This window comes from Poromitra crassiceps (assembly GCF_964638095.1).
Source record: "Poromitra crassiceps genome assembly, chromosome: 9".
NCBI classification, from domain to species: domain Eukaryota; kingdom Metazoa; phylum Chordata; class Actinopteri; order Beryciformes; family Melamphaidae; genus Poromitra; species Poromitra crassiceps.
Genome location: NC_139630.1, coordinates 36,336,757 through 36,408,524, shown reverse-complemented (window position 1 = coordinate 36,408,524; position 71,768 = coordinate 36,336,757). Strand labels below are relative to the sequence as shown.

The 71,768-nt window shown below is 43.5% G+C and overlaps 4 protein-coding genes across 6 annotated transcripts in view; all 4 read right to left on the bottom strand.

Moving 5' to 3' along the window:
- The window catches only part of slc5a6a (solute carrier family 5 member 6a), a gene marked incomplete at both ends in the record, with an annotated part of 9,825 nt that extends 4,729 nt beyond the window's left edge, over positions 1–5,096 (bottom strand). The window contains 8 exons of the mRNA XM_083643270.1: positions 939–1,068; positions 1,315–1,455; positions 1,970–2,124; positions 2,570–2,637; positions 3,185–3,236; positions 3,734–3,799; positions 4,224–4,445; positions 4,971–5,096. Of these exons, the coding sequence (XP_083499396.1) occupies positions 939–1,068; positions 1,315–1,455; positions 1,970–2,124; positions 2,570–2,637; positions 3,185–3,236; positions 3,734–3,799; positions 4,224–4,445; positions 4,971–5,096 (960 nt within the window). The remainder of the gene's footprint in view (positions 1–938; positions 1,069–1,314; positions 1,456–1,969; positions 2,125–2,569; positions 2,638–3,184; positions 3,237–3,733; positions 3,800–4,223; positions 4,446–4,970) is intronic.
- Positions 5,097–26,611: 21,515 nt separating this feature from the next.
- Positions 26,612–34,306, bottom strand: rpl7l1 (ribosomal protein L7-like 1). Its single transcript, XM_083643571.1, has 6 exons — positions 34,201–34,306; positions 32,928–33,036; positions 32,440–32,603; positions 29,827–29,964; positions 28,798–28,907; positions 26,612–27,283 (listed from the first exon to the last, which is right to left on the bottom strand). Exons 1-6 carry the CDS (start codon positions 34,212–34,214, stop codon positions 27,075–27,077), a joined length of 744 nt encoding a protein of 247 aa, XP_083499697.1. The 5' UTR covers positions 34,215–34,306; the 3' UTR covers positions 26,612–27,074.
- Positions 34,307–35,262: 956 nt separating this feature from the next.
- lbr (lamin B receptor) lies at positions 35,263–57,959 on the bottom strand. Of its 2 annotated transcripts, none has more exons than XM_083643231.1 (14): positions 57,845–57,959; positions 51,815–51,989; positions 50,281–50,454; positions 49,175–49,249; positions 47,339–47,516; positions 46,900–47,096; positions 43,965–44,019; positions 43,393–43,587; positions 42,647–42,750; positions 40,680–40,805; positions 39,079–39,247; positions 38,512–38,592; positions 37,947–38,069; positions 35,263–37,472 (listed from the first exon to the last, which is right to left on the bottom strand). In XM_083643231.1, the coding sequence occupies exons 2-14, from the start codon at positions 51,977–51,979 to the stop codon at positions 37,312–37,314; spliced, it is 1,803 nt and encodes a 600-aa protein (XP_083499357.1). In that variant the 5' UTR covers positions 51,980–51,989; positions 57,845–57,959; the 3' UTR covers positions 35,263–37,311. The 2 variants fall into 2 exon arrangements, with proteins under 2 accessions (XP_083499357.1, XP_083499358.1); XM_083643232.1 differs by having other exon boundaries at positions 50,299–50,454.
- Positions 57,960–67,051: 9,092 nt separating this feature from the next.
- The window catches only part of enah (ENAH actin regulator), a gene marked incomplete at its 5' end in the record, with an annotated part of 112,419 nt that continues 107,702 nt past the window's right edge, over positions 67,052–71,768 (bottom strand). For both annotated transcript variants that reach the window (XM_083642714.1, XM_083642715.1), the window contains 2 exons: positions 67,052–67,366; positions 68,153–68,210. In XM_083642714.1, the coding sequence (XP_083498840.1) occupies positions 67,329–67,366; positions 68,153–68,210 (96 nt within the window). In that variant the 3' untranslated portion in view covers positions 67,052–67,328. The remainder of the gene's footprint in view (positions 67,367–68,152; positions 68,211–71,768) is intronic.

Below are 71,768 nucleotides of genomic sequence, written 5' to 3'. Positions count from 1 at the left end.
GCTCTCCCTCCCTCTCTCTCTCTCTCTCTCCCTCCCTCTCGCTCTCCCTCCCTCTCTCTCTCTCTCCCTCTCGGGAGGGAGACGCACTAGGTTTAATCCTAGTGAGAGGGGGAGAGGGAGAGAGAGAGAGAGAGAGAGAGAGGGAGGGAGGGAGGGAGAGAGATAGAGCGAGAGAGAGAGAGCGAGAGAGAGAGAGAGAGAGAGAGAGAGAGAGAGGGAGAGTTGCTTCCAACTCCTCCCTCCGTGTGTGTCCTCTTGGCCGCAGCGGCCGTGTCACAAGCTCGTTGCTGCTGCTGTAACCTCGCGTCACCAGTCTCATTGCTTTGCTGCTGCTGTGCCTGTCTGCGCGGCCGCTGTTTGAGGAAGTCTGGATGGAGGACTCGCTCGCTTCTTGGAGTTTTGGTTGAGAGAAGCTTTTGCGATTTATGCTGCGTGTTTCAAAGTGTGTTCCATCCGTGATCTATTATGCAAATTTGCAATCCCGCACTGCCAGCAATCAGCGCGAAAACGAAAGCGTTTTCGCCAATCCATTTTCATGAGAATGGCTTCGTCACACTGCTTTTTGCTTGCCTTCCTCCTTCCTTGTCGCCACTTAGTGGGTCGGTGGAATGGGTTGTACACGTTGTACACGTCCAATACTTATATAAGAGATGTAAAAGGGTTAGATGCACATCCCACCGTCAAAAAAAAAAAATCGATTTTTTTGACGTATATATACGTCAGTGGCAGTCAACGTGTTAAATGTAAAACAAAATGCTTGCTTAGGATTTGCTTTCTTTGAATCAAGTGTGAGTCTTTATCTCACAGCTGTGCCACACACACACACACACACACACACACACACACACACACACACACACGCACACACACACACACACACAGACGCACACACACACACACACCAAGGTGGAGAACCCCTATAGTAGAGTATCACTGGCCTGGTCGTTGGTTTTGACGTAGCCCTTGTCCAGAGGACTGTCCTCTCCGTAACGAGCAAACATGACGAGGCCCATCAGACAACCTAAACACAGCACAATCTGCTGGCATGGGAAGACCACATAGCAGGAGCTGCAAGGACACAGATGTTACAAGTCTGAACTGGGCATAACAAATCAGAAACTCTGTACACATATTTTAGATTCTCAGATCATTGAGCTTTTGCTTGACGCCCTCTCAGTGGAGGAGCCAAGGGGCTTCAGGACCATCTGCATTAGGTACATGATCTCAGATGGGTCACCCTCTCTACATGCAGTTTGGTGTAACCCACTTCTAAGTAACCACACTGACATGTTCTCAGCAGCGGATCATACTCACATGACAGCCTCTCTCTCTGTGCGGGAGCTGAGGTATCTCTGGACCTGGGCCTGGTTCACCCCGTACAGAGCCAGCATGAGGAAGACTCCGCCCACACCCAGCGTCCAGAAGGTGTGGCGCTCCAGAGGGTCAGGGTTCAGGCTGGACAGGCAGAAGGTTAGATACAGTGAGATGAAGAGTCCACACGGGTTTGATTCTCGCAAGGTGTCTATCGATAGCCACGTGTCCTTGAGTAAGATGCTCAACTCTTACCTTTTTACTGTATTATTATTATTATTTAACTTATGCTCTTATCCTACTTGCAATCATTCAGCAACTATGTTTATTGCACAGCTAACAACATCTCCATGATTTTACATGATTACATTATTATTACTACAGTTTGAGATAGTGGAACGGCCATAATCAAATAAAATTGGCAATGCAAAATGAATTCAATTGCTCATAAAAATGGTTGGAATTGCCTCATTTATGCACAAAACTAAAAGTATGTCAACTGCAGTAAATTTGGAATATGGACACATGGATAATTAAAATTGTATACTTAATACGTCAGTCTTCCAGAAAAGTGTCACGTGTCCAACTGATTGTTACTCTTGAGATAATGAGCGATACTTTGTGTACTATCTGAACTATGAAAACGCTGGCTCCTCACTCTAGTCCGGCGATGCGGCTGCCGTTGACGGCTTTCCTCCAAACCTCTCCAATCCCCCCGGCCTGGCTGGCCCCCACAACGATGACCGCCAGTTGGCCCGCAAACATCACCACCGTTTGGAACACATCCGTCCAGATCACCGCCTTCAGGCCCCCCTGGAAGACAACATGGTTTAAATTGACACTGACAATCGGATCCAGAGCGACATACAATGAGCACCACGGTAGAGCGAACTTAAACACCATTACAAACAACCAAGAACAAGGTGTGCATGGTTTACTGACAATAAATGTGTCTGTTCTTTGGGTAATCACTTATGATAGAGGTTGCAGATAAAGAAATAACAGGGAAAGATAGAAAGAAATGTGATCCAGCTAAAACACATGAAGTATTCCTTGATTTCAATCACCAGGCAGTCAACAAAGTTAAGTCCCAGAGGCATGGGGATTCAGGCAGGGGTAGTTCACATCTCATTTCCAGAGGGTCTAAAACTTTTCTTAAGCTCCACAGGTGTTATGAATAATCACCACTGAACTGCAAGACAAAGCTGACAAGTGGTATGTAGGAGACCGACTTCAAATCGTAGATTCCGTTTCTTACCAGAGTAGTGTAGAGAGTGCACACTAGTCCCATGGCCAGCACTGCTCCCCACAGGTCAAAGCCTGTCACTGCAATTGAACACAGTGATCTCATTAGGGAACACTACACAAGAAAGCTCTAATGCAATCATCTTCTCATTGAACCTAATTTCCCAGTACAGTAATTAGCTATAAGATGCTGTATTCAGGATCACCAGTAACCCAAGACATACAAATGAGAGTAAAACCTAGCAAAACCCAGTGTTCAACCCAGTTAAGTGTCTGTCAGAAGTGTGACTGATGTTGTGGTAAAATCCTAATAGGAATGCCGTGTGTGTGTGTGTGTGTGTGTCTGCGCACGCGAGTGAGCAGAATTGTGTTCGGCCACAGTCCACAGCTATGTAATTTTATGTGGGATCGCGCTGAATCTTTCAGGAAGTGTAAAGAGGACCCCTGCGGGTGACCTAACCGAGCCAGATTTTTTTATTATATAATTAGGGTCGATTAAATGGGCAAAGATTTCCTATTTAGTGGCCAAAATGACTCAAGACAGGTTCGACTAAATGGCCGGTCACACAGGGACGGCTATTCCGTTAGCAGTGTGCTAAAGTAGAAGAAGCTACTCTGGGGTATTTACCTGCGTTGAGCGCCAAGGCTGGAGCATAAAGGACCACCCCCATGTAAATGACCTGTAGAGGCAGAGACAGACATTTCAGAGCAGGGACACTCAGACAAAGCTGAGATCAGCAGTCATGTTGTGGAACTGAGCTAACGTAAAGCATGATGATTCTGCTAGTGGTTTTCAACAGTGGCGACTGCACATGTAGCGGGGGAAGCATGTGCTAGTCTACAACTCTCCCCATATCGGCAGAGGGGGTGGAGAAACAATTGGGACTGCAGGGGGAATTGGACAAGTACAATTGGGGAGAAAATGGAGAAAACTTGATAAAAAAAGAAAGAAAACCTATTCAAATTGCTGAAAAAATGACAGACATTATTCAACATTGTGATTAAAACCTTTTCCAATTCTTACTGAAATATAGTAGATAAGATAGATATAGAAAAATAGTACAGCAGATGCTCAGGTTAATCCACATCATCTGATCACACCGACAACTACAACAATATGGAGACGTGCCCCCACCCAATCCCACATACACACAAACTATGAGATAAACAAAGATACCATCTGAAAGATGAAGGTCACAGTCCCGCACACGCGAACCGTCTTGTTGAAGCGCAGCTCCAGATACTGCCCACAGGAGGGACAGGGAACACAAGCAATGTCAAAGTTAGTGTCAGCTTCTGATCTATGGTTAATGCTGTGGGTGTTTATTCTTAGTTTTGTCCCACAGTATCAAAGCCAGATATGTGAGTAAGCAGAAATAGAACTAGAAATAACTGCATTAGTTCCTGTGTATTTGCAAATTATAGTTGTTTAAGTTCAGGATAAAATCTGTCAGTCTCTGGCAGAAAGAGAGACAGAAGAAAGAAGAGAGTACACAACAATAGAGGAATAATGAGAAAATATATCATTTATTTTACAAACTAGACAAATACCCTACCATCTAAACCAGATTTAGCCTCAATCAAGTAGATCTGCATATATACCCTTGTGTTATTTTCAACCCATGGGTGCTTGGCTGTGTATTACTTCTCCAGTATGTACTGTGTACCTCATAGGCGCTGGACACCCGCAACCTGTAGAAGATTGGTATGAATACATGGGCCGGGATGAGCAGGCCCAGGAAGTAGGAGCAGCCCAGGAACCAGTACTGCGTCCCGAAGGTGTACACCTCAGACGGAGCACCCAGGATGGCCACGGCCGACTGAAACGTGGCCAGCAGGGACAGAGACACCGGCAGGCAGCTCATCGACCGGTCGGCCAACAGGAACTCCTACCAAAAGCAAAATGTCAGTTGGCGTTTTCGGAGCGGAGGAACTTTTTCATAGTTCTAAAGAATAGAATAGAATAACTTTATTGTGTGCGTACCGCTGGAACTAGGAATGATTGTAGTTCTTAGAACGCTGTTTTGAGGGTTTTTTTTTAGCTCCTACTTCAGGGTAGGTACTCTCCCAGCAAAAGAGTACTGAAGCCTTGAGTGACATACGTGTATGGTGATTGGATGAGGCGGTATCATCACTAACATTAACTTTTAGATTTTTTTTTTTTTAATCAATGTTAGCTAGCTAATTGTTAGCCAAACTAGTATCAAACTATTTTGTGCCAATTCAATCCAGCATTTAGTTTAGCTGCAGTGCAACCCCACCCTTAAGCTGGGAATTACCTCACCTGCCATAAAAAAAGAACTACAAATCTATAGGAAACACTGATTTACTGTGGCATCATCATCAGAGAAACAACAACAACAAAACAAAAAAAACTTTCTTTGCTGATGTATCGGTCTAACCCCGATGCCTACCTGTGTTGTGCGCTGGCGGCCGCCAGAGAAGGCGTAGAACAGGCCGATGCCAGTCGAGGCCACCAGCAGCAAGGCAAAGATGACATAGTCCACTGTGGTGAAGTGCATCTGGACTACATCCCCCATGATGCCGTGAGGTGGAGGCTGGTGGGGTGGAGGAGGGGGGAGGGGGGAAGGCCGTTGGAAGCACGGCCTGGGACGTTGATCACAACGGCAAAGGAAGCGCGTCACCCATAGGGACACTCACTGACAGCTGACTGGAGGGACAGAGGCAGAGTAGGAAAGAAGTCAGTCAAGCCAACTTGACTTGTAGAGCGTTATATAGCACTAATAGAGCTTTAAAAAAGCACAAACCCAATGTGTACTAAAGTGCTTCACAAAAGGGAAATGAGGTAATACAACATGATTAAAACCATGAAATAGATACAGACACAGTGAAAGGCCAGTTAATTAAATTAGGTTTTAAGACGCATTCTATTTTGTTATTATTTTACAGATTCTGATTCTTTTTTCCCTACATAGATAACAGAGTGAGAGAAAAGACAGATGAATGTGTGTTGCATAAAGGAGAGGGAAGTGTTAAAAAGTGAGACTGTGAGGAGTGATGTTTGAGAGGATGATTGCGAAAAAGAGTGAAGAGTGTGATGTCTTCATGTAGTAGTACAGCTAATCAAAAGACACACACACACAAGCAGCACGACCTGTGTGTTACTATCTTATGAGTCAGCATTTTTGTTCGAAGTTTAAGAGAATTTGCAATCAAATATTGTAGAATTGGATTGTGGCCTCCGATATAGCGCTATTCCAGTACACCAGAAACTCTAGTGAAGGAAAGAAAAGGCTAGTGAAGGATCCATGAGATGAAGGTAATGAGGATAATAACCTTTGACCTTCCCTTCCCCCCAAAAAACACTTACAATCACAATTAGTACAGTGCTATGTTTGTGTCCGCATTATGGCTTCACAAAAATGTCTATTTCTAACTTTCAAACTTAATACAATAAGAATCATTGACGTTACAACTTCCTAAACAATACATTTTGATAGACGTGTTACAATTCACAACACAATTATTCAGTGACATTATCTCTTTTCTTGTAGCACCATGTGTGTGTATGTGACAGCAAAGGCCTTACCTTCTCAGTTCAAGCTGCCGTTGGCTGGCTGACACACACAGACCAGTGACCACTCAGACTTAGCTCACTGAAGGGGAGTATCTCGCTCACAACCACCAATCACAACCGCAGGAAAAGTCTGCCAAAAAAACACAGCACACCAAACAAACAATGTGTCACAATATTGTTGCCAAAGATTCAATATACAACCACAGTCTTTATTTTCCTTTTCAATAGGGAACATTTTGACCAAACAAAACCGAATCCCACGTTTTATTTGCACAAGCGTTACAACAGCAGGGTGATTTTACAGGTTTCACTTACTGGATATGTTTTTGTTGTCAGAGGTGAAGAGAGAGGTTAGACTCCCCACTGTGCTCATTTGAGTCTCACACACCTCTCCTATTCGATTCTTCTTCTTTGGTTTTTAACGGTGGTCGGCATCCAAATTGTTGCATTACCACCAACTACTGGATTCTAATTAATGGACTGAACTAAAATAAAAGACCCACCCACTTCCCATTCTACTACAAGTCTCTACTACTCAGATGTTTGAGAGAGGCCCAAAAGCTTCTCTCAAAAACTTCTGCACTTCATTTCCAGAAACCTCCACAACGCTGCATCCACAATTGTCAATTTCTTGCGACTTCTTTTCCACTCGAGCAGCACAGTTAATTATCACAAAGACCAGAAACTTCACTTGATCTTTACAAAAACAAAACTTAACATGCTTCCTGGCTGATTTGACCTCTTTAGTTTCCTGTCTCACCTCCTCACGCGTAGGTCTCTCCTCCTAGATCTTCCTCTTCTTCTAATGGCTTTCCAGCACTGCACAGTTAGGGGTCACTTAAGCAATTGTGATGTCATCAGTGATGTCATCAGTGACAGTGATGTCACTCGAGCAATTGTGATGTCATCAGTGAATCCTTCCGAGATAGATGAAGTACTGAGGGATGCGTTTGGGCAAACTCGGACAAATTGTGTCTGGGTGAGAAGAGGAAGAGTATAAAACACCAAAGAGGAATGGATCCAGAAGAAGGCAGTAATGCAACATAAGGGATGCCAACTGCCATAAAACACAAAAAGAAGAAGAAGGGAGAAGAGGACATGGGTGAGTTAAGGGGAAAAGGTAGTTTCTCCACAGTCTCCACCCTAGGAATCGAGCTACACGTGCTTGATTCCTAGTTACTATAAAACTGTTGACCTAATGTCAAAGTCCTAACAGCGGGGATCACGACTGCTAAATGAAAGTATTTCCCTGAATTCAAGTTGCTTGTAACAGGTGCAGAGACAGAGTCTTTTATAAAGAAATTGGGCTGGGTAATTTGGTTAGTTTGCCACTTGGTGTTTAAATAAGCTCAAGATACAAAATTCATTCCAAAACCAGAAAGCATAAAAACTGGTGTTTCAGCCAGAGTGAAAACAAGGCCATTTTGTTCAGGATAAACTGTCTGGTTCATTTACTTCAAAGCAAGATCACACATTATGAGAGAGAATAGAGCTATTTGCATTCAGAACACTGACATCAGGTGCCAATGGTTCCAAGGTTCAGGGTCAGGGTCACTCACGCATGCACGCACGCACGCATGTGTCTGTCAGCAGCCTAGTGCCTTTATGAATGCACTTGTTGTCAATGCACAATATAGGCCTACTAGCCAGTTAAGATAGGAATGTAACTGTAACACAGAAGATTGTCTCATTTGACAGAATCACTTGACCAGGTAAGTCCCACTGAAACAGAATAACGACCAGGTAAGTCCCACTGAGACAGAATAATTTGACCAGGTAAGTCCCACTGAAACAGAATAACGACCAGGTAAGTCCCACTGAGACAGAATAATTTGACCAGGTAAGTCCCACTGAAACAGAATAACGACCAGGTAAGTCCCACTGAGACAGAATCATTTGACCAGGTAAGTCCCACTGAGACAGAATCATTTGACCAGGTAAGTCCCACTGAGACAGAATCATTTGACCAGGTAAGTCCCACTGAGGCAGAATCATTTGACCAGGTAAGTCCCACTGAGACAGAATCATTTCACCAGGTAAGTCCCACTGAGACAGAATAATTTAACCAGGTAAGTCCCACTGAGACAGAATCATTTGACCAGGTAAGTCCCACTGAGACAGAATAGTTGACCAGATAAGTCCCACTGAGACAGAATAATTTGACCAGGTAAGTCCCACTGAAACAGAATCATTTGACCAGGTAAGTCCCACTGAGACAGAATAATTTCACCAGGTAAGTCCCACTGAGACAGAATAATTTGACCAGGTAAGTCCCACTGAGACAGAATAGTTGACCAGATAAGTCCCACTGAGACAGAATCATTTCACCAGGTAAGTCCCACTGAGACAGAATCATTTCACCAGGTAAGTCCCACTGAGACAGAATCATTTCACCAGGTAAGTCCCACTGAGACAGAATAATTTCACCAGGTAAGTCCCACTGAGACAGAATCATTTGACCAGGTAAGTCCCACTGAGACAGAATAATTTCACCAGGTAAGTCCCACTGAAACAGAATAATTTCACCAGGTAAGTCCCACTGAGACAGAATCATTTGACCAGGTAAGTCCCACTGAAACAGAATAATTTCACCAGGTAAGTCCCACTGAAACAGAATAATTTCACCAGGTAAGTCCCACTGAAACAGAATAATTTCACCAGGTAAGTCCCACTGAGACAGAATAATTTCACCAGGTAAGTCCCACTGAGACAGAATCATTTCACCAGGTAAGTCCCACTGAGACAGAATCATTTGACCAGGTAAGTCCCACTGAGACATAATCATTTGACCAGGTAAGTCCCACTGAGACAGAATAATTTCACCAGGTAAGTCCCACTGAAACAGAATAATTTCACCAGGTAAGTCCCACTGAGACAGAATCATTTGACCAGGTAAGTCCCACTGAGGCAGAATAATTTCACCAGGTAAGTCCCACTGAAACAGAATAATTTCACCAGGTAAGTCCCACTGAGACAGAATCATTTGACCAGGTAAGTCCCACTGAAACAGAATAATTTGACCAGGTAAGTCCCACTGAAACAGAATAATTTCACCAGGTAAGTCCCACTGAGACAGAATAATTTCACCAGGTAAGTCCCACTGAGACAGAATCATTTCACCAGGTAAGTCCCACTGAGACAGAATCATTTCACCAGGTAAGTCCCACTGAGACATAATCATTTGACCAGGTAAGTCCCACTGAGACAGAATAATTTAACCAGGTAAGTCCCACTGAAACAGAATCATTTGACCAGGTAAGTCCCACTGAGACAGAATAATTTCACCAGGTAAGTCCCACTGAGACAGAATAGTTGACCAGATAAGTCCCACTGAGACAGAATCATTTCACCAGGTAAGTCCCACTGAAACAGAATAATTTCACCAGGTAAGTCCCACTGAGACAGAATCATTTCACCAGGTAAGTCCCACTGAGACAGCATAATTTCACCAGGTAAGTCCCACTGAGACAGAATAATTTCACCAGGTAAGTCCCACTGAGACAGAATCATTTGACCAGGTAAGTCCCACTGAGACAGAATCATTTCACCAGGTAAGTCCCACTGAAACAGAATAATTTCACCAGGTAAGCCCCACTGAGACAGAATCATTTGACCAGGTAAGTCCCACTGAAACAGAATAATTTCACCAGGTAAGTCCCACTGAAACAGAATAATTTGACCAGGTAAGTCCCACTGAAACAGAATCATTTGACCAGGTAAGTCCCACTGAAACAGAATCATTTGACCAGGTAAGTCCCACTGAGACAGAATCATTTCACCAGGTAAGTCCCACTGAGACAGAATCATTTCACCAGGTAAGTCCCACTGAAACAGAATCATTTGACCAGGTAAGTCCCACTGAGACAGAATCATTTGACCAGGTAAGTCCCACTGAGACAGAATCATTTGACCAGGTAAGTCCCACTGAGACAGAATCATTTGACCAGGTAAGTCCCACTGAGACAGAATAATTTGACCAGGTAAGTCCCACTGAAACAGAATCATTTGACCAGGTAAGTCCCACTGAGACAGAATAATTTGACCAGGTAAGTCCCACTGAGACAGAATAATTTGACCAGGTAAGTCCCACTGAGACAGAATAATTTCACCAGGTAAGTCCCACTGGCCAAAAGACAGCAGCAGCAGCCCAATGCTATCAAGAGCAAGACAGACCATACCAACTACCACGGGGACAACTACATTTTTCCCCTCAGGGATCAATAGTTTCATCTGATCTCATTCAACCTGAAAAATAAGTGTACAACCCCGTCCCCACATAGTCTACTCTTCTGGCAACTTCACTGCCTCAGTCCCTCTTTGATCAAACAATCTAGTGTTCTGCACTGACAGGCCTGTCTGTGTGCTTCTCCTGAGCTGAGTTGATCTGAGCTCTGGCCAAGACATCTGAGTGACCCCATCAAATAAATAGCACACTCATCATCATTATGACTCCTTATCTCCTTTAGTACGGTGGGAACAGAGAAGACATTCCAAACTGTGTAAATGAAGCGTCACGTGAGTCCATGCAGGACACGGTAGGCACCGCCCCAGCTGTAATCAGCTGACCAATCACAGCCATTCTCACAAGGCGGTCCATTTAAATATGGCTGCCTTCCACACTGGTCTTTCTTACGCCAATGCTGCTACACACATTGCTGCTGCTGCTGCTGCTTTGCCTCCACCAGCCCAGCCTCCACCTTTCTAGTTCAGTCTGCATGGCTCAAAGGTTCAACATGTATTCCATGTCTTGATTTGGGCTCACTCTTGTATACCCATGTGGGGATTCTGCATTGTGCTCCCTGGTTAGCTTAGCATACTGCTTAGCTAATCCAGGGAGCATCTTCTGTAAAGAGCGAATCCATCAGCGTCATTTGTTGCAATAAATGGTTAAATCTACGATGAGTGTTCCTGACTGAACTATATCAAATAAAAACTGAAAAATATACCGTAAATTCCGCACTATAAGCCGCACCGGAGTATAAGCCGCAGCAGCAAAATTGCCTGTTTGTTACATATATAAGCCGCACCGGACTATAAGCCGCAGGTGTTTTAATATTTTTTGTGTTTTTTTTTTTGTGTTTTAATGTTTAATTACCATATGTAAGGGTTCATGCACAGAGGGGATTGTCGGGAAAGAGATGGCTGTTTGAGGAAGCTCCCATTTATTTTTATTTTTTTTCACATTTCTGTTTATTGAAGTTTTCAGGGCATAAATGATACAGCACATCAGTATTTAAATTTCACTGCCTGTTATAGGACTGGAAAGACAAGAAAAACAAAAAACAAAAGTAAAGATATGTGTATACGGTCGTAGGAAAACAGGTTCACTGGAAAAGAGGAGGAAAAACAAATACCTATACCATACCCTCCCTAACAGCAACAGTACACAAGTAATATTCTCACCCTGAGATACTTCCTTTTTCTTATTAACAAAAACAAAAACAAAACAAAAGTAAAACAATAATTGACATAGTCCGATCCGATCACCCATCAGAAACACAGTGCACAAGTACATGATCAAATATCCATAATCTACACAGCCCACCCACACAAGAGAAAAGAAGAGAAGACAGCACAGCAGACAGACATCATCAGGCCCAACACATCACAGAGAAACAGAAATCAGTCCTTTGGGATCTCAGGAAACTGCAAACCCTTCACCACCCTAAAAAATAGTCCCCATGTTTTCAAAAATCTAGTTGACGAGCCTCTCATCGTACACCGAATTCTTTCCAATTTAATAAAATAAAGAATATCTCTGATCCATAAGGAATGAGAAGGTGAGCTAACAGATTTCCATTTTAATAGAATTAGGCGCCTTGCTAAAAGCGTTGTATAGGCCACAAAGCCTGCTTGGTATTTTGATAATGATACTGTGGGGGGAGGGACTCCGAAAAGAGCTGTTAGAGCGGTAGGCTCAAGTGTCACTCCAACACTTTCTGAGATAGTATTAAAGATTTCTGTCCAGTACTTGTGCAAAGAGGGGCATAACCAAAACATATGAATGTATGTGGCAGGGGCCGAGTGACATCTGTCACAAGTAGGGTCGATGTCATCATAGATCCTAGCCAGTCGGACTTTGGTCAAATGCACCCGGTGAAGAATTTTACACTGAATTAGCCCATGCCTCGCACAGATAGATGAAGTATGAACAAGATGTAAGATGTCGCTCCACAGCTCCTCCGGGATCTCCTCCCCCAAATCCTCCTCCCATTGATTTTTAATCTTCTGAATGGAGGTAGGACGCAGAGAATGAATAAGATTATACATAAAAGATATCATACCCTTCATGAATGGCCGTGGGGTCAAAAAAGAGTCTGCAGGTGTAACCTCTGGAAGATTGGGAAATGTGGGATTAATGTCACGGACAAAGCTACGGATTTGTAAGTATCTGAAATGATGGTGATTAGGAAGTGAGTGTTTTGCAGAAAGTTGTTGAAAGGACGCAAATATATTGTCTATGTACAGGTCCTTTAAAGTGCTGATACCAAGGGATGACCATATGGAAAAAGTTCTATCTAACAGAGAAGGATGAAACATTGGATTAGCAGCTATTGGGGACAGGAAGGAAAGAGTTTGCAAACCAAAGTGCCGTCTGAACTGGTTCCATATTTTAAGTGTCGATTTAACAATAACATTTTTTGAGTAGGGGGAAACGGAGAACTTTATGGGGGCATGAACAAGAGCTGTAAGTGAAGCAGGTCTAGTTGAAGAGGCCTCAACAGTCATCCACATAGGACGAGAGGGTGAGTTCTCCAGCTGCACCCAATATTGTATCACTCTGAGATTGGAAGCCCAATAATAAAATTTGAAATTAGGCAAAGCCATTCCTCCAAGAGGTTTCGGTCTTTGTAATAGGGCTTTGCCAAGTCTTGGGACTTTCTTATTCCAAACAAATTCTGATACTAAACTATCAATTTTTTGAAAGAAGGAGTAGGGGAGAAATATGGGTAAACACTGGAAAAAATATGAAAATTTGGGGAGAGAGTTCATCTTAACACAGTTAATTCGTGCTGCAAGAGATAGAGGTAATAATGACCAGCGTTTGAAATCTTCCTGTAACCGGGTTAGAAGAGGGGTAAAATTAAACTTAAATAGGTCCTCAAATTTATCTCTAATTTGGATGCCGAGATACGTGAAGCCGTGTGGGGCAATTTTGAATGGGAAGTTATGTAGGGGATAGTTATGTGCTGCGACATTTAAAGGAAACAGTTCGCTTTTATCCAAGTTAATTTTATAGCCTGATATGTGGCCAAATGAGGTGAATATGTCCAATGCGGTTGGGATAGATACGGAGAGGTCGGATATGTATAAAAGTAAATCGTCCGCGTAAAGCGAAACCTTCTGCTCTGAACCACTCCTAATTACACCTGTTATACGTGGGTCCGATCGGAGCCTGATTGCTAACACTTCAATAGCGAGATCGAACAGGGGGGGACTCAAGTTGCAGCCTTGCCGGGTGGAGCGGTGCAGGGAGAACTGTTCTGAGCGGGTATTATTAGTTCTAACTGAGGCTGTGGGAGATGCATAAAGCAGTTTGACCCAGGTAATAAAATTATTGCCAAACCCGAACTTCTCCAGTGTATAAAACAAGTACCTCCACTCCACCCGGTCGAAGGCCTTTTCCGCGTCGATGGAAATCACAGCCTCTGGTGAATTTGAAGGGGATGGATTATATAAAACATTGAGAAGACGTCTTACATTAGAAAAGCCATGCCTGTTTTGGATGAATCCGGTCTGATCTGGGGAAATTATACTGGGAAGGACAGGCTCCAGTCGCATAGCCAATAGTTTGGATAGAAGCTTCAGGTCTACAGATAACAAACTGATGGGGCGATAACTTGCGCAGGATAACGGGTCTTTATTTTTCTTTAGTAATAATGAAATCGAGGCTTGGGTAAGTGTTGGGGGCAATTTGAGTGAGGTAAATGAATCTGTATACATATCAATTAGAATTGGTGCAAGTTTATCAAAAAATTTCCTGTAAAATTCGACTGGATAGCCGTCCAATCCGGGGCACTTCCCTGTTTGCATAGAATAAAGTAGCTTGTCTAAGCTCCTCCGTAGTGATTGGTTCCTCCAGTTTCTTGGTTGCATCAGGGCTTAACTTTGGTATTTCTATTGAGTCGAAGAAATCCTCTAGAGAAGAGGAGTCAGGGTTTTGTTCAGATGTATATAAAGAGGTATAAAACTGTTTAAAATGTTCGTTAATCTGTTTTGGATCCGTTGTCAAGCCTGAGTGAGTCCGAATTTGAGGAATCTGATGTGCGGCTGATGCCTGTCGTAATTGATGGGCGAGCAATTTACTTGCTTTATCCCCATGTTCGTAATAGATATGTTTGGATTTGAATAATAGATCCTCCACTTGAGCTGAAGCAAGAATGTCAAATTCTGCTTGAAGGGAAATGCGCTCTTTATATGTGTCTGGGGATGGGGAGGCAGCATATACGTTGTCTAATTGGCTAATTTGTTTAGTTAATGTAGATAGTTGCTGTTTCCTAAGTTTTCCTTCATATGCACTATACGAGATTATTTTCCCTCTCAAATATGCTTTCAATGTTTCCCACAACAATGATGCCGAGATCCCAGGCATTTTATTAGTCGCAATGAAAAAATCTATTTGACTTGATACAAACTTGACAAAGTCTTCATTTGACAGCAGACGAGTATTCAGGCGCCAAGGAGGAGGAGTGCTGTCATACTCTTGAATACGCAGCTCTAGTAATACTGGGGAGTGGTCAGATAACACAATTGCATCATAAGAGCAGGAGCGTACTGATGGTAAAAGTCGATTATCAATCAAAAAATAATCAATACGGGTAAAGGTGTGGTGGACTGAAGAGAAAAATTAATATTGTCTCCCAGATGGATTATAGAAACGCCAGGGGTCTGAAACATTAAATTCCTCAATAAAAGAGTGAATAGTCTTGGCAGATCTCGACATTACGCTATTCCTGGGGGAGGAGCGGTCTAATTTCGGATTGAGGCAACAATTAAAGTCCCCACCAAGAATAAGAAGGTGCGTGGACATAGAGGGTAGTTTAGAAAACAGTGATTGAAAAAAATTCTCATTATCCCAATTAGGGCCATAAATATTGGCTAGGATCACTGGGGTGCCATAAAGCTGTCCAGTAACAAATACATATCTCCCGTTTGGGTCTGTGAAAATATTAGAACAAATAAAATTAACTGTTTTACGAATTAAAATGGCTACTCCCCTAGATTTCCCTTGGAATGATGAGCAATATACCTGGCCAACCCACCTCTTCTGTAGTTTGATATTGTCAGCTGTTTTTAAGTGCGTCTCCTGAAGATAAACAATGTCAGTGCCCAGATGCTGAAGATGGTGGAGCACTTTGCTACGTTTAGTTGGTTGATTTAACCCCCTACAATTCCAGCTGCAAAACTTGAGTACCCCTCCTGACTGCCGTGCTGTTGTTGCTTGGGTCATATATCAAATAGGTGGGTGGATAAATAAACGTTCATATAATAGGTGTGGGGCAAATAGAACAGAAACATTTTACAGATGGGTGACCGGACCAGACGAGAAAACGTTACATACAAACGAAACCATAACAAAACCACCCCCCCCCCCCCCCCCACTACGCTGAAGCGTCTCCCTATTGGAGACACGCGTATAGCCCATTATCAACAAACTATCCTCCTAAGTATTACAAAGGTAAACGTAACACTTGGATGAGGTAAAGTGACAAAAATGAACAGTATGAACAAACAAAACCGGCACATCAGTGCAATCAGTATAAATGGCTTCTAAGTTGGATACATGAAAACAAAATCAAAAATAAATAAAACAGCCTATAGGCTATATAAATCAGGAATATTTCAAGCCTCTCTAAACAGTGAATTATTTACAAGTGTCAGTAGCAACACAGTAACGCTATTTGTCAGTAAAATACGGATATAGTGAAGTGACTACATGTATTATAGCCTACCACTGCGTGTTTCAAGCCGTGGATCTGCGTTCAGTTCACTGCGTTTTAATACTTGCATTCACAAAGTCCATTGCGATCTTCGGGTCTTCAAAGGTGCGAGCATCTCCGCTTGGCAGAGTGATCCGTAGAGTAGCAGGGAATAGCAGTCCGAATTTAACGCCAGGGCAGGTATGGAGCTGACGTTTCACTGCCCCAAATGCGGCTCGTTGCTTCGCGACTGAGGATGTGTAATCTTGAAAGATGAAAACTTTCTTGCCACGATACAGCAGAGGGGATGTGCGGGATGCCTCACTTGCCCGGCGCAGAATCTCGGCGCGGACATGGAAGAAGTGAATCCTGATGACAAAAGGCCGAGGCATTTCTCCCTCTTTGGGTTTGGGGCGCAAAGTGCGGTGGGCCCTGTCGAGAAGTGGCGCCTCATCTAGGTCAAGGAGATCCTTCAGGAGATGGCTGATGAAATCCGTCGGGCGAGGCCCCTCTATGTTCTCCGGCACTCCTATCAGACGAATATTATTCCTCCTGGCCCGACCCTCCAGATCTTCACATTTGTCAGTCAACACTTTCATCTGGGTTGCCAACGTTTTGACTGTAGATTCCAGCTTGGTTAATTGACTGCCATGCTCCGTACATGCATGTTCCAGCTGGTTAATGGTCTGCTCGTGGTTGTCGACTTTCTGTTGTAAGGGCCCAATTATGTTTCTCATCTCTTTTTGGACCGCAGCAATCTCACCGCGGAGCTCTGACGCCGAAGAATCGATTTTCCCGCAGATATCATCTTTCATGGCGTTAAGCATGATTTGCAGTTGCCCCAAGTTGGCAACACCAGCGTCAGCGAGAGGCATAGCTGCTAGGGGATCTGGGGGCGAGACTGCTCCGGGAGGCTGCTGCTTGTTGCGGGCTCCGCCACGTGTATTATGCCCGATGACATTCTCCATTTTTCCTGCTGCATCCGCCATTATCAGACCCGAAGTGCAAAATAGTTCGCTCATTAGGCTAGATAAGTCATGTGAAACGTATCCACTCAGTAAAAGTCCAACAACTGTGCCAGTAAATCAAAGTTTGTCACGACTTCTCAGAGCGCTAGAGGAACACGTCCGCCATGATCAGTGCCCTCTACGGAAGCCGGAAGCTCCCATTTATTAACATTTCAACAAAACAACATAACACAACACCACCTGTGTTTTTTTTTACAGTGCACACAGTAGGGCTGTCACTTTTTCCCCAAAATAAAATTCGAACGAACTTTAATTGCCCAATATTCGTTCGAATATATTCGAAGTTTTTGGATTAATTTAAAAAAAAAAATTTTTTTTTTTTTTTTTTTCAGTCCAGCAGCCTCTTGCACCAGCTGAACGTAAGTTCTGTCTTAAGTTAGGGTGTAAAGTCCACACTAACTGCTACGTTCAAACTAGTTAGTTTGACACTAAAGTTGTGTCTTTGTTTGGTTGCACCACAGAGACGTAAGGTACATCTTAACTAGTAGACCCTAAAGTCCATACTAACCAAAATAGTGTCGCAGACAATGACGTGTACAGTATCTGTGACCAATCAGTGAAAAGCACGGTGGAAACGGTGTTTATTTACGGTTGTTTAAGTGGAGTGAAAACAGGACATGTTGCCCACCGCAAATTAGTGCTTTCATATTTCATCAACACTAATCAAATGAGAACGTTATTGAGTAACGTTCGTTTAGGTTCATATTACTGTTAACGTTTATCTGTGAGCTCTTCATCAGTATTGTAGGCTATACCACCATCCTGCCTCACTAAATTGTTGCGGTTATTTTAATTTGTATGCAGTGCTGCAGCTTGTGGGAAACAAAAGCGTGAGTCATAAATATCAAAGGGTGTAATTTATCACGGAGAGCGCGTTGCGGACGCAAAACAATGATGCGCCACGGTGCCAAGTTGCAATCCGTGCCAACTGCTATTTTACGGAGGACTTTACACCTAGTAAGACGTAGGTGTAAATTTTAAGTTCTAACTTATGCCTACGTTGTAACTATTTCACTTGGTGCAACCCAAATATTTTTAGTAGTGCGTAAACTCGGACTTAGTGAGACTTTACGTTCAAACTAGCTTACGTTTCAACTTACGCACAGCTGGTGCAACCCACTGCAGCCCACCGGGCATCAGCCCGACGTGTTAGCTTTGACGCTCACAGTCACAACACTGCCTCACAAACTTGGCTGCATCCAACTCGAGACAACTTTTCAGACCCTGGAGACAATCTTTCTCAGAAGAGACTAACGCGACAAATCTGGAGACTTTTTCTGACATGGGATTAACATTACCAGCAAGCAGCAGTTGGTTAATTTTGGTTAATAAAAAAAAAAAAAAAAAAAAAAAAAAAAAAAAAAATTCGAACATTCAAATTACATTTCGAAAACGAACCCCTTCCCCCACATTCGAAGTTGCATTCGAATTTCGAATGAAAAGTGACAGCCCTAGCACACAGTGTCCGCGGTGTGGTGAAAAGAGGGCAAGAGAGGAAATTAAAACAGAAGTGGATTTATAGTTAGAAAGAGTGCTAAAAAAGAGAGATTTTTTTTTTTTTTTTTTTTTTTAATCCATAGATAAGCCGCACCGTTATATAAGCCGCAGGGCCAAAAAACGGGGAAAAAGCCGCGGCTTATAGTCCGAAATTTACGGTACATGTCTGATGATTCTTCTTATATGAGGGGAATTTAAATGCACTCATCACACAGCTGCTTCAAGAGGTATAATGTAGCTCTTTAACTCCTCATAATCAAAACTAATGCATGAAATATGTGCTTCTCCAATGTAAGGTCATTCATTTCAAATGAGACAATCCATTGTGCTGCCTCCTTTCATTGCAGACAACATTGCTGTATAAGGATCCTTGTACAGAGCTCTGCTAAGTCTGTATCAATATAAATGCATCACATTACGTGTTATTGTGCCTTGTGGGGTTAGGATTGTTTTGCATCAATTGAGTCACACAATGCATGGCATGCATGACAGTGATCAGTCAGTGTGCAAGCCTATTGGTGAAGAATAAGGAAGTGATAAGAAGAGGGAAGGGGGAGGGGGAGGGGAGATGAGAGCAGGGGTAAACTCAAGTCATTTCAAATGACAATAATGATAATAACAAAAACAGGAAGGCCAATATAGCCCTAACTCATAACTACAAACATATTGGCTAAAGAGTCACCTTGACGTCACCCTCAGTAGTTCCACATATTAAAATATTTTTTTCAGTAAATATTTTTTGAAGTATTATTTTCCCTCTTCTTATCACTTCCTTATTCTTCACCAATAGGCTTGCACACTGATGGAGAACCATCCCCATATTATATTAATTAGTGGAACAGAATATAGATGTGTAAGCACTGATGACCCTGACCCTGATGAAGACCTACAGTGTGGTCGCAAACGCGTTGGTCATATTAAACATTTTTCTTTGCCATGTAAAATAAAGCAATTTTAATTATTCCAACCTACAGTGTGCCTTGGATTGTTTTTGAAGGCAACTTGCATTTTTTACATTTGACCAAGATATCACTCATGCAGAGTCCTTCACAAGATGGAATAAACTGCTGAGTTTGGGTTTCAAATGCCTACAGATACAAATACCGGTACTCTAAATACTGCCTCTCTGAACACCTCTAGTCTGCACTTCAGCCTACTGCTCCGCAAAAAGCCTTTGTTCCTGTGTGAGTGAGTTACTGAGCTGGATCTGGCAAGCCGCTTGTTGCCCTGCTGATAAATAGAATAAAACCCCTCCTGTTAAGATGTGACGGTAACAATTTAATAACGCATTAAGACCTTTCTGACAGGTTAGAAACGGCCCTGGGATTAAAATCCTTTTAGCAATTAAATCAAAAACCACATCAGAGCCATTTCACAGCATGGGCCGCCTTGTGGAAAAGTACTGAGGTAAAGCTACTTAAAATGCCAGACTTGATGTACAAGCCAGCACAGCAAAGGTTTGGGAGACACTTGACTTGATTCCAGTGTACCATGTGTGGGCACTGGGCAGCAGAGCTTTATAGTCACATTTAAAGGTCTTCATAGACAGTTTTAGGGATCTATCTCTCAGCCAAGCCTAAGAGAAACTCAAGCCAACTGGAATGACCTTTACAGGGGCGGTCTGATGGTGCTGAGTCTAGCTATGCCCACAGTTCCCCCGACGCAGGTGTTCCCCCTCAGCTGTTAACCATAATGCCTGACAGGGGGGGTCCGTGAAGTCCACATAGCTTAAATGATGGTAAAAAGGTCATAGGGCACATTGCAGCATGGTATAGTAGGCTGGCTTTCAGTTGCAAGAGAGGACGACGACGGTGAGGCTCGCTGAATCTGCTTCTGTAGGTAGAGATTCATAAATCTAGATCAATTCAAATCAGAAAGATTCAGCCATCTTTGCTCCTGTGTTGCTGTGTGTGGGCTCCTGGAAAGCAAAGGCAGAGTCACTCTCTTCTCTTCATGTGGACTCCAAAACGCCCCTAAGAGAATCACAGTGCAGACTGCCCTTTAAAAAGGAAAGCTGGCTCTGAGCAAAACAATCCGCTTCTGCACTAAGGTTGGCCAATGATAGTTATTTTCTCTAGGGATGCACCGATATGAAAATGTTGGCCGATACCGATAACCGATATATTAACATTGCTGTTATGGCTGTTCTGGTCGATAACCGATATTTACCGATGTCGATATGATCTCTATAAAAAACAAATTTTTATAATAATACAATTTGGTACATACTGAAAAACACATGTAAACACTGATTTACTGCATTGTGTCCTCTCAATGTGAACATTTTGGCTGATACCGATAACCGATATTAACGTTGCAACATCTGCCGATACCGATGTGATTGCCGATATATCGTGCATCCCTAATTTTCTCTCACATTTTGTTTGCAAATCCGTGTTAGTGAGCACTTCTCCTTTGCCAAGATAATCCATCCACCTGACAGGTGTGGCATATCCAGATTAGGGATGCACGATATATCGGCAATCATATCGGTATCGGCCGATGTTAGTCATTTTTTAACATATCGGTCATATCGGTATCGGTCAGATGTTGCAATGTTAATATCGGTTATCATTATCAGCCAAATTCTTCACATTGATATGAAATAATACAGTAAATCTATGATTTATGGGCTTTTCCAAAGGCTTTGCAAATAAAGAAATGCATAACTTTTTCAAATTCAGTGTTAACGTGTTTTTCAGTATGTACAAAATGTGATGATCATAAAAATGTGGTTTTATACAGATCATATCGACATCAGTAAATATCGGTTATCGGCCATAACAGCAATGTTAATATCGGTTATCGGCATCCAGATGCTGATTAAACTGCATGATTATTGCACAGGTGTGCCTTGCGCTGCTCACAATAAAAGGCCAGTCTAAAATGTGTTGTTTTTATTTATTGAGCAGCAGCACTGAACTATAGATCTCACACGGCGACAGATATGCGTCTTCTGAAGACCAGTCAGTATCTGATCAAACGGCACATTTTAAAGTGGCCTTTTATCATGTTGCATTTAAGCAATAAGCCCCAAGAGGCCATTGTTGTTTACAACAATGGCCTCTTGGCCAGGTCATGTTTGCAAATGAGAACTGGTTCTCAAACAATTCACCTGGTTAAATAAAGGTCAAATAAAAACAGTGATTTTACAGCAGCTATACAGTAAAGGTCTTTGCACACACAGTCCGATTGTTTTCGTATGCGTGTTTTTTAATCCGTCATCTGAAAACACAGACGGGTCCCAGCTCGCAAAAATCTATTGACTGATGCGAAAAACGCAGAAAATCGAACCTCGTCCGAAAACTTAAATGACGGACGTAATTGTCGCACTCGGTGTGTCAATGATGATTGACACAAATGAGGTCGTATTCTTTCTTTTTTTCGTGCGTCAATTTCGGATGAAAATACGGACTTGGTGTGCAAAAGCCTTAAGGGGCATTCTAGGGGCATTCTTAGGGTCGATGCCTAAGGCCCATTCTTAGGCCCGAAGAAGAGAAAAAGACCATAATGACTCGAGAAGAAAATAGGACAACATTTCAAACACAAGTCCCAGAGAGGCTCTGCAGTTAATGTTTGGCCAGGTTGGTACTAAGGAGGGAGGAGGGAGGGGGGAGCACCATTACAAAACATCTAACAATAAGGTCAGGGAAGCCACGGTTGCCTGGCAACACAGGAACAATGATTGCACATCACATATTATGTCAGCAGGGCCTGTTGGCTGTGACGCTTCCACCCCCTCACCCTTTCATCATCTGTGTAAATGGTCCACCCCCTCACCCTTCCATCTGTGTAAATGGTCCACCCCCTCACCCTTCCATCTGTGTAAATGGTCCACCCTCTCACCCTTCCACCTGTGTAAATGGTCCACCCCCTCACCCTTCCATCTGTGTAAATGGTCCACCCCCTCACCCTTCCACCTGTGTAAATGGTCCACCCCCTCACCCTTCCATCTGTGTAAATGGTCCACCCCCTCACCCTTCCATCTGTGTAAATGGTCCACCCCCTCACCCTTCCATCTGTGTAAATGGTCCACCCCCTCACCCTTTCATCATCTGTGTAAATGGTCCACCCCCTCACCCTTTCATCATCTGTGTAAATGGTCCACCCCCTCACCCTTCCATCTGTGTAAATGGTGGAAAAGAAAACCAGTTGTTTGATGAGAAGAGAGCAATTACAGCGCAGGAAGGTGTGCAGCTGCATGCGACAGACTGTTGCATCAGACATAATGCTTTCACAGAGCCCAGGAGAATTTGATATGGTCTCAAGGAAGCATATATGCACATCCATATTATTTCACAGGTTCTGGCTAGTACAAATTAATACAAAAAAAGATTAAGAATACCTGAACACTGCTGTTTATCACTAAAGGCATAATTAGGCCTAGAGATAGATTAGTATGCATGTCGATTACTTCAATGTTTGACAATTGCATACATGCAGAGAGGTTAGATGAGTCATGCTGTTTTTAATATGTGCTCTTGGTACACAAGGTCCACTTAAATTCACAAGAGTTAATTAATTTCCTCCCATTTTCAGAAATATTTTGATAGCAGTGTCTATTGTGATATTTGATGCTGCCCATGCCTAGTGCCCTCTGCACACAAATACACGTGAGCACGATACGCATGCACACCTATAGCTGGTCCACTGTCATCTATCTTCTCTGGAATTTTGTGCACCCACAGTCCTGGTTGTATCTGAGCAACCCAAAAGGGCAATAATCTGACTATTGACTAATCATTAAACCTTCAGATGAACCCCGGCCTGCTCAGAGACAAACAGACAAACAGATAGGGGCTAGGACCAGCACAATGCTATTTTCTAAGTAGCTGATATAACGGCCACCACTGAGGAAAACATAGAAATATATTCATCAGCATTCAGCAGTGACGAACTTGCTCTTATCAGTGCTAAAAGACTGACTGTGAATCAAGACCTTGCATGGGCTGCCTCACTGAATACTGATATGACCGGGCAACAAAAACAGTGTCATCTCATGTAACAGCAGCATTACTGTGTAGAAGATAGCACAGGGAGAATGGTGTTTGGTTGAAGCTTGTGTCTAATCATTATTAGCTGGGAGAAGATGTGGTAGCTGTTCCCAGCTGATAGCTGGAAGGTCACTCAATCTGGACTAATTGAGCAGATCTGACAAAATTCACACAGGACGTCAGTCACAGCTGGGGGTGTGTGTGTGTGTGTGTGTGTGTGTGTGTGTGTGTGTGTGTGTGTGTGCGTGTGTGTGTGTGCAATTATGTTTGTTTTTTTATGTTGGGCGCTGTGTGTGAACATGTGCAGTTATGTGTTTTTTTTTAATGTTGTGGCCAAAAGACTAAAAAAGAGCGGCTTATAATTGTTGCTGCTCGCAGCTAAAACAAAGACACCTTTGAAAACAAAAACAAAAATCAACAAGTCACAGGCTCGTTTGAGAGATATGACCAAGATCTGCCCAGTTTTAACCAGCACCTTGCTAGGCTCATTGCATGATCATTAGAAATGGTGTCCGACTTCAGAAGCTACAGAAACAACTGCAACAGCCATGGAAATGTCACAGAACCAATCAACACCACAGTTTTTAGAGACATTTGCTGAAGTTGTTCTCCACTCAGGTCATGTTGTTGTTGTTGTTGTATTTATTTATTTATTTTTAACAAATACTTTGATTGGACTTTTGGTTTTGTGATGATAAGGTTGACTGCTCACGTCAAAGACCCTCAAAACAATACACATTTGGTTAGGGGACCCCATCTATGCAGTTTTTGTCCACTGGCTCCAAATTGAAATTGTACCACTAACTAGATGGTATGCATCAGCTTATGACATATACAATTTCTCAATTATTTAACAGCAAAATTAAACTCGTTCTGTCATATACCTTTACACACTGTATGTTATCGGATGCTTTGATGTGTCCAGCCCTGGCTGGGGGGATAACTGTCACAGTCAGTGAGCCTGTGTGTGAGGCACCTTGGTGGATCAGATCGCTCAGCAGCACCTCTGTATAAAGCTAAACACTCACTGGTTATAACCACAGAGACATAAATAAGAGCTGCGTGTAAGCTGACATAACCATGTATTACTGTGTAAGGTAAGGGGTTATAGCGTTAATATGATTTGGCCATTTCTGTAACAAGCAGTGAGAGAATGGGCAGATTTGTTGTCTTGTTAGTGGCCACACGCACCGACAAGTCGTTCATTAGAGCCAGTTGCCTGAATTAACTAGCCAAACCGGCTAACGTTAGCTAACGTGGTTGACTATCTTGGCGCATTTAACGCTACAGTAGGGGAAATTGCCCAGGTTGTAATGTGTTGTAATGTGCCATGACAGCTGTCATAAAATGACACAACCTTCGAATAGCAAGGAGGTAAACTAGCCAACGAAAGCTCGCTTACTAACGTCACACGCCCGCATGGTCTACCAAGCAGCCAAACTTTGACTCGTGCACCAACGATACGTACTCTGATTATAGCGTTATAGTGTTGATATATAGTTCGGCATGAAACACATCTCCGCGCTCTCGGTGGCTAACGCTTCATGACATTATTATAAGCACATTGACCCATCCTCTGTCATACAAAAGCAAGCAGTGCTTCTTACCGTAGAGTAGTCTCGTCTTTGGAGCGGATACATCACTTGGCTGAGCGTGAGCGGAGGAACGAATGGGGTCAGGCGATAGAGGACCGCCCATTCTCCTTGACACCGGTTATAGTGCTGCCTTCAAGTACGCCTCGTATGCTCCTTATTTATACACACCACACCAGCAGTAAACACGACTTGGTCCGTTCAAGTGCTTTTCATGTAATGACGAGATGATGGACCGTGTAGCAAACGCAGTTTCTTTGTGGTCATTTGTAAAAAATAAAATAAAAAATCAAGCTACTTCGTGGTGCAGAACTCCAACTTTCAACGCCGCATTTATTTGCCGCATTGTTGGACCGTTCACATGTGTCATTAACCGTAGATACGTCATTACCAGTGATTTTTTTGCTATTTACGACAGCACTGGAAGGCATCATAACACGTGCTTTGGCTGGCTCAGTAGCAAGATAAGCACACATCTGCCTGCCAATAATTGATTTGTGAGCATATGGGTAAAATTTCCTTAGATTTTTTTAAATTCACACATCACTGAAAATATATGGTGATATGAGTTTAGCGGCTGTGTAATTGGTGAGTTGTTTACATTTTGTAAAAATGGGCGACATTGGTAGTCAATTGATCTGAATTCTCATGACCCGTCAGTCGTCATCATGGCAATTCGCGCATCACTTGATTGATTTTTACATTTTTTTTTTCCACAACCGCCCGGGGGGGGGGGGGGCGATTGTAAAAAAAAAAAGCTGTCATAACAACCTTCCCCCACACACACGTCATCTTACCTTTCTTTGCTATGTTGAATTTGGTCCTCCATGTGGTCTACCCACCACTTCCACGTAATGTTTATATTTATGAAGCTTTTCTGACGCAATCCTCGACTTCTCCTCGCTCATCCAGTGAACGCGCAGCTGCATGCTGTAGGTTGCCACATATCCTCCCATGTCCTCCAGCTTGTTTCTCAATGAATTAACAGTGACAAGCAGGGGGGGGGGGGGGTCACAACCACGGGGGCCACTGAGGCTGTGTAGACATTTCCACTGAACACAAAAACGGATGCTATCCCTCTATATGGGTCTGAACAGAAAATAAACGCAAGGGTAGGCCTAGTATCTCTCTTGTTTGACAGCCATGAAACATGAGATGTGTGCTATATAATTTGATAAGAGAGCTTTTTCTCCTGTATCTGTAAACGCAACCCCACACACTATGGAAACATAATAATGAATCACTTTAGAAATAGCTTTGCCAAAAGTTGTGGGTGATTAGGCTGCTGCTGGACAATAATGTAAGCTCAAACCAGCTGCCAGGAAACGACACAGACTATAGTTGAAATTGCCACTGCTGGAGAAATGATCAACAATGCAGAAAAGGTAAGAATCCCTGTGTCCTCGGAAAGAGTTGGGAGAGGAAACAAGAAAACTAGAGATTTGCAACATAGCAAAAATACCTTTTATAATTTCCACCTCTAATCATGCAAACATCTTACAACTTGTTCCAAAAGGCAAGTATTCGGTTTTGTTTCCATTTATTGTAAAACAAACATTTAAATCAGATTCAATCAGTGCGCCACACAGATTTTCTTTGTAACCCAGAAAATATTGTTATAAAGATTACCATAAAGGAGCACAACTGCTTCTATCATAGTCTGGGGGTAAGGTGCACGACATTGCCTTGTGCAAACCATGAGCGCACAACATGTGATAGGCAGGGGACACCATGAACAAAACGATTTTGTCCAGCTTGCTGTAAAGGGGTGAAACCAGACAAGCCTGAGTGTACAAAATCTATCTGAAAATAAATGGATAACTCTGGGCAAAACCCACAAGCTGTAGTGCCATAAACGGTTACATAATAAACAGTCATCGTTGGCACTGGGTCCTCCAGGTAACGCATCCTTGAAGTTGCTGCAAGTGTCCATCCCATGTCCCCCCCCCTCAGTTGAGTTGCCTGACGATAGAGTTAATGTCTGTCCCCCTGAACCCGGGGTTTCCCAGGTCCTTCAAGAGACCGGCCTTATCCCTGGCAGCGTGACGAGCCACTGACAGCTTGAACGGCAACAGGAAGTTGTTGGCGGGCCGGAAGCCGTTACCAACGGAGTAGATCTCGTGGATCAGGTCCTCCAAGCAGATGATGCCATGTTTACCTGAGAGGAGAGAGGGGAGTGATGGAGAGTACAGAGGAGAGAGGGGAGTGATGGAGAGTACAGAGGAGAGAGGGGAGTGATGGAGAGTACAGAGGAGAGAGGGGAGTGATGGAGAGTACAGAGGAGAGAGGGGGGTGATGGAGAGTACAGAGGAGAGAGGGGAGTGATGGAGAGTACAGGGGAGTGATGGAGAGTATGGGGGCAGGGAAAGAGGAAGTGATGTGATAGACAGGAAGGGAGGGATGAGAGAGAGACATTACAGTAAGAAGAGTGTAAGCCAGAAGAGAACGGGAGAAAGGAAGCCTAGGGAAAAGCTATTACAGGTTCAAACATCACTTCAAGCCGCACTAGGCAGGCAACATCACAAAGTTGGTGGCTTCAGATGACGAGAGACAATTGTTAAAACATTTTAACACGTTCACTGCCAATGACGTGTTGATACGTAAAAAAAAATCCAACGGTTGACTGCCAATGACGTGTTAATACGTAAAAAAAAAAAAAAAAAAAAAAATTGACGGTGGGACGTTGATCTAACCCTTTTACATCTCTTATATAAATATTGAAGCCACCGAACGTGTACAACCCATTCCACCGACCCACTAAGTGGCGACAGTGCTCTCCATTCTAGAAAAAGCCGAGCCAAAACTGCAGGGGAACGCGCGATGAAACCATTCTCATACTGTAAAATGGATTGGCGAAAACGCTTTCGCTTTCGCGCTGATTGCTGGCGGTGGGGGATTGCAAATTTGCATAATAGATTATGGGTGCAACACACTTTGAAACACGCAGCATAAATAAGACCAGAATCGCAAAAGAAACCCCGTTTCTTGGGGTTTCTCAACCGAAACCCCAAGAAACGAGCGAGCCCATCCTCGCCCAGCGGCCGCCAGCAGACAGGAGCAGCAGCAGCAGAAACGAGCTTGTGACACGCCCGCTGAAGCCAAGAAGAACACACACGGAGGGAGGAGTTTGAAGTAGAGGGGGGTTTCCTGCTGTTATGGAGGAAATTACTGTTCAAAACTATTGTTTAGATGTCTGACGTCTTACTGATGCCAAAAATGAATGGTTAAAGTGACTGTTCTATCGAATTTCACAAAAAGCTATTTATCTCAGCTTAAATTTTCAGACGCTGAAACCATGCTGTATTCAAGTGCTAATGCCTACATAACTACTAACTCTACAAACTAACTCTTTTAGACAGAGAAAGCACACATTCTATTAGTTCTTTTGAGATATTTTGTGTTCACAAATCTTAGCAGAAAAGAATCCTCGGGTCTTGAAAGATGAGCCAGAATCCTCAAAAAAAACCTCTGGCAGAAGCTACCTACAGAAGAAAAAAAAATGGCTGGCAGTGAATGTGTTAAACTTCAATACCTAGAAATCATCTAACATGACATGAGTAAACTGGACGCAGCCCGCTCGCAGGGGTCAAATGTCTTGCTTAAGGATACTTAACACGACACCCTGCTGCCATTTTGTATTGGCTGTAATGTATGACAACGGAGGAGACTTACCCATATGCTCCTCAATGAGGGTGTTGTCCGTGAGAGGAACTCGCCGCTTGCCTATCTGGGTCTGCCCCCTCTTCAGAATGAGTTCACGTACAGACTTCAGATTGGGAAATCTGTTGGGGATAGGTGAAATTTGTGCACAATAAGCAAGGAGCAGAGTTCAATCCAAGTTTAATAGACCCTTTTCACGGGGGCCATTTTGTGTAGAAAAGGCAGGGTAAACACAGGTGCAAGCAAAACACTAACGAGGGTTTCCAACTTCCATGAGTGTAAGTTGGAAACCCTCATTACGGTTTTGCTTGCACATGTGTTTACCCTGCCTTTTCGACACAAAATGGCCCCCGTGAAAAGGGTCTATTAGTAAAGACAATGGATGCAACCAATGAAGGCGTGACTGAATGGCACTTGGGTATAACACATCTTTCAATCTCCAGCTAAGCAGATGTTGGAAGGATGGAGCTTTCATTGTTTTTCCATAATAGGTAGCAGACTAAAGCACTGTTCAGTCAGTACCTCCCTCATCCCCTCATATTAAATCCATACAGCTCTACCTTCAGTGTGTAAACATAAAACTATTAAAACAACATTTTAAAATGAAGAACTTTCAGCCTGCTTCATTTCATTACTGCTTTGCTTTACAACATACTGTAGTAGTGAGTAGAGAGCTACAGGGACTCAGATATTACGTTGAATCGCTGCACTCCGCATACTACATAAATTAGTCTGTGTCATTTCACAGCGCTCGCTGCTGTTTTGAGGGGCGAACAATTGAATGACTGACAGGTCGTAGCACCAATGAGAGAGCAGTTCATTTTCAAAAGTCAACAGTCTCAGGTTGACTGATCGCTAAAGTCATTACTGATTGGTGGGTTCAGGATTCCGAACCCACCAATCACTGGCCAGGATTCCGACATCAGTTTGGAGCGAGCAGTGTCCCAGACCCAGACAGAGATCTGCAGCATGCAGTAACGTAGTGTATCAACGTAAGAACTCTCACAGGTCTGGTGTTGAGACTAGTCAGCGGTGACTTACCCCCAGGCCACATAGGGCTCCACCTTCTTCATCATGGCTACTGAAGTCTTGTTGATTTTGACGAAGGCCCCGCTGAAAATCTTCCTCAGCCTCAACATCTGGACCACCTTCATCACTTTAGGACTGACGCCTTTGACCCTAACAGGAGAGACACTGATGTTTACTGAACTGGAACAATGTCTGTTTCGCTCACACACACATGTGTATATATACATACTGTATATATACTGTTACTGTATGTGTGTGTGTGTGTGTACACAACAACCACACAACCACATTATAAAGATAACCTTGCATGTCAAGAAAGTCGCAGTTTGTGGGCCGCAAGTTGAGTATCACTGCTATAATGTATAACGTTAAAATTAAATCCATACACAGAACTTTTAAACTGGTTATGAGGTACTGGTGCCTCTAAATGACCTACTGTACATGGGCAAATGTGACCATCGGCTAGGAGAATGGACATCAATTTGTTATTTACATGCATGCGCTGCACGGGGGATGGGGGTTACGCTACGGGGAGAAGGGAAACCACCACCCCAGCGGCCACTCACCAGGCAAGACCACAGCTTCGCTAAACGCCCGCCTCCAGCCTAGCAGAGCCAACGCAGCACACAAACAAAGGGCTTCCCGAGGAGCAGACTTTTTCTCTCTCAAAACAATTGAAAACCACCGCCGTTAAGGCTGAGCAAGATCGATCGATTTTTATTTCACCAGAGCCGAAGGCAGCAACACAAAAGACTGATGGAAATAACAGAAGACAAGGTAAGTCCCACTAAACTGGTATCCAGCATTGACAGACACAATAGACACGATTCTGCCTGACCAATCAGTCGTCTGCAGTGTTTTCACGTCACCGTATGGTAGAGATGCGCGGATGAGCTTTTATGCCATCCTAATCCGCGTGTATGCATGAACCGTCTGCCCGCCATAAATCCATGCAAATTATTTCATACTATTTATAGATCCGCGCCCGCCATGCACCTGACGCTATAAACGCTATAAAACGGTATAAAAGGAGCAAACTTACGGTTTCTGCTGCCGTTTGTGCGATCGCTGCAGTCCAAGACTGCAAATAAACTCCAAATGTATTATGTCCAGTCCACCACTTGCCCTCATGTAGTTTACTCAGCTAACGCTATAGCTTTAAGTTTAGTTTACTGGATTGCCTCATTGTATGGGAAAATACGAATCCGTCTTCTCTTCAGCAGAGACTCCCTTTTGAGGGTGACATCATTGACCATATATGGATGAAAAGTGGAGCTTAGCGACCTAGCACATGGCTATTGTTACGCCACGTTCACACACACGCCTAGAGCGACGCTTAAAGCAACGCCTAAAATTTAGGCGTCCTTGTTAACAGACGAGAGCGTTCACACATACCGCTGCCACGCTGTGCTGAAGCCACGCTCGCGCTGTGCCTACGCTGCGTTGCATTTATCGTTTAGGCGTCTGTTCTATTTTTCAGCTCTAGGCGCGCTGAACTGTCAAGCTGGCTGTTGTTTCTGGTGGACTTGGGCCATATTTTCTACGAGTTTGCCCAAAAGGGAGGGTGGAGCGCGAATTAACGAGTGCATAGTAGGAGAGCTGTCCTTCATGTGTTCCTCTATTAACGTCTTTTCTGTCAGATGTATATATACCCCCCCTGTCTCAATGCATGTATCACTCATGGTGTTGATGACTCATAGTCACATGATTACCCGAGGGAAAATAACAATTACAGCGGGCCAAGAAATAGACAGACATCCTCACTTGCACATTACAATAAAAAAGAGGACTCACCCATGCTATAAATCAGATCTGAAAAGTGTAAAAAAACCGCTGCTCATGTGTTCAGCGTAGCGCAGAGCGTGGCGTCCTGTGTGAACGAAAATAGGCGCCAGGCGTGCATGAAGCAATGCCTATATGCGTAGGCATAGGCGTAGGCATAGGCGTAGGCGTGTGTGTGAACCGGCCGTTATGTTTACGGCTGTGGGTCCTTTGGGGGATCTACAATGGGTCCTTTGGGGGATCTACAATAGGCGACTAAGAATGTGCCTGACGAAAAATGTAGCTTAAAATACGTTCATAGACTAGAGAACGTAATTCATATTATTTTTCCTCATTAATGATACATCGTTTCAACCGCCCGCAACCCATCCGCTATTAATCAGAATGTTTATTTTTATGATCCCGCCCGCCCGCGGGGCGGGATATCCGCGGTCAGTGCGGTTATAACTGCGGCCCGCGCATCACTACCGTATGGTATCGGCTGGAACCTCATCAAAGCAGGGACCAAAACTAGCATGACTCAACCCCGACCGCCCAGGTTCTTGATCGGTGGAATGAGCGAGTCGAGCTGGGCAGGGCCGCGCTAATACCAGTGGTGGAAATGGGCCATTAGACACCTACAGGCTACTACGGTAGTTCCAGTCAGACTTTGGATGCAGTTATTTTAGATACGAGGATGCTTCACTACTACGTGTAACAATCTCTGCACTCCATTCATACAGCTGCTCGGCTGTGTCAAGAAGCAGGTTGGAGATTTGCCCGTTTAGATTCGATCGCCATCTCTTTGCAATAGTAGAAGACGGCCTTCCCCCTGGGAAACAGCGTGCGGGTCAAACTACTCACTCTCTGATGCGGACTGCAAAGCCCAGTTTGCTCTTAGCAGGAGGCAGAGGGGCGGCCGGCCTCTGTTCAGATCTCCTGATACGACTTTCATCACGATGTGTCCGGTGGCTGTCTTTCAAGAAGTCTTCCAAACGTTTGAACTTCAGTGGTTTGCCTCTTGATACCTAGAGAAACACAGGAGGTTAAGGACTCATCATTTAATAAACATTAGGGCCGCAGACATTAGGACCCAAATCTGAGCATATTTGCTACAGTAATAGACTTTCTACGTTCTCCAATTGTGTTAACTCCAAATTAAATAATGGTGATGATTCATCAATTTGATGGGGACTAAGGTGCCCTGGAGTCGGCCCCCACGTTGAGAACCACCACTAGAGGGTGAACATGTAACTGGATTTTATTTGTCATTTATTTATTTATTTGAAACATTACTACACTGATGAGTGGCTCTGTCTTGACAAACAAATTCAGAAAAAAACACGACTTACCTTCCTCTTCTCAAGCAGTGCGAGCTTGGCTTGTGTGGCTTTGATGGCTTGGTATGCCTTCCTCCTTTTTAGCAGGTACTCAGGAACCAACTTGATCACCTTTTCTTTTCTGACAGGAGCACACACAAACACAACGTCAACAACAGAAAAGTGATGTATTAATCTGTTAATTTCAATAAAACAATATAAATTCATAAAAAACAATTTATTATTATTGTCTTGATATGCTGATGAGGGAATAAGTGGTCTAAAGCCCATGGTACACCAATCAAACATTCTCCAACAACTGCCAACATTCTTAGTTGCAGTTGTTAGATCATGTTTGATCATGTGCCATAGACAAAGAAGAATTGAACATCTCGAATCTGAACAAACATCTCCAAACATTTACAAACAAGGACAGACAACCATGGCACATCAAACAAACATCTGTTTGTTGTAGAATATTTGATTGGTGTGCCATGGGCTTGATATACACGAACTTTTGAAATGTAGCTATGTATACCCTGGCTGGGGTCATCCCTATGTTCCCCGGGTCCTATGTCCCCGGGTCCTATGTTCCCCGTTTTTAACACTCTCCGTAACATTTGGGGTGTCTATCCGCTATGCCGACCACCCGCAATGCCGACCTTAGGTTTAGGCGTGAGGGGTGGGAGAGGTTAGGTTTTGGGTTAGGGTCTGGGGGAGGTTAGGAAGGGTTTTATGTTCCTAGGTCCCACAAAAACGGGGAACATAGGACCCGGGGAATATAGGACCCGGGGAACATAGGTACGCTCCCCCCTGGCTATGTAGCCCCCAAGATACGTTGCCAGATTATACACCTGCAGGGTGTCCCAGTTCGATCATTTTATGGCAAAAATAAAGGTGAGTACAGGAATGAGAGAGAGGATGAGTGATAGAGTCGATCCCTAGCTCTTCAGACTCCAGTTAACGTTTGTGTCGATTGATTCCCAACAAAACACAAACATAGAAACAGAAGCTAACGTTACATGCTACAGTCACGGTATGCCAAGTTTAATAAACAGTTATCCATATCGACAGAAACATAACTGTTGTGAGCATCTCGTCACTACCGTTCACTCACTACACTGTACGAGGCCCATGTGAAATTGCTCACTGGATACATTTTCTACCGTCAACTTTATAAATAGAGTTATTGTCCGACTCATTTAAATGTATATTACTTAGAAAAGACACGAAAGGATAAGAAATTTGAGTAAAACGGAAAGGATGGATTTAGATCTAGCTATAGTGATTAAAACCAAATACATACTCAGGTTCTGCCATCGTGAATGTGATGACTTCAATGAAGCTGCGACGTCGCACAGAGATGACGTCAACAGCAACGTGGACGAACAAACGTCCAGAGACGATGCAATGTGAGGAGCGAGCAGCAGTTAAACTATCTCGGTGGACAGCTATGTACTCTATATAAATAACAATCTAAATAATCACATCATAGTGATATTGCACCTCGACTTGTTTTATCCCGTGCCTCTAATGGGGGGGGGAACTGTCAATATAAAGAGACACCCCAACTTCCAGTCACTTCCTGTATCTGTGCCGCGGAGGTTACAAAGCGGTGCGGGGCGTAAACCAAGGAAACCGGAAACAACCCCGGAAATAAGTGCGCCAAAAAACGTCTTTGTTGCCGTTAGCTTGACGCGGCGAGGTTACGTTAGCTAGAGCCTGAAAAGAACAACAACACAAGCATCGGAACACAAGTTGTATAGCGTTAGTAGCGTTAGCACATTTCTAGTCACTGCCGAGGAAGGTTTCTGGAGAGTCAAAGATGCTTCAACTGTTGTACTTGATCCTCCATTATCGATAACAGCCAGCAGACAACTAGCGTTATAACTATTCCATCAACTAGCCATTTGTTTGAAAAGTAAAGCTAAAATATGTGATATTGTGAATCCGCGATGTTTCTACAAGAACTTATTCAAAAACTTCGTTCGGTACGTCCATCTTTTGTTTTGTTGTTTGCCGTTTTATTTTCTTATTCGTTGTGTCTGATTGTCAAGTTAACTAACTATTTCCGCTGTTGTTTCCTGTGTAGGCCGGAAACAGGCAGGGTGACAAAATCGCTCTTTCTCGCTGAGAAGAGCCTTGTGACGCGAGAGCACGCCCATTTAGGAGACCGGAAGAGTTCCACTTCTTACAATTGGCAGAGCCTGGAGTGGGGTGTCTCTAATATTAAAGGCCTCTGGCACTCCTGATCCATTCCAGACCATCACCATCTGATGAGATTTTGTCATTGTCCACCACTGAGCCTGTAAACACCCCTGAATATGTACCAGTCAGACTGTAAATGAACAAAATCCACACTAAGGGGTTAAAGGGAAATACTGTAAATCTTTATTTTATGCCAAAACACTTGTACAAAAGCTTTCCAGCCACTGTCACAGGTTTGATCCGCCCCATCCAACAGCCTGCTGGCTCATTCATTGTCATCATATCAAAGTACATCCAACTTATTGTTTCCTATTGACAGAGTGCCAACCTAAGGAGAGAATTATCACCTGTTCTATTCATGAAAAATGAGTGAAAACAAGGCATCTCAATGATCTCTCTTAATACTTGGATCAGGAAACGGGTAAACATTTTCATGCTATTTCATGCAATTATTCAACTTTAACTTGACCAGTTTCATATCAGACCGGATACAGAAGGGAATAGAAGAGGCAGCCATTTTACACTTCTTTTGTGAACTGGGGTTTTGAACTATTGTCCACAAACACATAGGCAGATCTAGCTGTAAACATAGATGGCTACAGTGGTCAAAATTAGGCCGTTAACTTAAAAAATAAAAATGGTTTAAAACCCAAATAAAGCAACTTTAAATAGCTACTGAGAAACATAACTATTACTTAAAATAACGCGATAATAAAAATCTATAATATTTACATTGCATTTCATCAGCATGGCATATAAAATGCTACCTAGTCTAGTGAATGTATTGCTAAAGACTTTCTCATCTACAACTGCGTGGGCATTAAAATACTTTTTGGGTTTGCAAATGCGCATGTTACATAGATGCTGACGCAGTCAACAGGTGACCGCCACACTACACAACACAGTGCTGCATGTTGTCACAGTATAAACTTCATAAAAAAAATCGTCATACGACCTGTTGAAAGTTAAAGCTTAAACAAACAAGAAGCAAAATTATGTGACAGCAATGCCAAATTACAGCTTATTTTTTTGACATGGAATATATGCTCTAGAAACCATGTGAACAGAGTTGAGCAGGAGAAACTGAGGATGGTTTTATCAGCACCACAAAAAAATAAGGAAATTATTTAGATGGACAATTCCATTAAAAATGAATGGCACAGCCCTGATAGTGCCACTTCCAGTGAAATTATTGTTGGGGCATGGCAAAAAAAAGAAAAGAAAAAAGAAAAGGTCTACCGGTAACTAATTTCCCCCTCTTCAACGGTGACTACATCACGCTCCAAACTACACAACACTGCCCCCCAGAGGGAATGGGGAGGAAGGAACCAGACAGTGAGTGAACCTGAGGTAGCAAAGCCAAATCAGACAGACTTTGGATTTGAAAATGTATGAAAAAGAAAATGCCTTTCATCGCATTAGTGCATTTTTCTTAAAACCTCCCAAAATCATTTTACACTCTCAAGTTAACACTACATTTCTCTATATAAAATTATACACAACACAATTATTATTATTATTAAGACAAATACCTTCAAATGCAACTTTATGACAAAGTCCTGGGTCCTGAGAGAGAACATTAGTCCTACTAGTTCCACTGTACAGGTAAAAATGTAGCATTTTAATCCCATCTTTCACAATATACACAAGCAGTATAATTATACTAGGATAGGAAGGCGTACTTACAAAATTCCTTCAAAAATAAAAGCCAAGCTGATATTGAAACATTTTCAATATGGGAGTAAAGAGTCAAACTTATCAAACGATTATGCAATTGGTGAGCGTAAAGGGTGTGTTGTCTTTTTGGAGTAGAAAAACAAATGTGTATATACAAAAATATACATCCTAACAAGACTTTCCCAGCAGAGGCTTTTCTTTTTTGCCAATTTCGTAAACTTTTAAACAAATATTTTCTAGTAAAAAAGGCAATAATTCAAATGGTGCATATACCAATAGCCCCCCCCCCCCCCTCATTAAAAACATGAAATGTTCTCCTTCAAGATTTTCCAGATTCAAGCTTAAAAAAATTCCTGGTTTAAATTTGTGAAGAAAAAAAAGGTAGAAGGATTTCAAAAGTCAAATTCAGTCAGTCAATCCATTCACGATTGCGTTTTCTTTTCTTTTTTCAGTCTCTGGTGAGCCTCTATAGCCACATGATGATATTTGGACAGAAAGGCCTGAGCTCGGGAGTGTCCAGCGGCGGGGTTCCTCAGTAGACGCCGGGGATGATCCGGTAGCGGACGGTTCGGCAGTACTCGTCCCACGCCGAGCCGTACTTCCTCCTGCAGTCGCTCATGTCGCGCGAGTCTCGGTGCACGAGCAGGATGATGAAGTAGATCATGTAGTACCACGGCAGGAGGTGGCTGAAACCTGCACACATGGGCAGGGAGAAGGGGGACAGAATGGATGTTTTAGATTAGAAGACCTACTTTTGCTCTCTTCTGCTCATACCACTTTAGGTTCCCACAGAAAAATACATTCGTAGACAGCATTGATCTCTTGGGGGAAAGATGCATATGGCTACTGTTTTGAGGCATTTTCAAAACTGCACTGACTAGCCAAAGGAGGATGCTTCAATTACAGGTGTAAACAAGGTGCCGTTTGCTGATCAGCCCAGAAAGGAACTGCATCATTCATGAGGAATGGCATGTTTACTCAACTGCTACCTTGTTTTATACCATGGTCTGAGTGAATACTTGTTTGTTACAATCTATTCCACCTCCTCCTCTGATGAAGCATTATTTTTGTTAAATTCCCAAGCATCTTCATACCAGACAATGATCAAATCCATTTTCTATAGAATTTTTAATGGTTACTTTGTGGTGTGAAAGTAGAACAACTCACCACAGGGTAGGGACCAGGCCAGAGCCATGGTGAGGTCTCCCAGGTAGTTGGGGTGGCGAACGACACCCCACCAGCCAGACACGAGCAGACTCTTCCCTGTAGCTGTGGGGATCGTCTTCAGATCTACGAAGGCAGACAGAGAGAGAGAGAGAGAGAGACAGAGAGAGAGAGAGAGACCAACAAAATGAGGCACATTTTAATAGTGTCATTAATCTGATTTTTGAACACTGTTTTAGCATCAAACTATACTGGCAACCATGTATCAAACACTATTACTGTGACTTACATACTAAATGGATTACTATTAAAACAAGCACAGATTATGTACACTATTGTGGGGCATTGGCGACTTATGGAAATCTGTCATAAATTGTATTTATGCAAGACAACTCAAGCATCGAAGATAACGACAGAGCTCACGAGTAACTCATGTAGCTCATGAGTAACTATAATGGCTGTTCCACGCCAGTCATTTCCCCTTGGAGAGCGACAGACAAACGAGTAGGAAGAAACTGTCATTGTCTAATGAGGACATATTGCCCCTCCAGCCTGGAAGAGAACGTACGGGCTAGTTCGGGGTCTGATGGGTTTCTCCTGAAGTTGTTCTTCTGAGAGTTGGATTTCCTGAAGATGTAGAAGCCGAGGACTGAAAAACAAATGAACAAACCTTTAACATCTGCCCAGAGGGGGCCAGCCTTATACAAGTCAGTCGCTCAACTTGTGAAACTGGGCTTGGCTTTGGCTTGGTCAAAGAAACCTTTATTCAGTCACTTTGGCAATATTCATATTGTCTACAGTACAGATGATCCTTTTCTTTTCTTTTCTTTTCTTAACATTACTCATTGAATATCAATACATGAAATTGGGAAAAAGTCAAAAGATTAGCTAATCTAAACAATCCAAATGGAAGTCTTTGGTTATAGTTTCTCTTTCTGCAACTCGGGGCTAAAGATAACGCTAGTCAAATACTGGAAAATGCGGGCTAGTTTTGGCTATGGCTAATTAGTCTGAAAGCTCTACATTTGGCCAATGACCACATTGCGCTGGGTCAACCTTTTCTTTCTACCAACGACTTTGAAACTGACCGATGAAATCCTGAATGAGTCAAGTCACATGCTCTGTTCCTACTTACGTTTGATTGCGATGATGGCGACGAGCGCGGGCAGGCCCAGGGCGTTTGGGTGGCTGACCAGGTAGTAGGCCTGCAGGGTGTAGGTGAAGGGCACCCACACCAAGTCCCCAAACGCCAGCATGAAGCCAAAGCCGTCGTGCATCAAGTCCATGGTGGTCAAGATGGCCTCCTAGGAGGGGAGAAATACACAACCGCATTCAGCCATCATTCATTTGGTTAGCATGACAGAAAGCACATGTTTCTATAAGCTCCTTCAGGTTTTTATTCTAACCTGGGGCCGGTTGCACCAACTGGTCTTACACTGGTCTTAAGCTAAGTTGGTCGTAACTTTACGACCTAACAGCTACGCCGGTTGCACCAAGACGACTTAAGCCTTATTTTCACTAAGACCAGGCGTAACTCCTACGCCTCGTCAGGAGGAGGCGTAGCAGAGATCTCCGCGGAGACCTTTTTGACCGTCATCGTCGTAACACCGCCAGTTCGCCGTCTTTGAAAGCACGACGTTAGATTATAACTAACTAGTTGTGTGGCTTAGCCTTCCCAAATGTTGCCGTTACTTTTTTAGAATGTAATACATAGAATTGGGAACGTTACATTCAATTTCATTCAGACTCCCTGACACTAATCGCCGCCGCCATTTTCCCCCGGGGCTTCCACAGGAGGAGGGGGGTGGGAGGAGGGAGGGTGTAGTGACGCACATACAGTAGTGGGTGACGGCGCGAGGCACATGTGGGCCAATCAGAGGGCATTCCCCGACAATTCACATGAACGCGCATTGCTACGACCAGCGTAGTTAAGACCAGAGTAAGCCGTGTTGGTGCAACAGGCGTAAATCCATGGTCTTAACTAAGACCGACGTAGGAGTTACGACCAGGCATAGTTAAGACCAGTTGGTGCAACCGGCCCCTGGGCATGCTTTTTGGGATAGTTGGATTATTTGACGTGCGGTTGTCAGTGTATTACCTACAGCAGAATGCGGTTGGTGCGCTTCCAGTTTGGAGAAGCAAAGCAATGTACTGCTGTGAGAGGGCAGCAAAACCTATTTTAGCCACCTAAAAGAAGACCCACCTATATCAGTATCAGTTTACGTGTACGTTATATTACAATTTTCAGCACTTTACCTTTGTGCCAAACAGCCCTAATGGCACTACATTTTCTCAACTGTAGAACCTTTGTATTCCTACGCATGCCACGCATTGTATTACTCAGCACCAGCACTTTCTAATCCAAACAGAGATCTGCGGTGTAATACAATGCATGACATGCATATGAATATCGAAGCAGAACATTGCTTTGCTTCTGTGCCACGGCTACTCTCTGCTTCTCCAAACTGGGAGCGCGCTGACCACAATCTACTGTATGTAATAGACTTAACTATTGAGAAGTACCTCATACAATCCCACGTCAAATAATCCAAACTATACCTTTAAGTCTTTCCTTGTTTTATCATGTCACCTTTGTTTTGAGTGTAATCACAGTGCAAATTAACCAGCTACACTTTTAAGCTACTATCCTAGAATGTCTTTCAGCTATGAAGTTTTGCGTATACAGATTAAGCACATGTAGCCATCTGTGTTTGTCCCGTGTTGTGCCGAGCGTACCTCGTTCCACAGGCCGTCCACCACGTAGAGCAGCTGGAAGAGGTTGACCAGGATCATGGCGTGGGACGGAGCCTCCAGACCCTGCTGCTGCATCTCTGCCAGCGCCATCGCAAAGTTGATCACACACTGGACAGAGAGAGACAGAAGAAATCCATGAATATTGTGAATAGTCTTTAGTTGCCTTTTTAGGTTATTCTACAAATGCTATACAACCATTTGAGGAAGAAAAAAAAGTGACCTGCAAACTATCATTCACACTAGGGTTGTGCGATGTCATGAAAATACCCATCGTGATTGTTTTACAGTGAAACATCGTTTTGGACGATGGCATCGTCGCGGGTGGGGGGAATAATTAATTATTTATTAAGTCGCTGCGTTGTTGTAATTCCATTTGGGTAGCCGCTGCAATGCGTTCACGTTAACAACACAGGACAGCTGAGTTCTATGATACCAGCGGGCTTGGGTAGGCTATTAGCCTCTGCTCTGTGCTACAGCACAGAGCCAGGCGACTGAAGTGGGCAGTGGCTGTCAGTACCAGCCATTTGAACGGCGCAAAACAAATAACGTTAACGTTACAGATCCTCACCAACAACGTGTGTGTGTTGAATTTAACTAGCTGGCAGAAAACTGACTGAATTACTGGCTGATATAACGTTAGATTCGCGTGGGCTTTTGAACCTAGAGAGAGTTTAGGATAAATGGCTAGAGAAATGCAGCTGCTGTAACAGGCGAGGTAAATTCACAGTTGAAGACTTGTACTCACTTTGGGTTGAAAACAGGAGAGAACGCGAAGTTTCTTCTTTGTCTTAAAAAGTTTTCACAACACAGCCGACTTCTCATGCGCTGGGGACGCCCCGGCGACATTAAACAATCGCACCCAGTTCAGAGAAGCAGTGGAGCGGAGGGGGGGGAGTGGAGGCTTTCCTGAACTGAACTGGGCGCGCTTGTTTAATGCCGCCGGCGCGTCCCCCGCGCGTCACAGTAAGTGGACTTGGCCTTTTTTATTATTAAAACGGCACAATTTTAATTCGAACAGATAATTAATTATGATGATCCGATGTAGAAGGCTCAGAGGTCGATGGGGGGTCGGCCCATCACGATGGTCGATGCAATCGTCCCAACCCTAATTCACACGTTTAAAGAAACACTGGGAAGCGGTACTGAACCTGCTTATGTTTAAGGGTTGGAGACTTAAAATCCATTGCACATTAAACAAAATTGACCAAATGAAATATGAACCCTTTAGTGAATGAAAGATAAGATGGTGGTCTGCATTTTATATCAATAGTTGTATTAGTATGGAGGAGCAAAAACAATGTATCACTGTCCACTTACAAAGGCGCTCTCTCAGCTAAAACTGCAGTGTGAATGGATGCAATTCCACATTTGACCACCAGAGAGGGGTACGCATGTACATAATGACAGCCACTACTAGCAGACACTGCTGTTTTGTTTGGGTAGATATTACCTACACCAATTCTAGCATTAACAGAGAAATATGCAGCTTAAAAAGACAGAGTCAAGGACAATGATTTCAACCAATACAGATGAGCCATTTTGTGACCAATAATAAAGATCGTATTCAAAGTGATGCAGCCAGCAACAGAAGAAAGCTGATGCCATACCACCCTTCTATAACAAAAGGAAGGACCCCCCCGTATGTAGAATGTTTTAGTTTTTTGCCTAAAACACAATTAGAGGCGTAATCTTTCTCCAAGTCTATATGTAGGATACATTTATATCAAACTGTAGCTATATACTACTAGAAACAGAGCGCGATGCTCATCCTCATCGCTCATTTCTACCATGCCTCGTTGGTTTGCCCTCGAGGTTTTGCAGACACAGGTCGGCCGCTGCACGACCTCGCGACCATCACCCGCTCAACTGAGCAATTGTGGGTCGCGCCAACTTTTGCCCAATTATAGTAGGATGGCTAAAGTGTGCCTTAGTGTGCCATGACAACTCACCCAGCCAATAAGTCCAGGTCGCATCTCACAGAAGAATTTCAGATCAAAGTTTTTGATGCGGGGGTTGAGCTCACGTCCCTTGAAAAAGTCGTAAAGCACATTGCCTGGGGAAGGTGAGGGAGAAAGAAGAGAGATCTTTGACATGCTCAGCATACACTGTCACCACACTTGTAGAGCTCAACAGACGTATCCAGGCCCGGAAGAGAGTTTCCCATTCCTTTTCTCCATAGACATTAAAAAAAAAAATGAAAAAATATATATATACAGTATATAGTTTTAAGGCTGGAACAAAGCCAACCCGTGAACTAGCTGTATCGTGAGTGACCATAAAACATTTCACTTGGAGCAAAAAATTTAAAATAAAAAATAAAAACGGGGGGAATCCCCCGCCCACCTTGTTATTTTTTGTTTTTGCGCCAAGTGAAAGTGAAAACTCTCTTCCGGGGCAAGAACTGTCACGTGACGTGACTGTTCAGCTCTATAGTCGATCCTTATATCAAATCCTCGTCAACAGATTGGAGCGTGGAAAAACATATAAGGCCAAAACTCCAGCTAATGAGACAAGTTGTAAAATACATTTATATAAAGTGAGAGATTTTTTAAATTCCGATTATTTCCTGACTTTCACAAAATATATTGATCAAATTTCCACGCTGCACCAGCCTTGAATACAACCAAATGTCCGTACTTTTCAGCCACGTCACCACTCTTGCCATACACCTACACTCCGCTCTCCCACCCCTTACCGGAGTTTCCGCCTAGTGCCAGCTGGTCCGGCGTGGTGTAGCGGGAGCGGACGTACAGGTAGACGCTGAGCAGGAGGGAGACGAGGAGGGAGGCCACAGCCAGCTGCAGGAAGTGACTGTGGATGTAGGCCAGGTCGACGCCTAGGTAGGCCGCCGCCGCCACCGCCACGCCGCTCGTCACAATGGCAAAGAAACCTGGAGGAAGACACAAGAAGAAAGAGAGAGAGAGATTTAGATAGAGACATGGAGAGAGGGGGAAAGAGATTGAGAGAGCAAAAGAGAGACACCAGGGAAGAAAAGGTGGACAATGATGTCTCTCCTCCTAACACATGAATGTGTTGACATGATGGTTCAAACTTGCTTAATATTCAATAAAAACACAAAGAAAGGACATGGTAGACAATTATGTTCTGGGGTCTAATGATCTTTTACAGTTGATAGAACAAAAATAATTCATTAATTCAACTGGAGCTCGAGTGGGAAGTTTAAGACACTAATTGGTTGTAATGGAATTTGCTTGATTTGCTCCCAGTGGAAATCAGAGACAGAGTGCTCTCCTCACGCAGCCTCACCATTGGTTCTGTACTTCAGCCTGTCCCCAGAGCTCAGCGGCATGCCCTCACTCAGCTGGAGAGACAAGCACAGAGAGAGGAAATAGTTCATATTAACTATGACATCATGCCCTCACTCAGCTGGAGAGACAAACACAGAGAGGAAAGAGTTCATATTAACTATGACATCATGCCCTCACTCAGCTGGAGAGACAAACACAGAGAGAGGAAAGAGTTCATATTAACTATGACATCATGCCCTCACTCAGCTGGAGAGACAAACACAGAGAGGAAAGAGTTCATATTAACTATGACATCATGCCCTCACTCAGCTGGAGAGACAAACACAGAGAGAGGAAATAGTTCATATTGACTATGACATCATGCCCTCACTCAGCTGGAGAGACAAACACAGAGAGAGGAAAGAGTTCATATTAACTATGACATCATGCCCTCACTCAGCTGGAGAGACAAACACAGAGAGGAAAGAGTTCATATTAACTATGACATCATGCCCTCACTCAGCTGGAGAGACAAACACAGAGAGAGGAAATAGTTCATATTGACTATGACATCATGCCCTCACTCAGCTGGAGAGACAAACACAGAGAGAGGAAATAGTTCATATTGACTATGACATCATGCCCTCACTCAGCTGGAGAGACAAACACAGAGAGAGGAAAGAGTTCATATTAACTATGACATCATGCCCTCACTCAGCTGGAGAGACAAACACAGAGAGGAAAGACAAACACAGAGAGAGGAAAGAGTTCATATTAACTATGACATCATGCCCTCACTCAGCTGGAGAGTTAAAAACAGAGAGGAAAGAGTTCATATTAACTATGACATCATGCCCTCACCCAGCTGGAGAGACAAACACAGAGAGAGAAAAGAGTTCATATTAACTATGACATCATGCCCTCACTCAGCTGGAGAGACAAACACAGAGAGAGGAAAGAGTTCATATTAACTATGACATCATGCCCTCACTCAGCTGGAGAGTTAAAAACACAGAGAGAAAAGAGTTCATATTAGCTATGAGATCATGCCTTCACTCAGCTGGAGAGACAAACACAGAGAGAGGAAAGAGTTCATATTGACATCATCAGGGCATCCGCGTAGTGCAGTGGTAGATTCCCTGCCTACCAACACGAGGGTCGCAGGTTCAAGCCTTGGTCGGGTGTCGATACAGGCACAATTGGCAGTGTCTGCAGGTGGGAATCTGGATTAAGGGTATTTGTCCTGGTCGCTGCACTAGTGCCTCCTCTGGTTGGTCGGGGCGCCTGTTCGTGGGGCAAGGGAACTGGGGGGAATGGTGTGATCCTCCCACGCGTTATGTCCTGCTGGTGAAACGCCTCGCTGTCAGGTGAAAAGAAACAGCTGGCGACTGCACATGTATGGGAGGAGGCATGTGCTACTCTCCCCAGATCAGCAGAGGGGGTGGCACAACGACCGAGAACTATGCACTCCTAGTTCAGGATTAGAACAGATGACCTTCTGGTCACAACTTTGCTTCTAGGCAGGGTGCAAAATAACTTTTCAGTCCACCGGCCAAATGGCTAGTCCTTGTTCAAATTACCAGCCACTCAATAGATTAGCATTGTTTTTTTGGGCTGGTGAGTGAAGCAAATATAGCAGGCAGTCCACTTGCATATCTTACCAGTGGTGGATGGTACTAATTCTGTGCCCTGCTTGTAGGATAAGTTAAAGTTTCAATCCATGAAAAAAACAACACAAGTGGTAGGTTGTGAGGGGGAGTAGGAGACTGAAGCTTAAAACCCCAGAACACACACATCACCTTTTAAGGGCAAACAAAGCTTTAAGAAGCCTCAATGGATGAAAATGGCACTGCTGCCTTCAGTGCCTTGCACAAGGAACCAATAAAACTATAAAATATGTAGTACATTTCACATGATCATTGATGTGAGAGGAGAGGGTCTGTGTGACCCTCGGGTCGGGTGGTCTGTGTGAGACTCAGGTGGTCTGTGTGAGACTCAGGTGGTCTATGTGAGACTCGGGTGGTCTGTGTGAGACTTCAACAGGCAGAGAAGCAGAGGAAAGAAAACAAGAGCTGCCATTCTCCTGAGTGTTACTCCTGACGACTAATCCAATTTCTGACCTCTGCCACGGCTAACCAACAGTGAAACCAAGTCATGTGATGTGCCAAGTCATGTGACGTGCTGCGCGCAGGTCATGATCGGTTAGAGGCGTGTGTGTATTTCCCACTCCACTGAGTATAGGGTGAATATTGGGTGGCTGTGCAAAGTACTCATTAAATAACTGTATGGAGGAGAGTTAAACAAAGAGGGGCCTTTCTGCTTAAATGGGAGAAGAAAGTACAGAGGAGGCGTCTTTGCGAGAACAATTCTCAATTGACGGACATCTGCCAGAAGGCTGTTACAGGGTATATGCAGGAATCCTGACGTTAAATTCAAAAAGACCTTTCCAATATATTTTAATTAAGACCTCCAACGCCACTTTAGTCACATCAGCGACAGGGGTGTAAACACAAGTTTCAACACAATACAATATTATATCGAATTTTTGGACAACGATACAATATTTGCTGATATCACAAAGTCTGATACGATATCGATTCAATTCAGGGGTCTGCGATCGATACGGGATGATATTGTATGCTCATTTAACACAATCAGCACAATAGCTACAAAATGTAATACCTCTCAAATGGTGATTAAGACTTTTTAAGGGCCAATGTGTCACTTAGAAAAAAGAAGGGGGGATGCCAACAATGATTGAAGCAAAGTCAGAAAACTACTGTATTCCTCTCTCATGTCAATAATTGCTTGGAACATAGTTTTTGGTATTGTCAATTTCATATTTTATTAAAGTGTGTAGTGATTTTCTCAACATAGTGTGCAAAAAAAGAAGAAGAAAGCAACTCAATAGTAACTCACATCTGTATGTGTGCAGTTCAGCTACTCTCACTCACCTTTCCGACAGGCAGGACGTACAGGAGGGCCTGGAAGAGGATCCAGAGGAGGACCATGCCGAGGGCCTTGGCGTCAAAGAAGGTCTGGAGTGGGGGCAGCGGAGGGGGGAAGTTGGCCAGGCTGGGATCCTCCAGGTTGACCTGAAGCACCACGAAGAAAACCCAGGCAGGCAGGAAGAGCAACCAGAAGACTACTCCTGGAGGCAGAAAGATACACAGCATGGTTATTAATATTATCATTTCTGCTGGATTTTAAAATTCTTATTTCAGTTTATTAAAACATTTTTGCATGCCTACTGTACCTTTATCTTAGTTAACTACAATAACCTTGGTACAGACACACAACAACTTGACCTTGAATACACTTACACTTCCCAGCCTGCTTGTAGCAGACAGGCAAAAATAAATAATCATAATTCCTGCCCCTCCCACAAGCTACCTAGCCTGCCTCCAAAGTCCAGGTGGGTGGTGGAGGGGGCAGCAGGAGCAGCAGGCTTGGCCTCCTCCTCCAGCTGCGGCTCGACTTCGGCTGCCTTGGCATCTCCATCGTCCTTCCGGCGGCGCAGGTTGTAACGTCCCTGGTTCTTCTCAGGCTCTGCCTCCACCTTAGTCTCAGACTTTTGGAGGAAGGTTTAGGTTTTCAATATTGGCACAAATTGATGACGCGCACACACACGCAAACTGTGTGCAAGATAATGACATTCTCTTCCGATTTGGTAATTGTAAAAAGCATTTTTTTTTCTTCTATTGATATTGCAACTCTATGACAAAGTGTCAAAAGAAACGTTTAGGGAAAAGGAATCTGTGAAATGCTGTTCTGTTCTGGGGGAAATTCAGTAACACAGTAAACATGATGCTTGAACACAGCCTCTTTTTGTCCTAATCCTTGTTTTCTCACGGCAATCCAAAACACTTGAGAGCTATGGTTGGTTTCACATAGATCTCTGAGTCTTTGCTTGTTTAAGCAGAAACCTCTGACTGCGGCCCTGCCTGGTGCTTTGCACAGAAAGCTTCTAGGATTAACGATCACTCCACATAACTAGACGGACTTAAACAGTGACTCTAGTCTAGATGCATACTGGCATCAGATCAGATTTCCTGCTCACGGATGTGATTAAGATACAACAAGAAAAAACAGGAAAATGGGGAAATGTTCATTATACTGTAGTTGAATGAGACTCCTGTATTCAAAAGCCTGTAAAAAGCACATCAGTGTGCATTATTTAGATTTTCATACACAGCCGTGAATCTGATAAGCTGTCTAGTTGTAAAAGAAGGCACAGTAAATACACGACACGTGTTGGAAGGCCATGTGACGGGCTAAACCAAGCACGTTGTTGTGAGGGGAGCCTCGCTCCGCGGCAAAACAAACACACACACACACACACGGCCCCCCAACATGCATGCATCATGACATTCCATTAGCTCTTAGCTACGTAAAAGCCCATTCACAATCATGCAGTGAGTAGCGCCTGGAACATCAGGTGTTGTCGACTTGTAATACAGTCTACCTGACAAAAGTCATTTGTGAACAAGCATGTGGAAGAAGAGCTAAACCTATCTGGCATTAGTGCCTTCTGTGTCCCATTATAGAACGAGAGATGCTTGGCATTTAGAGGGTTGTTACAGACTTTCTATTTCAAATATATATATACTTTTTCCAGTTTAAATTATTGACAGATTTTTTTTTTAAGGTCAGTGTTTCAATGCAGGGTAGGAAATTAGCGGGGCTCCGGGGAAAACGCCTGTCATTTTTTTTTTATAACTGCCCTTGGAATTGGGATGACAGGGGCTTTTAAATGCCCCCATAAAATAAAGAGTTAACTTTCTGCATTTTAACATGACTCTGTATTTACAAAGCGTGTCCGGATTTAATAAAGACTTAACTTTCCGTATTTTAACATGACTCTGTATTTACAAAGCGTGTCCGGATTTAATAAAGACTTAACTTTCTGTATTTTAACATGACTCTGTCTTTACAAAGCCTGTCCAGATTTAATAAAGACTTAATTTTCTGTATTTTAACATGACTGTATTTACAAAGCGTGTCCGGATTTAATAAAGACTTAACTTTCTGTATTTTAACATGACAGAAATGTTATGCAGCATGGCAGAGGCAGAATGCTGAAATTTGGCATGGAGGTCAAGTGGGTGAAGGACGGTGTGTTTATTTTTCCCAAACCCATGAAAGAACACTAGTTATTTGAGAGAGAGAGAGAGAGAGAGAGAGAGAGGGGGGGGGGGGAGGGAGAGGGAGAGAATTCAGCTCATTTACCTTGTTAGCAGTGTCATTCTCCTCTTGATTTTCATGCCTATTGTTGCTATTGTTCTCAACTGGCTTTGTCACTTTCTGCCCATGAACCAATGAGGGAGGGATGGAGAGAGACAAAGAAAACAAAACAGCAACGTGAGGGAGAGACAGAGGGAACGTGACGATGTTACGGTCAAAAGCCAATAGGATAGAGAGTGTCCAGGGTCCAAAATTAACCTGTTTGTCCACCGGCCAAATGGCGAGTGAATGTTTGCCACTCAATAGATTAGCAATGGGGTTTTTGTTTGGCAGGTGAGTGAAGCAAATCTACCAGCCACTTGCATATTTTGACCAGCATTTGGCTGGTGGCTGGTGCTAGTTTTGGACCCTGAGAGAGAGACAGAAACTGTTCCACATGTACCACAATGACACTGACGGGGGTAATCGCCACAGTACCTGTGACATTTTGAGGATGAATTGGCAACGGGAAAAAATGCTGGGCAACATCAAAGCTGTATCCATTAGTGCCAGAACTTTAATTCACGAAACGTAATATCATGATAAAAAGCCTGTGATAAAAAAAAATCTATTGATAATAACCTCCTCGTCCTAGGTACCCCATGCCCAGAACAACTCATTTGGGATCCTGGGAAGCAAACATTTCCCAATTCATTTCATTACAAGTAACTTTTTCCTTCAATTGAATTGTGCTGCAAAGCGATTCCAGCCAGAGCAAAGAAGTGACATTGGCAAGAAGTGAAAGCTAATAGGTCGTTCCATTGCAACGTCAGCGCATAGCAGCAGAGCTACGCCGCCGCCATTTTGGACTGAAAGAGACGATGCCAGTAAAACGTCCCGCCTACAAAGTGCCGTACAAGAGTACCTCTACCCAAATTGCCTGTGTTCTTCTTCCCGACAGAGAAGGAAGTTTGGAGGCATTTAAAGGAGGCATTTTCAGTCCAAAATGCCGGCAGCGCCGTTGTAAAAAAAAGCACCAGAGTTGCGTCTCTTGCCTTCTATACTCTTTGGAAATTACGAAATTCAATGTCTCCACTTTCTGACAATACCCCCTTCTTCTCTGCATCCCCGCAGTGATGTGGTAAGAGTGGAAAAGCAGCTGTCCCTCTTACCAGGGGGACGAGCCTGACCTCTGGCGTGTCCTGCAGCTTGGAGTCCTTGCGGCTGGCAGCTGTGCGGGAGCTGGACAGCCGTGTGCTCCGGGCCGGGGAGCGCGAGCGGCTGCGACGGCGGCCCGGAGAGCTGGAACGGGAGCGGGAGCGGGAGCGACGGAAAACGAAGGTATTCTGGAAGCGTCAACAGAAACAGAAATGGCAATGTTACTGCTGATGCTTCATTACACAGGTGAATGTGTCTGGAAAAGGACAGTCATAAGTCACAGGGTATAGCGGTTAAGTATAGTATTAACACATTTTTCCCCCTTGCGGCACGTTTTAAGGAAGAAGCAATTGCGGCCACCAATCAAATTAGTTCGGGGGCGGGGTTTTCCCGGGCCGTACTAGGAACAAATGTTGATCCAGGAACGACACCAACTAGGGCTGCACAATATATCGTTTCAGTATCGTCATCGCAATGTGCACATGCGCAATAGTCACATCGCAGAGCGTGCAATGTCAAGTAAGGCAAATTAACTCATAACATACAGTAATGCACGCCCTCTCTGTGATGTTCTAAGCTCTTTTCCTACTAACTATAGTACCTTTACTCACTTAGGATCCTGCAACTCACCCTGGCTGCGGCTAAAAACACACTCACTTCCTACTACGTCAACCGTGCACGTTACCCACTAGGCCATCTTCTTAAACAGGCAAGGCTTGATAGACCCATTTAAGACTTTTGGTGAAAATTCCTGTTTTTTTCATATCGCAATATATATCGCAGAATAAAAAAATATTGCAATGTCAGTTTTTTCCAATATCGTGCAGCCCTAACACCAACGCTGTGATATCAGGAGGTGCATTGTGCACGACCCCCCCCTTAAACAGCTGTTGTGTTGCCACTTGCCAGTACAGCAATGCACAACTCTCATGTTTCTGTGCTAGAGTGGAGAGAATGGTGCTTTTAAAAGCCTCTCTGTGTTCAGCTCTCAGCACTTTTGTAGCTTCTCACTGAATCTCTGTGGTTTGAGCTTTAGTTTCTGTTTGTACTTTCAGATTATCTGCTTTATTTAACCGTTTCCCGACCGCTTTCAGCCATATCGGAGCAGTGTCATGCCATGTTACTGCTGAGACGATGACAGCATTTCCTGTTGCTGCTGCTTAATAATAAAAGCTTTCCACAGACAAACTAGCAGAAGGCATATTATTGTGAAGAGCTGGTAGGAAATGCAATGTTTATCCACTGTTTTAACAGGGACTTTGGACCATTAGTAGTGGCCAGAGCAATTTAGAGAGAGAGTGGCGTCAGCGGAGGACCAAAATGCGTGACTCATTAGCCAATGAACAGCCAGGAAGGGGTCTCGCGCTACTTTTGAATGCTAAAATAAAGCTAAAAATCAAAGTACAACACAACCTGTCCATTTTCCTGCAACTCGACAGTGCTGCTTAATTCAGAACCTTACTTCCTGGAACTCTTGAGAGTAAAAAAAAAACTATATACACGGTTCTGGTAGTGGCTAGTGCCTGCTGCCACTGCCTTTGGGCCTACCTTGATGTCTTGCTCCTTGAGCTCCAGCTCAGTGCCATCCTTGTAGATGACGGTGTAGAGCTGAGTCTTGGCATCAAAGCTCAGCACCTTCACCTGGTAGTACAGACCGCTGCCGGGCCAGCGGCCCATCACCGTCTCCCCAACCTGGTACTTCACACTAGGCATCCTCACTGACCTGAGAGAGAGAGAGAGAGAGAGAGAGAGAGAGAGAGAGTGAGAGAGAGAGAGAGAGAGAGTGTGAGAGAGAGAGAGAGAGAGAGAGAGACACACACACACACACACACACACAGTGTGAGAGAGGGTAAAGAGAGGGGCCGGGTGAGAGAAGACAAGAGAAGAAAGTACGCAGGGAGGAAAGGGCAGAGGAGATTGAGAAGAAATGAACAGATAGGGAGGAGGGAGTGAGTGAAGAAGATCAGGTGTAACTTGGAACTGTTAGGCTCCATCCTTGGTGCTGCCAGGTTCAGTTACAGTAGTGCTCGCTATAGAATTATCAGAAAAACAAAAGGCAATTGCCAATACTGCCATTTGATCTGGGGGGGAGGAGGAAGGTGTTTCAAACAGCTTCTTAAAATAGGCTTTCTTGTGTTGAGCAAATAAGAGTACAAAACGAGTTGCAGGTGAATTTGTGTATTTTCTCAAACTGAATCTGAAACTAAGTCATGATAATCCAACTGTGTGTGTAGGCCATTTAGTTAAAAGAAGATAAGTCGATGATTTATGCATCAGCATTATTCAGGGGAGCGGGGCAGACAGTTTGCCATTGACAGGTACAGCGCAAAAGGATGATTTGATACAAAGGCAGGCACTGTACTACACCTGTTTCAGTTTCCTGCACCCTGAAACACAGCATGAGCTCAAAGTCTAACATGGACAGTCTGCTGCTTCAATGAGAGCAATATACTGCCATTTGAAAATATCAGTGGGCTCGTTGTCACTCAAACTGCTCTGGCACTTACTTTCTCTGTCTGTCTGCTGCAAATTTTATGACTTTTAAAGCGTTTTATGAAAACAGTTAAACACGCATTTACATTTCAAAAGTCATACAACTGGTCCTCATTTGTGAAGATGATCTTGCTGGACACAAACTTTGCTGTTTCATAAACTCTTGTTAACCAATAACCACAGACCTTATTTCATGCATTTAACCGAAATTCCCATACAAAAATCCCATTGGCTTTTACACCTATGAACCAGGAAGTGCAGGGTCTTCTGGGTAAGCCTACAAAAATGTCATCCCTGCAGTACTCTATTTATGCCTAAACAACATAAGAGCGTCATCTCATCAGCCCAGAGACTAATAAACAAATGGTAGCAAAATGTAAGTCCTTCTATGCTGGAAGTTTGGAACTGTAACAAGCTCAGAACTCAAATGGACTGAAGCAGATCAGAGACAGAGACCAAACCCCCAGTACTACAAGACTAGCATCCCAGTGATGTCTGGGCTGTGCAGGCATGTGTACTTCAGAATGTTAGCTATCAACATGTTAAACCCCAGGGCAAAATATGGTGCTGTGCCTGCGGCCAGCCCCAAAAACCCCGGGGGAATCCCTGAACAAGAACATAGAGAAGACATTCAAGACAACACAACATACTGCGCCTGATTGAATGAAGCTTGTTGATCTCCACAACTAACGAGGCAGCAGAGTGGAATCGGTGGATTAATAGCAAGGATCTGCCCTGCTGAAATATCTTTGAGAAAAAATCGCTACCGGCTCCGCTGGTGCTGCTACTCTGTAAGTGACTCTGACCTCTCTATGGAGGGGGGACAGGCGAGAAGAGAATTTTCCTACAAGGATCGATATATCACATTATATTACTTTTAGACAGATTGCTTTGCTTTCATAAAACCTGCTATAGAAATAGACTATTTCAATTTAGAAAAATATATTTTGATTATGGTTCCTTCCTACACATTGTCAATTTAAAAAAAATCCAACCAGTCACCAGACTTTGATTTGTTTTAAAGATTTTGTCTGGTGGGCGGGCGCCGGGAGGCCTGGTGGCTCAGTGGTTAGCGCTGTCGCCTTACAGCAAGGAGGTCGTGGGTTTGAATCCCCATCCCCGGTCCTATCTGTGGGGTTTGCATGTTCTCCCCGGGTGCCACTGCCTCCCACAGTCTAAATATATGCTGTGTTTGTGTAGTGTCGTTGTAATCTAAAGTCAAATGTATGTTCAGTTGTGTGTAACCTATGTTGTCTGTAGATAATATATGACGTAGTTAGTAGACTGTGATGACCTAGACTATGTAAAGCTTAGCCCGACAGGCTATAAAGAACATGCTTATTTTAAAACTCATATCTTTTCATAATATATTTTTCCCAGACCCTATGTTCTTGACTGGATGTGATGTGATTTTGTTTGGTATTTGATCAAATGCATTAATACTGACAGGCAGCGGTGCAGCTGGGCAATAAGAGCATCCATCTATCTGAACATTAAAGGAACACTCCGCCCATTTTCAACCAGCTTTGTATCATTAGAACATCAGTAGTATATCAGAAAACTGTAAACTGTTTTGAAGTCTGTCATTTAATTTGACAGTTATTGAGTGTTAAAGTGTGGACCAGTGACATCACTGGTCCACATTAACTCAAATTAATAATTCATTAACTCAAATCAACTCTCAATAACTGTCAAACTAGATGCATGATGAATAGTTTGACAGTTATTGAGAGTTGATTTGAGTTAATGAATTATTAATTTGAGTTAATGTGGACCAGTGATGTCACTGGTCCACACTTTAACACTCAATAACTGTCAAATTAAATGACAGACTTCAAAACAGTTTACAGTTTTCTGATATACTACTGATGTTCTAATGATACAAAGCTGGTTGAAAATGGGCGGAGTGTTCCTTTAATATCTTCTTCACATCAACAAAAACCCTGGACTCAGTCAAAATGGGTCTACATTCACATTCAGGCATGTCCAAAGTTCGGCCCGGGGGGCAAATGCAGCCCCCCCGTTCAGCTAACAGTGACAGCACTCTCATACAGTTTGCAGACAAGCACCAAGTAGGAACAACACAGGCGGAACTAATGTTTTTCAGATGGTAAACAAAATCCTTACAGTACAATTGTATTGTATGTGATTTTTTTTTATAACCCAGATGATGCGTGAAGCAGCTGCTGGCCCCCAGTATTTTCAGATGATCTAATCTGGCCCCCATTCAAAAAAGTTTGGACACCCCTGGTCTACAAGACTACAACAACATAAAAGCTATGATTATGCCTGTATCATTCAGAGTCAGACCTGAAGTTGAACCACAACATTTTCCATACTTTTCAAATTCCCAAAGTATTCAAGACTTGGAATGATGAAATTCAGTTTTAATACTTTTCCAGGGCTGCGTAGGAAGGAAGTCGGAAACCCTACCATTATAACCACCATCTTCGCTTCTCCTCTTCAAGTTGTGTAAAATGATAGGCCTAATATGTGTTTAAAATCGAAATGCAATGCACGCATTGATTCCTTGCATATTGTAGATATGTTTTGGTCAACAATTTCCAAATGAACATTTTGATAGTATGCACAACAACATCCATTAGCCAACAGTTGAGATTGGCTAAATCCCACTGTAGTGTAGTGTGTGCACCACTGGACACAATGAGGTGGCCAGGCAAGGTCAGCAGTATGGAACATTAGTGAGCAGGGAGGCTCAGTGTGTAGAACACCAGCACACAGTACTGTAGAACTGCTGACAGGCCCGTCCCCACTAGGTTTACCCAAAGCCGTCGATCTGAAAGAGTTCTGCCATTCAAGTCGCTGCAGGCTGGCAACTCTACACCAGCCACTGACTGGACATTTGCCTACTGTGCCTTTGCCAGCAGGTAACCATACATTTGAGATCCTCCTTACTCCTTTCCTACATTATTAGTTGGGCTCATAAAATAGTGATAATGGCTGGTGTGAATTTATTTGACAACTGTGGCCACAAAATAAGATGAATGCCCTCCTCTCCTACCCTGCAGATACCAACACTTAAATTTATAGTGCTTCTTGACAAAATTATCAACTAATGTTGAACTAAGCCAGTTCAGACAAAGAATCAAATGACAAGTGTTTCCCATGCCTATCAGATAGGCCTACCAGGCTATCGCATTGGCCAAAATAATAAAGTAGGCCAAAAGATGCACACAACATGCTTCTGCTACTCTGCATCACTTTCCCCCGCCTTGGCCTGCTAGTGCTACAGCCAGCCTAAGCACCTACTACAGGAAACACTGCAGTACAGATCAGTTGTTTGAAGGAAAGAAACACTGAATATAGAACTGCAGGTTTTCAACCATTTCAGGGCAGCCTTTAGAATCAGCAAAGACATTTTGGATTCCACCTCAACCACAGTTTATCACTGAAAGTCTCTTGTCAGCAGTCACAGTAGTTTAAATTCCAGTGGTTAGCTCATAGTGCCGAGTGGTTAGCTCAGCACTATGCTTCAGTGTGGGGCATGTATATTTAGAAACTGCTTGAACATCAGAATTACTCAAGATATTTTTTTATGCTCCATCTACCATGAGGTGTTCAAGAAGTCCTCAACTTCATATCCTCAGCCTCGAAACCCTTCATGGTTAACTTGACAAATGGGGAGGGGAGGAAATGAATGGCTGACAGCTATTCTAGCCAGCACAGCAGTGTCATTGCATTCAACTGACATACCGTATACACACCTCTTCAATCTCCTGTAAACCGCGAAGCCACAATACACAACCAACTACACACGCAAACACACACAAATCACAGCAAAAGCTCCCAGTCCATTAAAACAACATACCCCCCCTGTAAAGGCCAATCAAGATCACCACAAATAATTTAGAAGCAGGGAGACGCAGAGTCAACCCCCCCAATCCACTGGTCACAGTAGTCACTAATCTGATCCAGTGAAACACAACATTCCATAACAGCAGAGTGAAAACCAAGTCAGTGTGACACACCCAAAGCAAGTCTCTCTGTAGCTGTCCTGGCTCGTCTGTCACCCAGTTCCATATGGGATCAGTATGGGATGTGGAGGTTAGGGCTAGATCGTGACTGACAGTCTCCCATCAGACCCAAGGCTGGCCGGATGGATGAAAGGATACAGGCTGTATAACGTGGGTGGAGCTTTCAAAATAAGTCAGGCACCCCCCTTTGTGTTGAAAAGTGCTGTTGAGCTATGCTGGAATGCAGCCCATTGAAGTGTAACATGTGAATGAAGTTGTTAATCTCATCTAGTGCCGGAGGCGATAAGCAAAGCAGTAATGTTATCACAGCACTGACGTGTAAACGGCAGAACAGCTGTTACCCTCTAACTTACATTGTGCCAAGTTTTCGCTCGCCCAAAATAAATAGTTAAATGGTCTCAACGCAAGCATTACGTTAACCCCCATTATGTTAAAATGTTTAACGGAATTGTAGTTGAAGAAGTAGTTAACTGCTCCTTTAACAAAAATGTCACTTTATCTACAAGCGATAGAAAGCAAGGGAGGGAAAACGTCATGCATTCAAACGTTGTTGGCGTAGCTTCAAACCAAACGCATCCGCCAAAAGTCAAACCATGTTTTAGCGGCAATAGATATTATAACGTTACGTTCATTTCAACACAGTCCAATTCAGTCCTCTCGCAGGTTACCGTAGGTTTGTGAAACATAAGGAGGAACACGAATACTGCCGTGGGCTAAGGTTAGCATTTATTTGATAAAGTGATTATTTGCCTATATCCAACGCCGTCTATATCCGGAAACCCTCTTGCTACGTCCCGTTATATGAATAGCTAACGAGGTGCAGCATTAGCAAAACATCAAGTTTGCATGTCATGTGCATTAGCTAACATGCTTAGTAAAGGGTTAAAACGTTGCCTGTAGCTACAGCTGGAGTTAAGGGAAACAGGGAGAGCTACGGGAACAAGTTAAGATTCCAGGAACTAGCCGGAGCCCAGCAGACAGCTATCAGCTAACGTTAGCTACAGCTAGCGTTAAGCCCTCATTTCCCAACAAAGAGACATGTCAAAAGAATCGCGATGTTGCATTTGAAATAGGGTACGGATTCACTTACCTTAATATTATGCCTATAATCCCAGTGAGTAAACCTGATTGATATTCCGATAAAAACGAGGAATTAAAAAAATAAAGATATATTTTACAAAAAACCGACTTTGCTTGACGTAGCGCTTTCTCCTCCCTCTAGGGGTAAAACCAACCAGTGACTAGGATGGCGCGAAGGCTGCTGATTGGCTTGTCCAGCATTCATTTTAAACGGTTCTGTTTTCTCATTGGTTAACGGTGGATTTTAACTGAGAACAGATTGGGTTTCAAGGGAGTCACGACTACTTTGTTTACCAGTGTCAAATTACCACAGGGGAAGGGTCAGACAAAAATGGCAATGCTGTAAAATCACTAACAAGTGATCCAGTGTTTGTTTTAGATCACCTTTTGTTGTTTGTGATCCTTTCTGGTAAGCCTTTTATAAAACCAGGAGGCCCATAATATGGAAGCAAGCATGTCCAATATTTGTTACAGTAACTTAACTTATAAAATCATAAAAATCAGTGCAATGCATTACTACAGGTTAAATACTAGTGATAGTGTACCATTATACAGCAAACTATTGCTTTACTTTAATTAAATGAAAATACTGTTTTCAATATATTGAGAAAACACACATTATAGGAAATGTTGACTAGGGCCTATGAAAAATGACAATTGAAAATAATTATAATGCAATAACTTAATAATAAAGAATTGTCTATCCAAATACTTTTGGTACACTATAATGGGGAGACTGAGCAAATAAACTCAAATTGCATCTGACAGTCTGTAGCTTCTAATGATTTAATCTCACATACAAAGTAGTAAGAGTATAACGCCAATACATCCAACAATTTGTCTATGGTCCAAATACTGATGGATCTTACTATATTTACCAGGATGCAGTCAGAATGTTTCCACCTTCTCCCAAATACCGCACCACTGTGTCAGCTGGTAGGTAGCACACGATCCTACTTAACTACACACAAGGCTAAGTCTTTCAAGAGCACTGTACATACAATGAATTTTAATTAGGCCTGTGGTGTTTGTGACATTGGAAACAAAAAGTGTAATATTTGAAGCAAAGTAGAGGTCTTCTGGTAGGCCTATACGCCCGAATACCCGAGGGTCCGACCTGGACCCAGCCGGGTCTCGGGTCCATTCAAAAGAAGCGACTGCAGGTCTGGGCCGGGTCGGATAGCATTTGCCGCAGGTCTTGGATCTCTGACGTTTAATGGATCGGGTCCTCTTTGGATTCAGGCATGACTTTTTGGACCTGTGAAGACCCCTAAAGCAAAGATATCCCATTATGCTTCAATCTCGCCACACACACTCCCCTGCTTTATCATCTTAGGTTCATTCAATAGGGCTTTATCATCTTAGGTTCATTCAATAGGTTATTTTGTAATGTGGCATCATCTGTGTGTGGGAAATTGCATCATAACCTGCCAGGGGGATTTCATCTTCAGTAAACCAAGTCACTCAGAAAAAAAAATCCAAGTTTGAGAAGAAGGAAGTCAGTGGCAGGAAGCTGCATGCCATAACTGACCGTTTTGACAAATCACTCACACCTGCTGGTCATTCCTCCAGCTCATAAAAAAAACAATAAGGGGAAGACAGTCGATTTTGAAAATTCAAACTCTCCAATCCAATTACAACATCAGTGTTTTCTCAGCCCCCCCCCCCCCCCCCCCAGCTCAGTCTGCCTTCCTGTCTTTAGTGCGTCTTCCGCCACAGTGCAGCTGTCTCTGGCTTTCAAACAAAACCTCAAATGAACTACAGATGCACACCCCCCCCCCCCCCCCCCACAGGAAGTGTCAATATACAGTATAGCTCTTGTGTTATAAAGCAGAACTGCACAGATTCTCTCTCTCTGCCCTCCTCTTGTGCTTTCCCCACTTCCCACCTTTTCACAGTCACTTTCTTCAACCTCTCTGTCTCTCCAACATACCTATTACACACATAGGTGACTCCACTGGTGACAAATGCCCCTAATGGAAGGAAAGGAGCACTGCAGTGGACGGACAGGACAGCTGCTCTACAGATGCAAATAATAGCTGAGTCAATATAGGCCAATGCATGGGAAGGGTTTGTGTATGCTTTTAAGTTGGAGTCAAAACTCAAAACCAGTAGTTCCCTGCAGAAAATAAATCAATAAATGTCCAAAGCACTGTCTCTTGCAACAAATAAAAGACCTTCATTTTACATGACAAGAATAGATTAAAACATTGCAGCAATGCATTGCAGCTTAGTCTGGCCTTCATCAGTTCCTGTCTCTGACAAGTGCCTGTGTCACAAGTGTCAGTGCAAAATCCCCTGAGAGATAATCCTATTGGCAAAGCATGGCAAGGTGAAAATCATCTACGTGCACCTCGGACACACACACACTATCTACACACTATAATTGCAGCAGTGTCCAGCGCCGCGGGAAGTAGGGGTGCACCCCCTAGAAGTTGAGGACTTCCCTTTTTTTTTTTTTTTTTTTTTTTTTTTTTTTACAAATGTAATTAAAAATATTTTGCAGTGCACTATGTTCCTTTCTTGTTTAAGAATGTTTCGGGAAATGAAAATGTAGCCTATTTAAATAGAATTATCAACAATAACAATCAAGGAAGTTACATGCTTGTAGGCTAGAGAAGAAGAAGCGCGCATGCACGCACATGTTGTGTTGAACCAACCAACAACCAATACGAATTGTTTAATCTGGCAATAAAGAAATGTGAACTTGACATGCTATTTTAATAGCCTACTCAAAAATGCACCTCCCACTATACAGCAAAGAGAGGAGTCAATGTTTATTGATATATGCCATTCAGATCAGAATAATTAGTCTAGTCATTAAGTTTGCTGATAATATTTCTATCATGTTAAGTATGTGTCATGTTAACTGGTGTATTCAGAGCAAATAGGGAGATATAGAGCATTATCATCATGCTATATATCTCCCTTTGCTCTGAATGAGTGAGAAAAGGAGAAAATACTGAATAATTACATCACAACAGTATCCTAATGTTAATTTAAAATGAGATATTCCTCTAAATATAGCAAAAAAATGTAAAAAAAAAACGTCAAAATTTCTTTCGGCGGGGCCCTTGCGGGCCCCACCGAGAGTCCCTGCTTAAAATGACTTCCAGCGGCCCTGGCAGTGTCCGTCTCTCTCTCTGTTTATTTGTTTTGTTTATTTGTTTATTAAAAGGATCCCCATTAGCTGATGCCATGGCAATCAGCTAATCTTCCTGGGGTCCACAACATGTAAAGAAGTCACATGACAAAAACTACATCATAATACAAAAAACTACATTCATCTTAATACAAAAATACACATGAAATTACATGACATATAAATGAAAGTTAAAAGTGTGGGACATATGTGATCATAAGTAAAACAAAAAAAAAGACAAGAACTGTTTTACCTCAAACTGTTCAGTCTATCGTCATCATGCCAATAGGTGCCTCTGCATGTTCTTTTTAAAGGAGGATTTATTTTTTATCAAGCGGATATTAAGAGGTAAATTATTCCAGATTGTTATTGCTCTATAGATAAGTTTTTTTCAAAGAGTTTGTTCTTGGACTTGGTACCACAATACGACCATTACTGGCATATCTAGTGTTGAAACGATGCATATTATTACAATAAAATATCCGATCAAATAAATCCGATCTGTCCCTCTGTCCTTCGCGTATCTGAAGAACCGTTGGTCGGATCGACTTGAAACTCGGGGAGTGCGCTTAGCGGCGGTTGACTGAGTGCAGAGCCTTGTTTTTGTGCAATTCGGACGCGAAACACGTTCAATAGTAATACATTTGTTTCCAATTCTGCTCCACCCTCCTCACCTACGAAACAAGCGCTCCTTCAAGCCCCAGCTGATCTGGGCAGGTCGTTCCATGACAGTAAGCGAGTAAAGTAAACGTTGCTGTGGGTAGAGTAAATGTTGAGAGGGAATGGCGAGAATGAGGGGGGCAGCATCCCTCCTCAGGTTCCAACTGAAAAATGTCTTGCAATGCAGTGGAGAGAGGGCAGCATGAAAGGAGCAGAGAATAGTAGGATAACATGTATTTGTAAGCTGAAGAAGCAGCATTAATATTAATGTGTCATCAAGTCTGTCATGAATAAAACCAAGGGGAAATAATCGGTAGAGCTCAGTGATATTATTTAAGTGACATTTGAGATTTTTACGTGGCTGTAATGGTAGGCTATAATGAGTAAAATCAATCCAAACCCCCCCCCCCTCCCCAGAAAAACACATTCAGAAATAAATTAATATCCTCTTAGGCTGCGCCACTTCCAGGATCCCCCAAAACCTGGCCATTTCCACCACTGGAAGAGCATCATCTGCTGCATGCCATCAGGTCTGCTTAAAACACTGCATAGCTAAAACTAAAGAATTCAAAGCATGTAGGCTACTGTATTATCCTCACTCCCTTATCTATTAAAATGCAGTATCAGCATTGATTAGTTGACATCATTATTAGACATTCCCAAATTATTAATGCGCCAAAAAAAGAAAAGAAAATTGTTCACAGGTCCCAAATCTCAAGTCTTTGAGGACAAGTCTCAAGTCACTATGTGTGCATGACTTAAGTACGACTCAAGTCCAAGTCTCAAGTCCAAGTCCATGATATTTTGCACATACAAACACCGTAGCAACATGCACACAGATAGAAGTTAGACCAGGGGTGAGCTATTCTTTTTCCTGCGGGGCCACATGAAAAACCCAGATTGTTGCCAGGGGCAAAAAATAAATAAAAATGTCATGCCGTAACCTCTAATTGTATCACTAGATTGAATTATAGAAAACATACTGGGCACCACTTCTTCAGAATTTATTACATTGAAAATCACTTCGAACAGCCAATTTAGGTAATCTCGTTGGATTTTTCTAGCTTCATAAGTAAATTGGTGTGGTTCATCTTAGACCTCCCGGGCCAGGCAGAACCACCTGCATCTGGCCCCCCGTGCCACATAATGCCCAGGTCTGAGTAATAAACCTGATTGAATGAGACACAAATAAGTGTAGCCTCAAAAAGCAAAGGTCACTGGTATATATACAATTCCAGGTCTGTATGTCTGTCCACGTAACTCGAGAACCATTTGTCGGATCGACTTCAAACTTGGGGAGTGCGCTTCGGGGGACATGACGGAGTGCAGTGTGTGTGTTGGGGGGACGCACCCATGGTGCGGTGCATGGAGGGAACGGGCACTGCACTAGTGCAACTAAAGAAGACTGGTTGCTTGTTTCTTTCGCGAGACCTGGCAACAACAAAGAGTTATGGCAACAAAGTTGTTAAAAATAGCGAGTACTGAGCATCACTTAAAAGAAACAACTTTTGATCATGTATTGCAATTTTTATTTAATTTGCTCAAACAAAACAACATGTTAGCATGTAAGAAAAGTCTAATTAACATGAGAACATTATGGTACAATGCAAATGATAAAAGAATAAGAAACCCATCCATGAAAATTGCCAGGGCCATTCGGCCAAATCCATCCCCGCGATCTTCTTGTAAATCCACAATAGCTTCAGTTCTCTCAGAAGATAGATAGATATATGTCTGGGTTTACGCACAAAGATAAAAGTCTCCTTCAGCAATCTGACATTAACATGGAGCAGATTTCACTGCAGAGGACAAAATAGTTTTTCTTTCCAGATTTCCAAACGTGTCAAGAAACCCAAACTGCTGAACACAAACAGTCTCTGTAACAGACACATGGCATGAGGGAAAACAGAACACTGTATCCACACTCATTTCGTAAAACCATCTCAGAGCGAAGATAACCTTTGACCTCTTGTGAGACTCGTCTCTCGAGGGTTGATTGCATTTCCAAGCTGTAAGCAAAAGCAAACAGCATTGTACAGAAAGAGACCAAAGATGATCTTGGTGCAAAGATGTTTTTGTTTTTTAGAGGGGGAAACAGTACCAAGGTCAATTAACTATCAACTTGACCAGGATGACAAAAACAAAATAATTGCATGTGACAATGACAGTCCCTAGATATTGTTACTAGTCATCTTTAAATCTTTGACATATTATGCAAATTCAGAACAAGGCACAAACCATGTAGCTTCACAAACAAAAGTAACCTTGTGATATACTCTTCTTGATCAAAACATTTCACCTGCCAAAGGACTGAATATATAGATGGACATCTCTCTATCTTGGTTCTCTTGACAAAATGATAAAGAAAATAAAAGTAAAATAAGAAAGGCGACTTTGTTGAGTGATTCTGTTTAGCAGGAGACTGCCGAGTTGAAACCTTTGGTGAGATAGCCACACTATTGGCAACAGAGGCTCTAAGCAACTGTTGTCAGAGTATCTTGGATTGCTCTATGGGTTTTTTTTTTTGCCTTAAAGTGCAATCAATGCGAAAGGTGGATGAGAAGATGAAAGGACTTTTTCAACAGAGAATCAGAGCGGGAATCAGACCTGAAAATCTGACTGGCCCAAACAAACCCAATGCCAAAAAATCCTGTCCACACTCAGACCGAGGGGTAATGGCATCTGGTGAGCCGCGATCTGACTTGAACCCAAAATTTCACAGTCATTTTTCAACAGTATTTTATTGAATGCTAAATTTGACCCAAACCTGAGCAAATAGATGAGAAAGTCAAGATGGCTGTGTCACGTCAGGCTGTACAGAGCGTAACTGTCAAGATGGCTGTGTCACGTCAGGCTGTACGGAGCGTAACTGTCAAGATGGCTGTGTCACGTCAGGCTGTACGCAGCGTAACTGTCAAGATGGCTGTGTCACGTCAGGCTGTACGGAGCGTAACTGCTGAGTGTTGGGATTAAAATCACTTGGGAATAGATCATGTTTCTCTGGGTGTGGTGGTTTCTCATATTTCGTAGCAAAGCCAGAGGAACCAAGCCCTTGAACAGAGTTGCGTCTCTGTGGAGATCCATGATGGGATGACCTAGTCCTAGCTGGTACCCCACCCCGGCCCCATGACCGCTCAGCCAGATCACTATAGCCTGTACTAGACACCCTATCATTAGCAAACCGTATGCTGGGTTTGGCTACAACCTCCTCAGCCACTCCTCCTAACCATCATTTAAGCTACAAATATCTGTTTTACCCGTCTCCTACATGTAAAAGTTCCGAAACATTGGCAGGCAACTGCTGTAATGGCATGCACATGATTTACTTGCACATTGAGTAAATATCGCCCCCTAGGTTGATTATCAGTAAGATGCTTTTTATTATGAATTGTAATAATCAATTTATCACAAAATGCACACTGTAGATATTAAATCACAATGCATCATTATAGAGCTAGAACCCTGCACGCCTTTGGAGCGGCAAAAGGTTGTTACTGAGTCATGGGGTTGGACTGTAATCGTGGAGCTGTCCCTCCCAAGGATCTAATTTAGACAATAACAGAATATTGAATAATATATGGATGATATCTGTTACCTTGTAGACAAGACATGCAAACTTGGAGCAATAGTTACAGTTTCTCCACCATCGGTCTCTCAGCTCCCGGCGCGACCCTCTCCAGTTGATTGTACTTCGAGCTTTAAGCGGAGCAAACTCCACACTGAACTGAATGAAATTAAACCTTGAAACCAAAAGTATTTCCATCATCATCATCACAAAGTGACTGCTCCCAAATGTGTGAAAAACACTGTTCTCAGGGAAGATGTGTCATCTTTAAGGATTTGATGGCAGCAGGAGAAGAAGAAGATTAAACAGAGACATCATAAGCACTGGTGAAAGACTAAATGGCACGTTCATGTCCACATGGACACCATCTCTTATTTGGGTTGTCCCTTATTGTGTCCCTTTCAACAGTTTTACTTGATAAATGTGATCAAACAAAAATGTCCAGAATCAAAGAAATACAAAATATATAAAGTTCAGCTCCAATGTGGCTACAGATAAAGTGTCCTTGAATTCTATAGAAAATAAAAAAGCAGAGTATTGTGAATTAGAAATGGTGTAATTCCTTACAGTGTGGCTCCGAAAAACCTTGTCTTCCATGTTCAGCCTTTCAGATTCACAGAAAATCTCCAATGAAGTTGACCTGGTCACATGGTCACACAGTCACTTTTCAAAAGGGGGCTCATGAGGGCCAAAAACAAAAGGTGGCGGGAGACAAAAAGACATTGGATGTTTTGCGGGGGGTTTGTGCCGGGGGGGGGGGGGGGGGGGGGCTCAAAATAGATGCTACACTTATTGCTTGTAATAAAACTTGTGACAGTTAACTGAATTGCGTGGCAGACTTGTGACCCTCACCACATCAAAGAAACCAACCTTAGTTACATGCACTACTAAACGTACCAAAAATATGACAAACATGACATGAGACCTAGAGAGGAGGGGCAGAGGAAAGAGTGGTTAAATCAGAACGGTACACACAGGTCAAGTTCAGTTCTATCCACATGGCTGGCTGTGGTCAACTAGCATGATAGATATGAGTAATAGATCAGCACTTTTTGTTGACAGAAGAGGCTTGGTAGGACGCTACAATGACGGCGGTAACCCTCTGTGTTCCATCCGCGGCCTGCCACGCAACAGCATGAAATAAGAAAATATCATCTCGGGAGGGACGGGGAAAAACATGGATGATGATGATCCCACAGATGAAGAGACAGACGAGAGCATCCTGTTTTGAAAGATTGGATTATTGAGCTACTTCATATGGCCATAATAAATCTACACTGAAACAGACATGACTGATAAGATACCTTTTTTTCCCCTAAATAACTTTTTCTCTCTTTTGTACATAATTCAGGTTAAAATAGTATTTGAGGAAGACAAGCTTTACAGTGTCCTGCAGTGGTGGACGTCACCAGAGAATGTCAGCCCCCCCCCCCCCCCCCCCCATACATACTCACACAAACACTCGCACGCACACACACACGCGCACGCACGCTAACCCTATGGCATTATGGGGGGGAAGGGGGGGGGGGGGGTTATTTCCTGTCCCCGCCTCCCTCCCGTCTCCACACTCGCTTAATAAAACTTGCCCCTTTGATAGTAAATCACAAGTGCGTGCTCAGAGTTCTGATTCATGAACGTTTCTCTGTTCTCTTATGCGCCATTGGTTAATACAGTATCATCGTAGAGTTCGATATTGTTTTTTGTGTGTGTGTGTGTGTCTGTTTATGTTTTGTTGCTATTATAGGACAAAGAGAGAGAAATAATCTTTGCATAAAAGACATTCGCTTCTCTTTCAGACTGTGCCCTGTCCTCCAGATGCGACGCCCTGGGTTGTGTGCGGGGTGGGGGTGGGGGGGTGGCACGGGCGGAAACACCAGGCTTCACAAAGTGGATCCCATGAGTCGGCCATCCCCGTCGCCAGCGCCTCCTCTGTGGTACCGTGTTGCTGCTCCGTCCCAATATAACGTCCTCTCTTAGGATTAATATGATTATTGTCATCATCACCGTTCGCTGTCGTCTGTTGTTTTCTACTGCGGTTCTGTATTGTCATGTCTGAAGTGGACCGCGGGGGTCGCTCGGGTCACGTGGATGTAGATGTCGTGAGCGGGGGGGAGTTGGGATCTTCTTCTACGCCGTGTTGGACTTGCCCAGCTCCTCCCTAATGGCTGAGGACACGGAGAAACACACGCGTTAGGATAACTGATCTATTTGTTGACTTAACATGCATTCACACCACAGGCAACCAAGCTGCTGGAAGTCAATTCCTTTTCGAGGACCTGAGACAAGCCTGCCGTTGTGATATTTGTCCCCATCGTATCCTCATTTGTCAGCATGGGAAGTGGACTGTTGTTTCACCAGTCTGCCGCAATGACGTTCTGTATAGCAGCTCCTTGCAAAACTGAATATCCTGCCTATTGCTGCAACAGTAGCCCTCAAGCTGCTAGCTAGCTGAGCTCAAACTAGATGATGCACGCCGATGTGGCTGCTTGTGGTTTGTTCATATGAAAGTAAAACACTTTGGGTTGCTGGTAAAAGTTATGAATCATCCTCTGCTGCAAAACATGACAAAATCATCTGTGTTTTTCAAATACTGACTAAAGGCAGGAGAGGATAGCACATTTTTAGCAGAATATATACCTTTGAAAGTATAAAGAATACGAACGCTACCTAGAAGCAGCCAGTTTTAAACCATCTAAAGTTACAACATGGCTTCTAGTTTTTTTTTAAGTACAACTGAGGACACACAGGCAGAAAGAAAGAAAGAAAGAAAGATATACACATACACACACACACACACACACACACACACACACACACACACAGAAAGACAAGGAAAGATGTGATGCGGTTGGATCCAGAGTGACGGCTGTAACTGTCAGTGCAGTTTCAGTCGACTTTTTTCTCTTTCTCTATGACCCAGATTTGTGTGTGTGTGTGTGTGTGTGTGTTACCATCAATGAGCTCTTCTTTTAGCTTCGACAGCTCCTTCCTCATCTCATCCAGAATGTCCTGGGGAGGGGGGGGGGGGGGGGGGGGGGGACATACATTATATTTCCATACAAATGTGGCAAATGTGAATGCTTAGGAAAGAGAGAGCAGGGTGTTTCCACCTGGCGGCTCTCTTCACATCCCCTTGGACAGACACCTGGCATTGAGATGAGCTGCTGGCTGACAGTGTTTCCACTGGCTTCTAGAGGATGGTAGTGAGGCACTGCCAACAGGCTAGCTGTTACATGGGGATATTCTCTCTCTCTCTCTCTCTCCCTCCTTCTGTCTCTCCCTCTCCTTTTCCAAATGAGCTCATCCCTGTGAAGTGGTCCCCTGTCGAGTTAAGCCGACAGACTTACTTGATCTACAATTGGACGGACAGACCCCATCTTTATTAGTCACAGACACCGACAGACACCCTAAAATTCATCTTCCGCGTTTGACCGATCCGGGCTCATCCTCACAGGAGGAGCAGTGGGCAGCTGCAGAGGAGTGCCCGGGGACCAACTTCTTCCAACCACCGCTGGTCAGATGATGATTTTCTGCATGTTTTTAGTGGGGGGTTATATGTTATATTTGGAGGAAACCCCAGGGGAGCACGGGGAGAACATGCAAACTCCACACTGAAAGGCCCTTTTCTCATGAGATAACCCACCTGGGCACCAGGGACCGAAAGCATGGGGAGACATACCCCCAGTGTCAACAGCGTCCCAGGGGGGGAATTGAACCCAGGGCCTTCTTGCTGTGAGGCGAGTGTGTGAGGCGGGAGTGTTACCACTGCACCACCGTGCCCCGATGACAGAGATAATAATGACAGAGAGAGCCACAGATACAGTGACAGAGAGAGCAAATGGGTAAATGAGTGCGGCCTGTAGTGTCAGCCACACTATCTCGCCTCCAAAAACACACTGAATGAGACCGAGGCAGGGAGGAAGAGAGAATGGGCGGGCAGCTCGCAGGGCACCGCCCCTCTGCCCGTCCCACTGCTGTGCTGATCTGTTGTGGTGGCAGATAGGGAGGGCTTATCTAGTGGGCTCATTCAGAGGGAGGAGCTGCCTTCCAGCAGGACAGTCACTGGACACACCCACGCTCTGCTCACTAGTACTATAGGTCTGAGACTGTATCATAAATAGTAAGAAAAAGACAAGGAACAGATATCGAGCACCGAAAATCACAAATCCAAATCACAAGAGGCTGGAGAGGCATTTCAGTCCACCTCTGAAACACGTTCCTGGGATACTGTGGGCAGTTACTGGGATATACAGTAGGTATGCCAAAGAAATGAGCTACTCTCACTCTCTTAGTTTCAGTTAAGCTGTTTGGAAGCTGTTGCTGGACAAACAAGAGGCAGTTCTATGTCCTGCCATCATCTAATCACCATGATATATTAAAAATTAGTTATTAACACGTTAATTGCCAAGAACGAGTTGAGTCGTCAAACACAATCCAGCTGTTCACTGCCAACGACGAGTTGAGTCGTCAAAAAAATGATTTTTTTTTTTTTGACCGTGGGATGTGCATCTAACCCTTTTACATCTCTTATATAATTATTGGAGCCACCGAACGTTTACAACCCATTCCACCGACCCACTAAGTGGCAACAGTGCTCTCCTGACTAGAGGAAGGCAAGCATTTTTTTAACTTGTCACGCCATTCTCACCCCAGCCATTCTCATGAAAATGGATGGGGGAAAACGCTTTCTTTTTCGCGCTGATTGCTGGCGATGCGGGATTGCAAATTTACATAATAGATTACAGTTGGAACACACTTTGAAACACGCAGCATAAATATGACCAGAATCGCAAAAGCTTCTCTCAACCAAAACTCCAAGAAGCGAGCGAGTCCATGCCGACTTCCTCAAACAGCGGCCGTGCAGACAGGCACAGCACAGCAGCAAAGCACTGAGATTGTGACGGCCGCTGCAGCCAAGAAGAACGCCCACGGAGGGAGGAGTTGAAGCAACTCTCCCTCTCGCTCTCTCCCTCTCTCTCTCTCTCTCTCTCGCTCTCTCTCTCTCCCTCCCTCCCTCTCTCTCTCTCTCTCTCTCCCTCTCCCCCTCTCACTAGGATTAAACCTAGTGCGTCTCCCTCCCGAGAGGGAGGGAGAGAGAGAGAGAGGGAGGGAGAGCGAGAGGGAGGGAGAGAGAGAGAGAGAGAGAGAGGGAGGGAGAGCGAGGGGAAGGGAGAGAGAGAGAGAGAGAGAGAGAGCGAGAGGGGGAGGGAGAGAGAGAGAGAGAGAGCCAAAAATGAATGGTTAAAGTGATCGAATTTCACAAAAAGCCGTTTATCTCTGAATATTTTTTCTGACGCTAAAACCATGCTGTATTCAACTGCTAATGCTTACATAACTACTAACTCTACAAACTAACTCTTTTAGACAGAGAAAGTACACATTCTATTAGTACTTTTGAGATATTGTATGTTCACAAACTCCAAGCAGAAAATAATCCTCGGCTCTTGTAAAATGAGCCACAATCCTCAAAAAACGGCTTGGCAGAAGCTACCTACAGCAAGAAAAAAACGGCTGGCAGTCAATGTGTTAATGAGGCTAATAGATGGATTAATTACTTTTCTTCACATAATTAAGTTAAGTTAAGTTGTCCTTTATTGTCCCTGTGGAGAAATTCATCCTCTGCATTTGACCCTCTACTAGGGATATTCCTAGAACTAGAAGCAGTGGGCAGCCACCACATTGCAGCGCCCGGGGACCAACTCCAGTTCCTTTGCCAGTCAGGGACACTGACAGGAGTATTAACCCTAACATACATGTCTTTGAAAGGAGTATTAACCCTAACATACATGTCTTTGAAAGGAGTATTAACCCTAACATACATGTCTTTGAAAGGAGTATTAACCCTAACATACATGTCTTTGAAAGGAGTATTAACCCTAACATACATGTCTTTGAAAGGAGTATTAACCCTAACATACATCTCTTTGACAGGAGTATTAACCCTATACAGATCCTTTCCAAAAAATTAGAATATCATGGAAATACCATGGAGCTGTAGGCCAAAATTATGAAAAATGAAACAAATAAAGGCTAGAAATATTTCACTTTGTGTGTAATGAATCTATAATCTATGAAAGTTTCACTTTTTGAAAGGAATTATGGAAAAAAACTAACTTTTCATGATATTATAATTTTTTGGAAAGGATCTGTATGTCTTTGACAGGAGTATTAACCCGAGGAAACTGGAGACCCCGGAGGAAACCCTCACAAACACGAGAACATGTAAACTCCACACAGAAACAACCTGGGATGAACCGGGGTTCGACCCCGGGACCTTCTTACTATGAGCCAACAGTGCTAACCACTGAGCCACGGTGCCATCCAATAACAAAGACATGGCCAGTTGTGCCTGTATGGATGGACACCCAACCAAGCCGAAGGTAACACAGGGTCTTGAACCTGCAAACCTTGTGTTAGTAGGCAGGGAATCTACCGCTGCACTACCCGGATGCCCAACCACCAGTTTTTTCCTCATTAATATGTACATTTATGCAGCAAGGTGCTCCAAAATCTAATCAGATCCTCTATAGGGAGGAGTATGACGTTTCTATCATGTATTGTTGAGTT

Excerpts from the sequence above, each read along its gene's own strand:
- rpl7l1 (XM_083643571.1), bottom strand. Across the intron at positions 29,965-32,439 it reads TTTGCAGTCCGCATCAGAGA|GGTCAAAGGCGTCAGTCCTA; the intron begins GTGAGTAGTTTG and ends CTCTCCTGTTAG. Across the intron at positions 28,908-29,826 it reads GAGCCCTATGTGGCCTGGGG|ATTTCCCAATCTGAAGTCTG; the intron begins GTAAGTCACCGC and ends TATCCCCAACAG.
- lbr (XM_083643231.1), bottom strand. The coding sequence starts at position 51,979 with ATGCCTAGTGTGAAGTACCAGGTTGGGGAGACGGTGATGGGCCGCTGG. Across the intron at positions 42,751-43,392 it reads GGCACTAGGCGGAAACTCCG|GCAATGTGCTTTACGACTTT; the intron begins GTAAGGGGTGGG and ends CACCTTCCCCAG. Across the intron at positions 38,593-39,078 it reads CGCCATCATCGCAATCAAAC|TCCTCGGCTTCTACATCTTC; the intron begins GTAAGTAGGAAC and ends TTTGTTTTTCAG.